Source organism: Trachypithecus francoisi, unplaced genomic scaffold (genome assembly GCF_009764315.1).
Source record: "Trachypithecus francoisi isolate TF-2019V2 unplaced genomic scaffold, Tfra_2.0 Lachesis_group12, whole genome shotgun sequence".
In the NCBI taxonomy this organism is placed as follows: Eukaryota; Metazoa; Chordata; class Mammalia; order Primates; family Cercopithecidae; genus Trachypithecus; species Trachypithecus francoisi.
The window spans coordinates 45440655-45512743 of NW_022681457.1; the positions used below are offsets into that span (position 1 = coordinate 45440655).

The window sequence follows — 72089 nt, forward strand, 5'->3', positions numbered from 1 at the left end:
AAAACCTTACCAATAAAGAAAAAATATTGGCTCAAATAACTCAAAAATTGAAATGAGGAGCTGAATTCAAGCCTGATTCCAAGAGCATGCTGTGTTCAATGTCCTGTTTCTTATTCCTTTCTTGTGTGCTTGTTTCACTCTGCTTGGCTCCTTTTTCCAATTAGCTCTCTTCATGTAGCCATAAGATGGCCACATTCGTGGCCACCAGCATCCTTACAGCTCTAACACATGGATAAATAGTGCAGATGTTTGAGTAAGAGCTCAGAGAAATCCTGGGGAGGATTCTGATTGACCTGACTTGGATCACATGCCCACTCCTGGAGACCCTGGGCTTGGGGTAGCAGTCCCATTGTGACCATATGGGCTAGCAGAATTATTATAGAAGGATGGCTAGGCAACTCTATGCTCACTAAAAAGGGTAATAAACCGAGCTAAGAAATGGAAGGAAACCACAATAATTTTCTATTTTATTCTGCAACAAAGTGGTCTTTTTCATGATAACACTTAATAGCAACTGACCCCAGCTATGAGGTTATACTATAAATTTATAATCTCTGCCAGAAACCATCACAATGCATTAGAAAAAAAGTCATAACCCTGTGAATATAATCCAGTTGGCTCCTATGGATTTGTATTATAAATATGTGACTGTACATTATATATAGCTCATCGGTATATTATACTACCTATTACCCTAGCTTGGAAAGTTCCTGATAGGAATGTCTCTTCATCTTGCACTATTCTGGGCTCTCCTCCAAGTGGCTCATTAATATGGTTGAGTTGCTGATCTAGATTAAAATGTTCTTTCCCTAAAAGACAACAATGAAAGTCTACAGACAATACAAATATCAAGGTATAAATCACACATAATTGAGGTGAAAAGGATTTTTTCTAACCCCTAAGGTTTGGAATTTGGCTTACTGGTTTAAAGCCAACAGCAGCTGAGGACATAATTCTTTATTATAAAATCCTCAAAAACTAAGGTCAAGATTTAATTCAAATGAAATTATCACTTCTTAGAAGTTCAGTAGATTTTAGTTAACTCACTTTCTTGATTTTCACATAACTGATTAATTCCCTTTTCAGTTGCTTTTCTAGTTCTCCCATGCCTGCCACCTTTTTATAAATTCCTTTGATAGGTTCATTAAGTTAACTGCTAGTTCTTGCCCTGAACATCCGGCTCTTAGGAGAACCCTGGTTAGCTTCTCCCCCAAAAACTTAATTGGAGACAAGGGAATTCTGAGCTTCTCTCATTTCAGGGACCTTTAAAAACCCCAAAGAAAAGAGATTTTAATAGGCTTAACTACCTGCTATCAAAGAGAAGTTAGGTAACTCTGTCCCCCATAAGAGAAATATCACAAATGTGTTTCAACTTCTACACATCCACTCCAAAACTGTGTAGTCATTAACAAACTAGACAGTAGAAAGATATATATTTTCTGCAGAGGAAATCAGAAGTGAAGAGAAAAAGACAGATGGAAGGAAATTTTCAAAGCGAAGTAATGAATATTTTCAAGATAAATGCTCAAAAATGGAATATTTGGCAATACGATTATCATCGGCAGAAATAATTAGCTGGAGAATTTATACTCTTATATGCTGTATAATCAGAAAATCTTCCATTGGATTTTTATGGAATACCTTACCATTATCACTTAAATAGAAAGTAATAACTGATCTCACCATATAACTTAATAAATGCTATTCATCCCTTTGATATCACTTAATGTATTTGCCAGACAATTACACTTCCTAGGTAATTGGTGTTGTTGCAAAATCTTGGGGTTGCCAGGGGAAATGGTTTCCTGTGTATGTGGAATTAAATACTAATATATTTTCCCTGCTGCCACCTGCAATTCCCAAGGGATCAGGCTTCCAAAGAGAATTCCTTTATGCAGGTGGTGAATTTTTTTTTCTTTAATTTATTTGGAAAGGGTCGAAGTCAAGGAGGGGGACTTTTTTTCATTGATCCATTTTCTGTATTTAATTATTTGACTCATGGCTGTGTAATTATCTTTTGGAGTGTTTAACATTAATGTCAAATGGTACTGTATTTCTAAGCCAAATGGAATTTTTATGGGGCCATACAACCCTTCTTGGCTTTACTTTTTGTTTAATGGTCATGCTGTAGCAAACAGCAATGTGCAATATGAACAGTTAAACTATTCTCTTAATTATTGCATCTGGTTTACCACATCCTGCCCAGTTAGTATGTTTTAATTGAAGGGCAGAAAAGATCTCTAGTTGATCATTGATGGTTTTAAATTGGCACATAATGATAATACTGAGTTCTGGAGGGAGTTCTTCCTAAATCTCAGCATATGTCTTTATGTTAAACAATTAAACCACATCTGGAAAGAGAAAGCAGATCAGTACATTCCTCAGCGGAATCTATGAGAAAACTGATTCAGTGGACTGAATACTTGTTACCAGAGAGAGAGAGAAAGAGAGAGAGAGGAGGAAAGATAACCTTGAACTAAAGAGAATTTGCAGATTCTTTTAAAAAGGAACAGGTGTTTGAAGGAAAATTCCCACAATGAAATAAATAGTTTTATATCGGCAAGGGCATTTAAGCAATAATGAGGAGATTTCATGCATTTTATGCAAAAGCACCAGGGGGAATTTGTAACAGAAGAATATAAAGAACTTATTTCAAGAAAGTATATTATTATTAGGATTTGCCAAGTCCCATGTATAAGTTAGCTGAACGAGGACCCACTTAGCATTTAAAAGAGAATCTAGATTATGTTTAGAAAGGGTTAATGTGCTCTTCACATTGCCTGAGGCAAATCAAACTAAAAGTTACACTTTGGCACAAATTTCTAGGCAGAGTTAAGGGGAACTTTTATAGGCACAACTTTGGTTCAGACCCCAGTCTCTTCCTCGGTAGACTACCACCAACTCTGTCCATCACCCACCTCCAGTATCTCACCTGAAGTCTTCTAACACAAGCCACTGGATGCCAAGAGAAGTCTCCCTAAAATAGGTTTTTATCACATCACTTGCCTGCGAAAAATCATCAATGGCTTCCCCTGCCCTTTTTATTTTTATTTTTTTGCCTTTAAGAAAAAGTCCAAATGAATGCATCTGACAGTTAAACTCTCCATAATCTGCTTCAACACTATTTTCCCAGGCTTATTTTTCCACTATTCCCCATAGGAATCCTCTATCCTAGTCTAATCTGTTTATTTAGTCTTATTCCCCAAACACCTTTTGTACTTTCCTCTTTTAGGGATATTTTCCTTCTCCAGAATTCTTTTATTTATTTGTTTGTTTGTTTGTTTGTTTATTTTTCTTTTGAGACCAAGTCTCGCGCTGTCACCCAGGCTGGAGTGCAATGGCACAATCTCGGCTCACTGCAACTTCCTCCTCCCAGGCTCAAGCAATTCTCCCGCCTCAGCCTCCTGAGCAGCTAGGATTACAGGCACATGCCACCACACCCAGCTAATTTTTTTATTTTTAGTAGAAGCCAGGTTTCACCACGTTGGTCTGGCTGGTCTCAAACTCCTGACCTCAGTGATCCGCCCGCCTTGAACTTCCAAAGTACTGGGAATACAGGTGTGAGTCACTGCACCTGGCCTTCTCTTCACTCTTAACTGATATATTTTCCAATTTTAAGGCCCAACTGAGATGGCATCTTTCTAACAAAAAGGTTTCCAACAATTCCAGTTCAAAGTGACCACCCCTTCTTCCTGGGCATCCCCAGAACACCCATGTTTGTTACATTCATTTCGTATTTCTTGATTTGTTTCCATCTTTTGTTTAATGCACAGATGGCTTAAGTACCTAAATGGACTGCATACTTCATGAAGTCCAGAATTTTGTCTGGGATAGGGTTGTATCCACTTTTCCACAACCACTCTGTATTATTTCATATAATAGATACACTTTTTAAAGTAATTGACAGTTTCAAAAAGTTGCATTTACTCTTGAAATTAAAGCCCACTTCTGTGGTGAACAATAAATGTGAAATATATTCTGTATTAGGTTGCTAGGGCTGCCGTAACAAAATACTATGGACTGGTGGCTTAAACAACAGAATTTTTTTTTCCTCACCCTTCTGAAGGCTAGAAGTCCAAGACCAAGGTGTCCAAAGATTTGGTTTCTTCTGAGGTCTCTCTCTTAGCTTGCATATGGCCATCTCCTCACTGAGTTCTTACATGGCCTTTCCTCTGTGAACATACATCTATAGTGTCTCTCTCATCTATTGAGGGAGACAGAGACTTTTTCTTAAAGGAAAAAAAAAGGAGGGGGTGGAGGGGAAGCCATTGATGATATTCAGCAGACAAGTGATGTGATAAAAGCCTATTTTAGGAAGACTTCTCTTTTGGCATCTAGTGGCTTGTGTTAGAAGAATTCAGGTGAGATACTAATATCCTCTTTTTATAATGACACCAATCACTGGATTAGAGCCCACCCCAATGGCCTCATTTTAATTTTATTACCTATTTAAAAGCCCTGTCACCAATTATAATCACATTCTGAGGTACTGAGGATTAGGGCTTCAATAGCGTGGGTTGCAAAATTCAGCTCTTAACATAAACTATACAACAGTCTTAATTGTTTATTCTATTGTACCTTCTGCTGCATTTCCAAATACTTGTACTGTCAAAAGTTATGAGTAGAGAGACTAAATTTAATGGGTCCCAACACAAAATCAAAAGTTTTGGCCTTTGAATTATACATCTAAACCTCTAGAATTTTCATTCTCTCCCCTTTTCTCCTCACTGGACTTATTTTCATGTTTTCTCAGACAACCATCACTTTCATGCTTCCACTTCAATTCCCCAGTATCAAATCTTATTTCTAGAAAATAAAACAATGAAAATTAGAATGTGAATAGTCAATGTGTCAACAGTCCTTTAGTTGCAACCAACAGTAACCCAAACTCCACTTTTTTAAATACAAAGGGAATGTTTTGACTCGCATAACTTAAAAATAAAAATGACAGTGGAATCTAGAAGTTCCTGTGATGGCACTAGGGCCTGGTTTCTGTCTTTCCTTCTCAAAGCTTTGCTTTCTTTCACTTGGTTGCATTCTCTGACATCACTCATCTTGTCATGAAAAAGACAAGTGGCTCTGATACCTTAGCATATGGTCTCTCCATATTCAATACTAGTGAAAAAATGAGTCACTATTTCCTGGAAGCAATTCTCCATGTCTGAAAAGTTTTTGTATTTTTGTTTGTTTATATGTTTGTATGTTTGTTTGTTTTACTACAACAGTTCAGGATATGTTCTCATTCCTAAACCAATCCCTGAGGCAAAGGTGACATGAAGTGTTAAGTGTCCAGATTTGGATCACACCTGCTGACCCCTCAATGTGGGTATGGAGCTCCCTCTAAGGCAGAAAGATTGAGAATGGAAAAAGAAATTATTCTCCAAAAGAAAATTAGCATTTTGTTAACAAAATGAGGGGGAATAGAGACATGGCAGTCAAAACTTAGCAAAATCCCACAGCAACGGCAATGTATAAGCTTAAATCTACTTCCCCCCTTGATAATGGTGGTGAGGTAGCAGCAGGGCAGCAAGAACTCAGTAACTATCATGGCAAAGAACACTCAAGAAAGGTCTTGCCTCATATCCTGGAAATTATACAACATAGAAGTCAGCTGTATTTAACTGCCCCGATTTGCCCCACTCGTAAGAACAAATTCACTCAACTTTCTGGTGCCCCAATTTTCTCAATGTTTCTCTAAAAGCCAGAGGCAGGATTAGAGCTGGAATTCAAGTTATTGAGGATGCCTAATAAAAGGAAAAAGCAACTTGAAAAATGGAAAGCCACATTCAAATTCTTATTAATAATTGTGTCTCTGCTGAGCACATGTAGAGACAGATAATTAGAATCACATAAAGAGTGATCTCTAATTGGATCCAGATGTGAAGGAGTCGGCAGACATCCGCTAAAGGGAAACTGTACAAAATAACGAAGAAACAAATGGAACTGCAATGCGGAAGTTTATGAAGAATGATGGGCTGAATGAGTATAAAGCCTTTCAGGCAGCTTTTAATGACACACTTGAAGAAATTTATTGTTTCATTGAGCATTATTACAGATCAGCATTGTCAAGAACCAATGGTGTTCCCTGAAGAAAGAATACAACATGGGACACAGGACTCTCAGAAAGGTCATTTTAAAGATTTTAACTGGACGAGGCACGGTGGCTCATGCCTGTAATCCCAGCACTTTGGGAGGCTGAGGTGGGTGGATCACCTGAGGTCGGGAGTTCTCTACTAAAAATTCAAAATTAGCTGGGCATGGTGGTGCATGCCTGCAGTCACAGTTACTCAGGAGGCTGAGACAGGAGAATCACTTGAACCTGGGAGGCAGAGGTCGCAGTGAGCTGAGATCATGCCACTGCACTCCAGCCTGGGGAACAAGAACGAAACTCCATCTAAAAGATATATACATATCATATATATATATATATATATATATCTCCAGAACAGTTAAAAAATATATACACATATATTTTTTAACTGTTCTGGAGATTCCCCCCTGTTATTTATCAGCTCTGTTTAATTTGAATTCCATAGCATTAAAAACTGAATCCCATCATTTTTGATCTCCAGTTTATGCCTGCACTAAGCGGGGAGATTCTATAAGCACGCTAAAAGCTTACCTTGTTTCCATTTAATAGAGAAGATCTAACTCAATGTTTGTCTAACATAGTCCCAAACAAGTGTCCTCAATCCATATGTAACCACGGCCAGGTTTTACAAGGAGACAGCAGTCACATCAAAACTACCTACATGTGGCATCAGAATCAATAAATGCAAATACATATACTACTTGAGGCAAAGGGGAATTATATACATCCTGCGGAGAATTTTAAATCTAAAATCTGTCTTTTTCATGGCCATTCAATAGCCATTTTTTGAGTAGGAAAAAGAACATTCTAAGTGAGAAAGAGTATATGCCAAGTTCCCTGTAAAGACTGTTTGAGTTTGAGGAACTGGAAAAACCTAGGGTGACTGGATTGTAAAGAGAAAGGAGGGGAGTAATAGACTGGGAATCAGACAAAAGCATAATTATGGAATTATGAATTACTTACAGATTTTTAGATTTCTGGCTTGAATAAGTGAACTATAGTATAGTTTTCTAAGGTAGAGATGAGTGGGAGAGAGAGAGATGGCACAGATTTTAGGAGAGAAAAGGGTTCTGTTTTAGATATGTCGAGTTTGAGATGTCTGTGAACTACCCAGCTGAAAATGTCAGGTAGGATGTGGAGGTCTGGATATCAGGAAAAAACTCTCAGCTAAAAACATACATTTAGAAGTCGTCAGTATAATGATGGCCTTAACATGCAGGGAAAGGAATGAAGTCATCCCCGAGAGAGTGCGTAGATAGAGAGAACAACAAGAGATGGGGGCAATTACAAAGGAGGCTGGAAAGAAGCAGCCTTTGGGGTGATCAGAAGGGCAGAAAAATGGTGACAGAAGCCAAAAGAGAGGAAGCAAAAAAGGAAGTTGAAAAAATGCTATCCACATGATGACAAAGATGAGGACAAAGAGCTGTCCAATGGATTTAGCAACATGTCAATCACTGACTAGAGCAATTATGATGAAACAACAAACCCTGCTTCAGTAAGCCAATGAGTAAATTGGATGTAAAGAAAAGAGAAGAGTGATACTCTAAAATGCAAGCTCCATAAGTGAGAGGGATTGTATGCCTGGTGCTTCTTGTGATTCTCCAGTGTCTAAAATATTTCCTGACTCATAAATAAAGTAGGTGCCAAATGAATCATTGTTAATTGGTTGAAAAAATGTTATAAATGTCAACTAAAGTATTCAGTTCAGTTGTGAGAATTTTCTGGCCAAATTAACATTCTCATATGTTGGCATTGAAGCAGTTGATAGAAGAGTTCATCTTGTGTTGGGCTTTGCCAGGAGAATGACAGAGAAAGAGGATGGCAAGTCTATGTAACATATTTTCAATGAGCAACCATAGCAATGCTCTATGGAAACTGGGCAGACTAAAAGGAGAAAAAAATGGTAGGGGACAATAGATTACAGGTCTCAACGCTGTTGAAGAATCCTGGAATTGAGGGAAGTTGTATGAGGGATATGGATAATGAAAGGTTTTATCAGAGAGTAGAGTTTTTTTAAAGTTAACATGTCAAAAGTGGTATATTTTCTCAGGTGTGGTCCTGGATGGCTGAGGTGAGATCACATGTGATCAAATCAGAGAATACAGGGTATGAGGCAGTTTCTCTGTATGGATGTTCAAGTCACCCAGAATAATCATAGGATCTGGGAAAGAGAAAATTCTTGGGAATCAAGGAATAAGGCCTTTGATAAACAAAATGAACAAGGGATCAATAGATGAAAGCAGTGGGCTGAGGAGCAGGATGGCATAACTAAATGCCATGCATCTCAACAGAGTAAAGTGTACGTGTGTGTGTGTGTGTGTGTGTGTGTGTGAGAGAGAGAGAGAGAGAGAAAGCAATGACAGTGGAGAGTACACAACTTACATATCTCAGAGATATGTGAGTAATAATGGATAAAATTAGACTAGCCCTGAGGAGGCTACAGAGCTGTGGCCTCCAGAGAAATCCAGGCTTCAGTTGGAACAAAGTGATACAGAAAGGATGGTTTCAAGAAAAGGTAGAGGGTAGAGAAGAGTTGAGCAAAGAGCAGGGGTCCCAGAGGGCACCCTGCTCCTAGAAGGGTTCAGGAAAGAGGGACAAGCCAGGTGGCTGGGGCAGAATGAGATAGGAGTATGATTCTGCTGATGATGAGGGACCAGGGAGAACAGACATCTAGCAGGAACTGAGAGAATCAGGATGCATGGCGATATCAGAATCATCTCTGAAAGGAAGTGTGAGCTGTGGTCCCAATTATTTTTTTTCTAACTATGATATGGGTAAAATGCTGTGTGGGGGCTGGCAGGCTCTTCTGAGAAAGTTACAGGCAATGACACGGTATTTCAGGACAACAAAATTTTTAAGTGTTTCTTTGGAGTAATGTCTTGACAACAGTTTCTGAAGTTTTGTTGCACCATTTCTGTAGGTAGAGAATCCAAGGTGGTTCTGTTCTGGATCAGGGCTTCTTCTGAGAATGCAATCAAGGCACAGGTCAGGGATGTAGTCTTCTGAAGACCAGACTGAAGGAGGACCACTTCTGAACTCATGCACTGGGTTATTGGCAGGTATCAGTTCCTTGTGGGCTGTTGGCCAGCCGCTTCAGTTCCTCACCATGTGGGCCTCTCCATAGGCCACCTGACTGTCCCAATAATGTCAGATGATACCTCTCAGAGTGATCCAAGAGACAGAGACCAAGACAAAGGCATCATCTTTTATAACCTAATCTTGGAAGTGACATGCCATTACTTCTATCATATTCTGTTGGTCATACAAACCAACTCCGGTACAATGTGGGAGGGGAACACACAAGGACATGTGTACCAGGATGCAGAAATTATTGGATACTTTTCTGGAGACCAGCTACCCTAGTATACCCTCTCTCTGGTCCTTAAGGATTAACTTTTTCCCTTGTGCAAAATACACTCACCAACTCTTAAACCCCCAAAATCTTATCTCATTATAATATCAGGTCAAAGTCTGGAATTTTTTCATCTAAGTCAGACATGGGAAATAATGAGGCTTGACAGATTCAGTTCCCCCAAGTATCTTTCCCCTTATCTATAGATTTGAAACACCTATTCCATAACAGGAAGACAGGAACAAGGTAACTACGGTAGGCATTCCCATTCAAAAAGGGGGAAAATGAGAGACACACAGAAGTCACTAATCCGTAGACGTTCTGAAATCAGATAAGAAAATACTAGAAGTTCCTTCTTTAGGACTCAGTATTATCTGCCTAGGAATCATTCTCCATGGCTTTTGGTTCTGCTTTCAGAGCCCTTGGTTTAGCCAGACAATTTCTTGCTGTTTCCCAGGTACAATGAAGCTCACAGTCTAGAACATTAGAGAATGAAAAAAAAAAAAAAAAAATCCTCCTGATGAGTTTTACTCTACTCCTCAGCCACCTCTCTTTCTTTAGTTCCCTTCCCTTCTCCCCTACTGGTATGTTACTATAGGTGCTTACCTTATTTGGAGAAAAAAGTAAAACTGGAAGGAGCTTTGGAGTGTTGTTTTAATTTCTTAGCTCCTTAATTTTTGTGAAATCTTTTCTTGGATTAAGATTTAGCCTGAGACACTGCCTGACTCCCATGGTATAGAGAATGCCATAAAGACAAGAACATCTTCTAACAGTCTAACAACCAATGCTTTCCATCCTAACTTAGAATAACCCAAGAGCTCCCACTACATGGTGGGAGAATGGGTCCATTTGTCCGCTATAAGAAGAAAAAAATCCTGATTGGACAGCCTGAGATAAAGCAATCAAATGACAATTCATGAATGTACCTCCACTGACTTGCATGGGCATTCTTTAGATAGTGCTTACCCAACACTACAGTTTCACACTTCCAGGACACATCATAATCTATTGTAAAAATAAATAAAAGTAACAAACAAAAGCAATGTAACAAAAGAGAAAAGAAGGCAGAGATTATATTACATTACCCAAAAGTAGTTGCTACTATCAGGGCCTCAGGCAAAATCACGGGGTCAATCTTCATCAGACACATCAGAGATCGTTGATCCTCAAATAACTGTGATCCTTTCTCCTAAGTCTGGGCTCTTCTCCTCTGCTCATGAAAATAAGTTTTTCTTTCCTAGCTCTGGGTGTCCAAGCTTTCCCTCCCCTAGGTCATTGCTTCAATGCATCCACTGATCTTTCTTAATTTGTCCCATATTTGTCACCTTCAATAGATTTCTTGTATATATTTGTTTAATGTTGAATAAACTCATTTATCTAGTGAACACAATTTTGAATCACATCTTTCTCAAGCATTTAAACAACTATTACAAATTTAGTAAATAATTTACCTTGATTTTAACTGCTATTATATATGTGGCATGGTTACTTCTTTTCAATATTGCAAACGTTTGAAATAACAAAGCATATACAAATATAAAAGTTATAAACTCAATTAATTATTTTAAATGTCAACATCATAGGTCTAACTCATTTCTTTATTATTTCTTTACTTTTATTATAATACCTTTCTAGAGTAACTACTAATTTTCATTTATTTCCAGGGTTGCAGGCCCCAAAATTGAAAGATTATCATCTTTGACCAGTCAAGTTAAGGTACTTTAATTATAGATGAATTCATTGTTGGCCAGGGCTGGATTTAGATTACTGCTCCCAAAGCAAATGAAACCCAGGCCACTGGTCACCCAATTTAGTTTGTTTTTATTAGTAAATCACATTTGCTACATACATCAATAAAAGTAGAAAGTTCACACACTTCGCATAGGCTTCAGTTTCTTGCAACTTTGATACTCTACCTAAAATAATACATTTATAAGTCTTGTTTGGTGAACATTACATAACCTATCTTTTTCTGTTTTAATGAAATATTTATTTAGACTTGTCATTATGAAAGTGACTTGATTTGTTAGAATAATTAAAAATTTATGTTTACCTTATAATATTTCTTGAAATTAGCAGGGCCACATTGAAATTTTATCTCCAAGAAATGAGGGATTGAATCTTTAAGGTCAGATCTTTTCTTAAAAATATTTGGTTAACGTATTATCTAGTAACATACTGTTCATCTTCTTCCTCTTCTTTCTCCCTCTATATATGCTTTTTTTCTTTTCAAATCAATTTTTTAAATTTATGAGAGTAAGATTCACTCTTTTCCATTCTTAGATTTCTATTACCCAAAAATTACTTCATATTTCCCCTTTGTAGCCAACGTTTTCTCTGACTCCCAAGTCCCAGGAAATTGCTGCTCTGTTTTCTTATCCAGTATGCCACATAAATGGACTAACACAGTATTTAGCTTTTGAATTCTGGCTTTTTCTCACACAATACAATGCACTAGAGCTCTATCCATGGCATTGCATCTATCAGTAATGTGTTCCTTTATATCACTCAGCAGCATCCAATCTATGGAGGTACCATAGCTTGTTTATCCATTTACCAACTGAAAGACATTTGAATAGTTTCCAGTTTCAGTGATTTTGAATAAAACCACTATAATTGTTTTCATATGCTTTGTGCAAATTTGAGTGTTCATTTTTCTTGGGTAAATACCTGACATTGGTCTAGATGTATCACATGTCAATTGTATGTTTAACTTTAGAAGAAACTGCTAAGCTATTTTCCAAAGTGGCTATGCTATCTGCATTCTCTCCAGCCATTTATGAGAGCTCCAGTTGCCTCAGAACTTTAGATAAGTAATAGTATACCTTTCTCATGTAATTTTCTTTTCCTAATGACTAATTACATTTAGTATCTCTTCATGTGAACCTTCTTTTGATTTTAAGCTCCATTAAGACAAGGCTTCCATGTTAATGCTAAACACTGAATCTTCAGCACTTAGTGATTTTCAGTAAATACTTGTTGAATGCAGGAATGACAGAAACATTACATTCAAGAAGATGTTACGGAACCAGTCTTTAGTTCAGGTCTTTCTAGTGAAGACTTCACAAAAAATGCAGAAATCAAAAAACAGGAAATGAAAAGAATGCTTAAACTACAAAGGTTCCCTGCTTCAAGGTAGATAGAGTAAGGGGAAAAAAGCAGAACCTTGAAGCCAGGACATGGTCACTGCAACCACACCAGAAGATTGGGATGGAGAAGAGCAATCATACTCAGCAGTGTGAAGCTGCCAAAACAAGGAGGTGCACAGTGGCAACCAATCTTGCTTCAGCAATATAAATCTAAACTCCTCAAAGGCCAGTCCAGTGCAAGTCTTCCCCCTCCTCCTCCTCTTTCATTTCATCCTTCTTGTCTTTTTCACTATCATCCCAAACACTTATTGAACAATGATGATATGCCAGCACTGCCCTATCAGTACTTTGCATAGAGTAAGTCACAGAGTCTTCACAACTCTAAAGGTATGTACTATTATTTTCATTGTGCAAATAAATAATTAAGGCTTACACCATGCTGAATGTCATAGCTGGCATTCACAACTGATTTCAAAACGAAATTTCAAAGTCTGCTCCGTCAAACACTGAAGGCCATGCTACACTACTTTATACAGCCATCTACTCAGTGAGATCTCTTTGCTAGTCTGCTAATCATCTTTCATTCTATAGTAATTCACTTCTGGTTTTCCCATTTCCTTCCACACAAGGATCCAAGGCCAGCCTACTGCACAGATCAATTAGGTAATGTGATTTCAAGGTGACTGGGAAGGCACAGATGTCCTAAATTCTCCCTGACCCAATGGTTGATACATACTTCATTCTTTTCACTCAAGATTTGGATCTATGTTTAACTGCAAGATTGCCAGAAAAAGGTAATAACTTAGGTGCTTATAAAGTTATTATAGGTGAAAAAGTCTGAGAGGAGGTTTTGATTACAGTAAAAGAAACATGAGAGCAGTGAGTACTTGAGAGAAAAAAGATGTAGGAGAAAAGATGCCAAATAGGAAGACTAGTTTCACCAACAACACAGAATTTGATATGCATTTAGTAAGTAAATGAATACGTAAAAGATAACCTTGATGCACCTCTCGAATTTAGCCCACTGGGAACTCTAGCTCCTCTTGTGCTCACACTCTTTCTGGCAAAGTGACAGGCTAAGGAGCCTCCCTGCCATCAGTACTCCCCTGCATCTTAACCAACTAGGAAACACTGACAAATGGTGATTCTCATCCAGTATGAAAGCTAAAATGTAATTGCCAGGTGATCCACTATTCACATCATCTTTGATTCTACTGAGTTGAATATAATGCTGTTCAAAGAGATCATCAAATGATTTTGAGTAGTTGAGATTCAATGAAGTCCAACATATTTTTCCTCCAGCACTTTCCTCTTAGTTTGTGTGATCAAATATACCAAAGTAAAACAAATTAATGGAATTTGTTTAAACAGAGGGTTGAAAATACAGAGCAACCAGCTGGATCAAGTCCTTCACCCATCCCAACCCCAAGGGTTTAAGGATCAAGCCAGCTCACCCAGGAGGGGCAGACATACAGTCCATACTGATGTGGAGACTGATGTTAGTGGGTCGTGGCTGTGGGACCAGAAACCAAAACTGGAAAGCTTGGGCATGAACTGGAGTCAAACTAGGCACATCCACATCTTTTACAACATCTAACTGCTTGTACACTAGAATTCAGAAGTCACTCATCCAGACCCTTTTCACAATATTATCCTTTCTGTATAATATTGACAGAGACAAATAGAATAACCAGAGAATAGTAATGCAATCAACCAAGAGCAGGCACTAGAGAGTGAAGTTTGAAGAAGAAAATGAGTTTTGTACATGTTTAATAGGAAATTTTTTTTTTTTTTTTTTTTTTTTTTTTGAGGCAGAGTCTCGCTCTGCCGCCCAGGCTGGAGTGCAGTGGCCGGATCTCAGCTCACTGCAAGCTCCGCCTCCCGGGTTCACGCCATTCTCCTGCCTCAGCCTCCCAAGTAGCTGGGACTACAGGCGCCCGCCATCTCGCCCGGCTAGTTTTTTGTATTTTTTAGTAGAGACGGGGTTTCACCATGTTAGCCAGGATGGTCTCGATCTGCTGACCTCGTGATCCACCCGTCTCGGCCTCCCAAAGTGCTGGGATTACAGGCTTGAGCCACCGCGCCCGGCAATTTTGGTTCAGTAGTCACACAAAGATGTCTAGTAGAGAAATTAGTGCAGAGATTTTTTTAAAAAGTGATTGGGCCTGGATGTTTAGGAGTTATCAGCATATAAGTTGTAATTAAAACCACTCTAGGCCAGTTCTGTCTTACCCAGGAACTAATTACCCTTGCTGAATTCACCAAACAGTAGACTTGTTTATGCTCCAGTCCTTGCATTGGATCCCTGATCCGTTTATGGTACCTCAGCTCCTCTATTGGTCCCTCATTACCTTAATTATTCTAAGACTGGGTTACCTCCTTTTGCTCTTTCTGGTCCCTTCCTAACTTATGCTAACTCTGCCCTATGTGGGATGAAGACTAGTCTTCATACTTGTTCCTTGTGTATTTGATCATCAGTATGATGTGGGCATTGTTTGACCCTTGCTGCTACAAAGAATTTATTGATTGCCATGCCTCATGTAAGGGTCACACTGCTCACACTGGTCACACTCTGGGCATCCTTGCTAGGGCTTCTTTTGAAGCCCTCTCTAGGGCCTATAGCTGTCTGATCTCTGATTCTATGTTCACCAAGCTGCCACACCAGAAATATATTGGTTATCATATAAAGACATAACTGATAATATCTCACCCAGCTATGATCATCATATAATAAAATACTAAGGTATTTTGTTTACATAGGCTCAGCGTCCCTCTGTTTATCCAGGATGGGTTGTTTTCTTTGTCTGTTTGTTTGTTTCTGCCTCTCTGTGACACTCAATGCTTACTCCAATTCCCCTTCTCATTTCTTTTTATCTGACTCTGTCTCCCACTTCTCCTATAACAGTAAAGCTGCTTCTCCTTCTTGTAGCATCTGATAAGTCCCCTTAGCTCTGTGATGGCCATCTACAACTTTAGGTTGGGATTACCAGGAAAAAAAACTCCCAGATGGAGACCTTCATGCTGGAGGTTTATTGGGAGCACTCTGTGGAACAACACTTGTAAGGAAGTAAACGAAGTAAGACTGGCTGGGCTACCCCAGAGAGAGAAATTGAACTGTGAAGCTCTTATAACAGGGATCTCAGCCAACCATGCAGGAGCCCTGAAGTTGGAATGGCACTTCTGAGTTATCCAAACTGGGACAGGGCAGGGCCTGTGAGACGCAGATCAGCCAATCACTGGATGTAGGCTACTTCCAGGAAGAGGAAAACACCTTGGGCAAAGGAAGTCCTTTCAGCTAACAGCCATTGCAGGGAGAAGAACTCACCCATGAGTACGGGCAGCAGAGGGAATGAGTGCTCACTATTGGAAAGAAGTTTGGTGCAACACTGCCTTCACCACATCTGCACTAATGTGATGAACACAGCCTAAGTTCTCCTTTGTTTCAAATAAATACAGATTCACTTTATATAAAAGCCTTCCCTGACTCTCCTTCTTCCTCAAGTATTGCCCTACTCAAATACATATGTGTATACATGGCAGCCATAATGATCATTGTGTGCAGGAATAGGACCTACCAAGTGAAGTCCATGGATACAGAAATCAATAAGCTGTTTAACCGCTATGACTGTTTCATTCTAAGCCTTTCTAGTCTACTGGGAAAACCCAGCTGCTATACAGATAATTTTAGTACAAAGTTAATATACTTCAATTTAAAAAAGAAACCTTCAAGGACCCCAAAAGTCCATCTAGTAAACATGATCATCCTTATACATTAAAATTTTTAACTAACTGTTTTAATATAAAAATGTTTATGTTCTCTATAAAATGTCCACTTATCCCACTTTTTGAGAAAGAAACAATCTTCCTCAAATTGACATTCTGGTTACCATAAGAAAAAAGTACTAAGAAAAAAAAGAAAAAAGAAAAAAGTACTAGGCTTACTGTCAGGAAACCTAGGTTTGAGACCAAGCTAAACATAGTTATTAACCGTGTGATCTCACACAAGTTAAAATCCATTTTGAACCTAAATTTTTCTCATATGTAAAATGGTAATAATAATGAAATCTACTTCATAAAATTAACCAGAAAATTGAGCATCATTAATAATACCAAAAAGTAATATTTATTAAGTATAGCTTTCTAGTTATTCTATGAATTGCATTACAAATATTTTCTCATTTTAAGCCTTATAAGCACCTAAATAAGTATGTATTGTTATTATCTCTACTTTGAAGGTAAAGCAAGATGAAACTTGCGACGATTAAATAGCTTACCCAAGGCCACAGAGCTAATAATCATCACTGCTGTGAAACTCCAAAGACCGTGATTTAATTCTCTTTTGCATTCCTTTTGTAAAAATATACCTGAAAGTGTTGTAAAACCACAAAGTTCCATTTTAAATGTTACTTCATTTTGTCATTTGTTGTTGTTGAACTTTTTATCGCTGGGCCTGTCTCTGAAATGAGAAGGTTATTTGTGCAGATTGCATCTGGTCAATCAAACTATTTGTATAACTCATCCCTGGAGCTGTGCCCTGGTAAGCGGGAGGAGGTGGAGACAGAATTCTCTGGTACCTGAAAAGAATATGTAAGTCTAATTACATTTGCTGGCACTATATGACGGCAAAGTCATTCCCAAAGTCCGACAAATCAACTGCAAACAGAAGTTTTAGCATCTTAGTAATTCTTCTAAGATTGAGGGCATATCATGTGTTTTAACTACTTCTCAGTGATGTATTTGTAGATTAGTGAATGTCCAATGATATTAAAGTCTTAGTCCTTTTTGTAAATTCAGACAGGCTCCACTCTCTAAAGATATGTTGTTATTCCAGTGATGTAACAGGGTAAGCTCAGCCTAGTTCCTTTCTTAATTACTCTATTTCACTGTGCCAAAAGAAAAAAAAATCTGTTTCAAAATATATCAGAACTCAGTCCAAAATATAAGCTATTCACCTGTAAAAATAGGGTTGAAAGGATTTTGGAGAAATGTAATTGCATTTTTTTAAGACACAAAAAAAACTTTAATTGCTGACTTTATTTTTCCAAGGTCTCTGAGAACTCAAAAGAGGGGCTAAACAGATTCTGGACTTTATAAAAGAAATTAACTTCCCAGATTAATATATTGTTTGCCAAGTTTCAGTTTAGAGTGAATTTTTACAACCAAGTTATAAAACTCCTGAAAATACCATGGGGACTTAGAGTGGAAAAGCTCAGAGAACTCCAATATATCTGATGATAACCTAAGAGCCAAAAACACATGGTGAGATTGCTATCCCAAATGGTGGAAAAGGGACAGAGTCAGTTCATATGGTAAAATAAATGATATATTTTACGGTGCTCATATATTTTGAAAGGCATGCCATGGGGTATTCTGTAAAACTTTATTTGGATCTGTGGGAGACGGAATGACTCATTGCTGGTAATGGGATACAGAGCTCTCTGCTTCAGGGCCACCAGTACAAATCTTCCCTGGGAAGAAAGCGATATAAAATTGTTACAATGGATCAACTTTTGTTTAATCCCCCTTGCCATTTACCCCTGCACTCTACACTCTCCATGCCTTCCACAGGCCTCTGGTCTTGGGGATAAAAGATGCATTGATAATTGAACATAGAGATATTTTTAATGAAGTAAAAATTAATGCTTCTCATTTATTTCCTCTCTAAATCAGTTAATAAGTAAGTTGGAAACTTTAACAAAGACCTTGGGAAACCAATGTCATATATCACAATCAGTTAGCAAATGTTCAGTGGACCTCCTTAGTGCTTAAAAAAATCAGCATAAAATACAAGGACGGTGTCCATCTCATGAAAACTTGTATAAAGAATGAGATGGAATGTTTTTCCATTTGTTTGTGTCCTCTCTGATTTCCTTGGGCAGTGGTTTGTAGTTCTCCTTGAAGAGGTCCTTCACTTCCCTTGTTAGTTGTATTCCTAGGTATTTTATTCTTTTTGTAGCAATTGTGAAGGGGAGTTCATTCATGATTTGGCTCTCTGATTGCCTGTTGTTGGTGTATAGGAATGCTAGTGATTTTTGCACATTGATTTTCTAGCCTGAGACTTAGCTGAAGTTGCTTATCAGCTTAAGAAGGTTTTGGCTGAGACATTGAGGTTTTCTAGATATAGGATCGTGTCATCTACAAACAAAGATAATTTGACTTCCTCCTCCCTATTTGAATACGCTTTCTTTCTGTTGCCTGATTGCTCTGGTCAGAACTTCCAATACTATGTTGAATAAGAGTGATGAGAGAAGGCGTCCTTGTCCTGTGCCAGTTTTCAGGGGGAATGCTTCCAGCTTTTGCCCATTCCGTATGATATTGGCTGTGAGTTTTTCATATGTGGCTCTTATTATTTTGAGGTATGTTCCTTCCATACCTAGTTTATTGAGAGTTTTTAACATGAAGGGATGTTGAATTTTATCTAAGACCTTTTCTGCATCTATTGAAATAATCATGCAGTTTTTGTCTTTAGGTCTGTTTATGTGATGAATTATATTCATTGATTTGTGTATGTTCAACCAACCTTGCATCCCAGGAATGATGCTAACTTGATCACGGCAGATAAGCTTTTTGATGTGTTGCTGAATTTGGTTTGCCAGTATGTTATTGAGGAATTTTGCATCGATGTTCATCAGGGATATTGGCCTGAAGGTTTTTTGTTGTTACTGTATCTCTGCCAGGTTTTGGTATGGGTATGATGCTGGCCTCATAAAACGAGTTAGGGAGGAGTCCCTCTTATTCGGTTTTTGGAATAGTTTCAGTAGAAATAGTACCAGCTCTTCCACAACCTACAGAATAAGAGAAAAATTTTGCAATCTATCCATCTGACAAAGGTCTAATGTCCAGAGTCTGCAAGGAACTTAAACAAATGTACAAGAAAAAACAAACAAGCCCATTAAAAAGTGTGCAAAAGACATGAACAGACACTTTTCAAAAGAAGACATTCATGTGGCCAATAAACATATTTTAAAAAGCTCAACATCACTGATCATTAGAGAAATGCAAATCAAAGCCAGATGAGATACCATCCCATGCCAATCAGTATGGTGATTATTAAAAAGTCCAGAAACAACAGATGCTGGTGAGATTGCAAAGATAAAGGAACGCTTTTACACTGTTGGTGGGAGTGTAAATTAGTTCAACCATTGGAGACAGTGTGGCCATTCTCAAAGACCTAGAAGCAGAAATATCATTTGACTCAGTAATCCCGTTGCTGGGTATATCCCCAGAGGAATCTAAATCATCCTATTATAAAGATACACACATACATATGTTCATGGAAACACTATTCACAATAGCAAAGACATGGAATCAAACCAAATGCCCATTAATGATAGACTGGATTAAAAAATGTGATGCGTATACACCATGAAATACTCTGCAGCCATAAAAAGGAACAAGATCATGCCCTTTACAGGGACATGGATGGAGCTGGAAGCCATTTTCCTCAGCGAAAATAACACAAGAATAGAAAACCAAACACTGCATGTCCTCACTTATAACTGGGAGCTGAACAAAGAGAACACATGGACACAGGGAGGGGACTATGCATACTGGGCCTGTCAGGGGTAAGGGGGAGCATTAGGAAGAACAGTGAATGGATGCTGGGCTTAACACCTGGGTGATGGGTTGATCTGTTCAGCAGCCATCATTGCACACATTTACCTATATAACAAACCTGCACATCCTGCACATATACCCTAGAACTTAAAAGTTGAAGAAAAGAAAAAGAGTGAGATAACAACTAAACTGAGTTTGTCAAAGTGGTAGGAACAAAGAAAATACATTCACTGGGCAGATTCTATGGATTGAGTATTCCCACTTACATAACATTGAATTCTCACCACAACCCTCTGAGATACAGGTAGTTTTCTTACATGTTGGTAGATGGAAAAACTGGAGCTTAAAGAGGTTGAGTTGCTCAGGCTTCACAGATAATAAGAGATAGGGCTGAGAATCAAACACAGATCTATATTATTCTAAATCTTGTCTCTGTTTTCACCGTCAGCCCTTGAGGGCGTACTGAAGATGTAAAATAACAGCAATATGTTCCCAGCAAACTAAAATAATTATGCTGCCAATGAATGTCCATGCTCGTTTTTCAAATACAGGTATTCTACCCTTACAGGTCATCTCTCTACCAAAAATTTGAAGTGCTTTAAGAACCTGATTCTGGATGTTCCATGGGAGCATACCCCCATAATGATGGAACCGTGCATCCTATTCTAGTAATGGGAATGCTTTAGCAGCAAATCTAGCATAGGTGACACCTGAAGAAGATCATTTTTAATACTCCCTGCTCTATATGATCAAATTTTCTTATTGAAAATCATAAATATATACAACCAGTAACTAATAAGTAAAGTTTAGGGAAACTGAAACATCGGCAAAAGATATAATTTATGTAACTATTAATTTTTACCACTGATGCACATTTTATGTTTTGATTTGTTCTTTGGTTTTAAAACAACTGATAATTTATAATTAAATTTTACAGATGTTTTATCTTAATAAAATATTTCATATATGAACTAAAATTTGTATTCGCCAACCAAAAACTTTGTATTTAATGTTTCAAATTTTAACCACAGATTTAAAACTCAAATTGGTCACATAAGATGATAGAATGGAAATAACTCAGATTCCAATCCTCCATTATTACATTTTCTCAGTTTATTTCAAATCTACTGCTTAAAACACAGGAATATGTAGTACCATAGGGATTGGAGACACAAATAATGCCTAAAGAAAATTCAACATTCTAATCTCTAACAAACTTCATCTTAAAACATGTGTAGTTAAGACCATATGTGTTATGGAACTAGCTGAATAACTGGGAGTTCTCCAAATTAACTTCCATGTAAAAAACAATGCTCATTAGAGGATAATAAAAATGTGCTAATTTGAAGCTTACATACATATTATTAAAATTTACAATTATGATTGCTTAGAACTTAGACAAACAAAAAGTTTTTGAGGAAGAATTATTCTGTTACCAGCTTTGTTTAGAATTGCCAGCACATGGTTATAATGAAAACCACCCTACTTTTAGCAAGCTTTATTATTCTTTCCAAGTTCTCTCCAGGCCCTGCACCCAGGACAGATGGTGCTCATTGCCCCCACCTTTAGTGTGCCACTAGCTCAGTCACTTTTTCAATACTGACGTACCAAAAATATCTGGAATGGAATGACATCTCCTCTGAGGCAGGGGATAATTAACTCGTCCCCACAGAGTATAAATAGTCTCTTTCTTCACAAAATAAATATGTTTTTCTGACACTATCTGACATTTCCATCCAGTGTGCTTTTGAAACTGTATGCTCTTGTTTTTGTTTTTTGTTTGTTTTTTTGTTGAGACAGTCTCACTCTGTCACCTTGGCAGAAGTGCAGTGGTGCAATCTCGGCTCACTGGAACCTCCACCTCCTGGGTTCAAGTGATTCTCATGCCTCAGCCTCCTGAGCAGCTGGGACTATGGATGTGTACCACCAAGTCAAGTCAAGCTAATTTTTTTTTTTTTTTTTTTTTTTGGTATTTTTTGGTAGAGATGGGGTTTCACCATGTTGGCCAGGCTGGTCTCAAACTCCTGACCTCGAGTGATCTGCCCTCCTTGGGCCTCCCAGAGTTCTGGGATTACAGGTGTGAGCCACCATGCCCAGCCAGAAACTACATGCTCTTAATCACCACTCCCAAGAACAAATGATGGAAACAGGTGGCTGCTTGTTGTTTATTTGTTTGCTTGTTTGCTTGTTTTTGTCATCTTAGTGACATGCCCGAATTGCAACAGAGACAACATGCCTACATAACAGCAAGAGTAGGATAATAAAGAGCAGATGACATGACAGCCATAGGATATAAGGACATTTCAAGCAATTGCCCATCCAGGAAGGGTTGAGGAAAGTCCAAGCCTTTAGGGTTATATTAACATTTCACTTTCAGTAAAATTTATACCTCAATGTGAACATATTTGCTGGCTATTTTGCTGGAAATCATGCTCAGCACAATAAAAAAATAAGGGGTAACATGCAAGGTATGTTATATAACCAACAAATGAGCAAAGATTCTATTATCTGTAAAACACAGCCATGTGTCTATCACCAGGGCCAATACTGACCATGTCTAAAAGGTACCAAAAGGCAAGAAAGATGGCATAGAAAACTATAACACCAAATGAAAACCTATGATTAGAAACAGGAAACTAACAATAGTTATTCAGAAAGGAAGCCCACCGACATTTGTCCAACACTGACTTTCTCGCAGTTAGCTTTTACGCCCCACACATGAATTGACTCCTGTTCTACAGCACATGAAAAGCACACCTTTGTATCTAATCTTGTCTAAAAAATTATCTTACATAACATACTACCTGCAATGCACACACACACACAAGCAGCAACTAAAACAACAGGACTTAAAAAGTAGCTAGAGTCCATCTAAAAACTTCTTCTCTGTAGTAAATACTGTCTCTGTAGGTGATATTGTGACAATAACTTTTAAATTAAGCTAATTAGTCAGGACTTTCTAACTGCCCTCAGCTAAATGCCTTAAAAGTTCTTTATTCTGGACATGGATTTTTATTTGGTTTCCATATCTTACTATGTTATCTGAAAAGATTCCACTTAATCATTTCTTTGAATGTTGCCTTCATCTTCACCGTTTTGCATTAACTGAAATCAGCTACCACTTGAGGATATTATTACCTCTGCAGGGCATCCAAGGGGTATTTATTTTTTATACTTCACCCCACTTACCATTAAGTCTATTTAAAAGGACCATATATACTTCTTGCTCTTAATTGCTTTTTCCAATGAACTATATTATTTTAACTTTTATTTTAAGTTCAAGGGCACATGTGCAGGTTTTTTACATAGGTAAACTTGTGTCATGGGGGTTTGTTGTACAGATTATTTCATCACCCAGGTATTAAGCCTAGTACCTACTAGTTATTTTTCCTGATCCTCTCCCTCCTCCCACCCTCCAGCAGGCCCCAGTGTGTGTTGTTCCTCTCTATGTGTCCATGTGTTCTCATCATTTAGCTTCCAGTTATAAGTGAGAACATGTAGTATTTGGTTTTCCATTCCTGTGTTAGTTTGCTAAGAATAATGGCTTCCAGCTTCATCCATGTCCCTGCAAAAAAAAAAAAAAAAAAAAAAAAAATCTCATTATTTTTTATGGCTGCATAGTATTCCATGGTGTATATATACCACATTTTCTTTATCCAGTCTATCACTGATGGGGATTTAGGTTGATTCCATGTCTTTACTATTGTGAGTAGTGTTGGATGTGTTTTTAGAATAGAATGATTTCTATTTCTTTGGGTCCAATAAAGTATTTTTTATTGCTTTTTCCATTGCTTTTCATTGTTTTCCAGTGAGTGTTCTGTCCATTGCATTTTCTTTTGTTCTTCCACATCCCTAAAAATATCCTGTTCCATTGAAACATTTGCCATTGGACTCTACTCCTGTGCCATGTTGCAGTCATCTACCATCCCTCTGGAGCCAGTCTTGTCATGATCTTCTGCTGATTTTCTTGTCACTCTTTCTCCTTCCATGAATACTAGCATCTGGCCTACTATACTTCTCTCTGCTGCTTCCCTTGTCATCTTTGCCCAGTAACCATAAATCAATGGAAATTCAATTCCTAGAAATTTCTTTACCTCCTCATCTCCAGTGACCTTGTCTTCTTCCTATACCAGGCCCACCACTCCGTGTTCATACCAGTAATAACTGCCTCTCCTCAAAAATGTCAATACTATGTTTATGCAATTATTTGACTCCACCAGAACCTTAAAAATATTGACCAAATCACCATGTCTCTGTTTGTTATCCTATCATATTTTCACTTACTTCTTTACTCATTTGTATTTTACTCAATGGACCATCATTATATCTATTCTCTCATATATACCTGAGCTCCTCCAACCGTCTTTTATTCTGTTGTAATTACTTACCAAATTTATATTCCTGGTTAAATAGGACTCACCATCAAATCTATGCTTTCATCCAGGTATCTGAAGAGGCAGAATAATATCACCATATGTTTATGTTCACAAACTCAAAGCTTCAGCACTGCTTAGCAATCCAACTGTATTGCTCTAATTAATTTACTTCCCTACTTCTGAGACAACTCATCCATTCCTTCACTTTCATTCTCAAAATGCTGACATCCTCTATCCCCCTTATCACTCTCAGCTGTTGATCTTGCTTCTCAGTTCAAGCAGCAACGAGAAAAATGAACCAGTGCCTTAAAAAACACAATCTGCCAAAACTCAAGAAGAAATAGGTAATCTGAATAGGTTTATATCTATTTTAAAAATCAAATCAATATTTAATAATCTTTTAGAACAGAAAGTACTATTCACTGGTAAATTCTACCAAACACTTAAGGAAGAATGTTTTTTGGTTTTGTTTTTTTGTTTGTTTGTTTTTGTTTGTTTGTTTTAGATGGTGTCTCGCTCTGTCAGGCTGCAGTGCAGTGACATGATCTTGGCTCAGTGCAACCTCCACTTCCTGGGTTGAAGCAATTCTCCTGTCTCAGCCTCCCAAGTAGCTGTGACTATAGGTGCACACCACCACGCCCGGCTAATTTTTGTATTTTTAGTTGAGACAGGGTTACACCATGTTGGTCAGGCTGGTCTCAAACTCCTCACCTCAGATGATCCACCCGCCTCGACCTCCCAAAGTGCTGGGATTACAGGCATGAGCCACCGCACCCAGCCTAAGGAAGAAATTATACAATTCTCTGCAATCTCTTTCAGAAGGCAGACGAAATACTCCCTAACTCATTCTGTGAGGCTAACAATACCCTAATTCCAAAACAATGCAAACGCATTACAAGAAAACTACAGACCAGTATCTCTTATGAACAGAAATGCAAAATTCTCAGTAAAATACTAGCAAATCGAATACAACAATATATAAAAGTAATTATACAGCATGAACAAATGGGATGTATCCCATGTCTGCAAGGCTGGTTCAACATTTGAAAATCAATTAATTTAATCCATCATATCAAGAGGCTAAAGAAAAAATAACAAGATTGTATTAATAGATGCAGAAGATAATTTGACAAAATCCAATGCCCACTCTTGATAATAACTCTCACTGAACTAGGAATAGAAGGGAAATTTTTTAACTGAATAAAAAATATCTACAAAACAAATCTTACTGCTCATATCATATGTAATAAAGAGAAACTCAAAGCTTTCCCATCAAGACAGAGAACAAGGCAAGGGTGTACCCTCTCATCAGTGCTTTTCAACATTGAACTGTAAGTACTAGTTAATAAGACAAGAAAAGGAAACAAAATGCATATAGATTAAGAAAGAAGCAAGCAGTAATAAAACTTTATTTGTTCACAGGTGACATACTCATTTATGTAGAAATTCCAGAAAAAGTAACAAAAAAACTAGAACTAATAAGTGATTATAGCAAGATGTCAGGATATAAGATTAATATACAAGAGTAAATTGCTTTTTTACAAACCAGCAATAAACAAGTAGAATTTGAATTTAAAATCACAATACCATTTAAATTATCACTCAAAAATGAAATAGGTAGAAACCTAACAAAATACATATAAGATTTATAAGATGAAAACTACAAAACTCTGATGAAAGAGATCAAAGAAAAACCAGATAAATGGAAAAAAGTTATATTTACGGATAGGAAGACTAAATATTGTCAAGATGCCAGTTCTTTTCAATTTGATCTATAGATTCAATGCAATGCCAATTAAAGTCTTGGTAAGTTTTTTGGGGGAGTATCAACAAACTGATTCTAAATTGTATATAGAGAGGCAAAAGATCCAAAATAGCCAACATAACATTGAAGAATAAAGTTGGAGGATTGACCCTATTTGACTTCAAGACTTAATATAAACCTACAATAATCGAGACACTGTGGTATTGGCAAAAGAATAAACAAACAGACCTATGGAATGGAATAGAAATCCCAGAAATAGACCAACAAAACTATAGTCAATTGATCATTGACAAAGGAACAAAGGCAATAAAAAGAAGAAAAGATAGTCTTTTAACAAATGATGCTAGAACAACTGAACATCTATATACAAAAAACAGAAAGAATTTAGACACTGCCCTTCACACAATATAGCTTAAAAATAAAAAGAATCAGGGCCGGGCGCGGTGGCTCAAGCCTGTAATCCCAGCACTTTGGGAGGCCGAGGCGGGCGGATCACGAGGTCAGGAGATCGAGACCCTCCTGGCTAACACGGTGAAACCCCGTCTCTACTAAAAAATACAAAAAACTAGCCGGGCGCAGTGGCGGGCGCCTGTAGTCCCAGCTACTCGGAGGCTGAGGCGGGAGAATGGCGGGAACCCGGGAGGCGGAGCTTGCAGTGAGCCGAGATCGCGCCACTGCACTCCAGCCTGGGCGACACAGCGAGACTCCGTCTCAAAAAAAAAAAAAAAAAAAGAATCTAGACACTGCTCTTCACAAAAACTAACTCAAAATGGATCACAAACCTAAGTGTAAAATGTAGGACTACAAAACTCCTAGAAGATAAGATAGAAAAACAAAATCTAGATTACCTTAGCTTCGGTGATGACTTTTTAGAGACAGCACCAAACGCATGATCCATGAAAGAAAGAATTGATAAGCTGGACCTCATTAAAATTGAAAATTTCTGCTCTGTGAAAGACACTATCAAGAGAATGATAACCCATAGTCTGGGAGAAACTATTTGTAAGGGACATATCTAATCATGGATTGTTATACAAAATACACCAAGAACACTTAAAATTCAACAGTAAGAAAACAATCCAATTTTTAAAATGGGCCTTAACAGACCTTAATAGACACCTCACCAAAGAAGATATGCCGATGACAAATAAGCATATGAAAAGTTGCTCCACATCATACGGCACCAGAAACCTGCAAATTAAAACAATGAGATACCAGCATGATTTATAATCCTTTGGGTATATACCCAGTAATGGGATGGCTGGGTCAAATGGTATTTCTAGTTCTAGATCCTTGAGGAATCACCACACTGTTTTCCACAATGGTTGAACTAGTTTACAGTCCCAACAGTGTAAAAGTGTTCCTATTTCTCTACATTCTCTCCAGCATCTGTTGTTTCCTGATTTTTTAATGATTGCCATTCTAACTGGTGTGAGATGGTATCTCATTGTGGTTTTGATTTGCATTTCTCTGATGGCGAGTGACGATGAGTATTTTTTCATGTGTCTGTTGGCTGCATAAATATCTTCTGTTGAGAAGTGTCTGTTCATATTCTTTGCCACAATAGCAAAGACTTGGAATCAACCCAAATGTCCATCAGTGACAGACTGGATTAAGAAAATGTGGCACATATACACCATGGAATACTATGCAGCCATAAAAAAGGATGAGTTCGTGTCCTTTGTAGGGACATGGATGCAGCTGGAAACCATCATTCTCAACAAACTATCACAAGAACAGAAAACCAAACACCGCATGTTCTCACTCATAGGTGGGAATTGAACAATGAGAACACTTGGACACAGGATGGGGAACATCACACACTGGGGCCTATTGTGGGGAGGCAGGAGGGGGAGGAACAACATTAGGAGATATACCTAATGTAAATGACAAGTTAATGGGTGCAGCACACCAACATGGCACATGTATACATATGTAACAAACCTGCATATTGTGCACATGTATCCTAGAACTTAAACTATAATTTAAAAAAAAAAAAAAAAAAAAACGGCCGGGCGCGTTGGCTCAAGCCTGTAATCCCAGCACTTTGGAGGCCGAGACGGGCGGATCACGAGGTCAGGAGATCGAGACCATCCTGGCTAACACGGTGAAACCCCGTCTCTACTAAAAATACAAAAACTAGCCGGGTGAGGTGGTGGGCGTCTGTAGTCCCAGCTACTCGGGAGGCTGAGGCAGGAGAATGGCGTAAACCCGGGAGGCGGAGGTTACAGTGAGCTGAGATCTGGCCACTGCACTCCAGTCCGGGCGACAGAGCGAGACTCCGCCTCAAAAAAAAAAAAAACCAAAAAACAATGAGATACCACTGCCACCTATTAGAGTGGCTAAAACCCAAAACACTAACACCACCAAATGCCAAGAAGGATATGGAACAATAAGAACCCTCATTCATTGCTTGTGGGAATGCAAAATGGTACAATGACTTTGGAAGACAATTGGCAGTTTCTCACAAAACTAATCTTATTTATTTATTTATTTATTTATTATGTTTATTTTATTTTATTTTATTTTATTTTTGACATGGAGTCTCGCTCTGTCACCCAGGCTGGAGTGCAGTGGTGTGATCTCAGCTCACTGCAATCTCTGCCTCCTGAGTTCACGTCATTCTCCCACCTCAGCCTCTCAAGTAACTGGGACTACAGGTGCCTGCCACCACAGCCGGCTAATTTTTTTTGTACTTTTTTAGTAGAGATGGGGTTTCACCATGTTAGCCAGGATGGTCTCGATCTCCTGACCTTGTGATCCACCCACCTCAGCTTCCCAAAGTGCTGGGATTACAGGCGTGAGCCACTACACCCTGTCACAAGACTACTCTTACCAAACGAGTCAGCAATTTATTTCTGTACTAGTCACCCAAATGAGTTGAAAACTTTTGTCCACACAAAAACCTCTGCATGGATATTTATTACAGCTTCATTCATTATTGTCAAAACTTGAAAGCAATCAAGATGTCCTTAAGTAGGTAAATGGAAAAATAAACATCCAGACAATGTAGCTACTATTGTGATACTGGAAACCTTGTGATTAGATAAGATTATCTATGACATAAGTGTAGATACAGAAGAAAAGAGGACAGAAGACTGAGTCCCGGGACACTCTAATATTTAGAAGTCATGAAGAGGAAGAGGACTCTAGATCTCTAGTCTAAATGCTCCCCTGAACATGCCATTTGCATATTCAATTCAATGCTAAAAAGAAATGAGCTGGCCGGGCACAGTGGTTCACGCCTGTAATGCCAGCACTTTGGGAGGCCAAGAAGGCATATCATTTGAGGTCAAGATTTCGAGACCATCCTGGCCAACATGGTGAAACCCCATCTCTACTAAAAATACAAAAATTATCCAGGCACGGTGGTGCACCCCTGTAATCCCAGCTACTCAGGAGGCTGAGGCATGAGAATCACTTGAGCCCAGGAGGCAGAGGTTGCAGTGAGCCAAGATGGCGCCACTGTACTCCAACCTAGGCGACAGAGCGAGACTCCATCTCCAAAAAAAGCTGTAATGATACCTATCCTTATACATTTATCCAAACCCATAGAAGGTACAACACCAGGAGTGATTCCTAATGTAAACTATGGACTCTGGGTGATAATGATGTGTCAATGTAGGGTTATCAGTTGTAACAAATGTACCACTCTGGTGGGTGATGTTGCTAATGAGGAAGTCTGTGCAGGTTTGGGGGGCGGGGATATATAGGAAATCTCTATACTTTCTGCTCAACATTGTTGTGAATCTAAAACTGCTTTTTAAAAATAATCCATTTTAAAACAAAGAAGCAACCAGAAAAAAACTTCTGTCTCCCACCACTAACTTTATTGACCTACTTGCGTCTTCATTCCTGCACTTTTCTTTCCATCGTGGATGAAAGGCAAATCCCTACATGATAATATTACATTTTATCCCCACCTACCTATTCAAGGACTTTATTCCTAGAGTCTTTATTCCTTTCTTCTCCATCATTAATTTCCCCTCTTTTCCAAATCATTTTCATATTGATAAAATTATGTGTATCTGCCAACAGAAAATATAAGAAATTCTCTTAATCGAGCATCTTATTCAGCTATTGCTCCATTCACCTGATTCTCTTTAAAGAAAGCCCTTTAAAAATTTAACGATACCTAATGTAGATGACGGGTTGATGGGTGCAGCAACCCATCATGGCACGTGTATACCTATGTAACAGACCTGCACATTCTGAGCATGTATCCCAGAACTTAAAGTATAATAATAATAATAATAATAAATTTTTTTTTAATTTAACTATACTAAGTGTTTCTCAACCTCGTGTTTTCTCAAAGAAGTACCAGTCAGGCTTTTGTCTCCACTCATATATTGCCTTATATTGGTTGCCAATGAATCCATATTGCTAAATCAATGGTCAGTATACTATCACAAATTTTCTTGACCCCTCAGAAGAATGTGGCACAGGCGACCACTTTCTTTTTCTTGAAACTGTGTCTTTACTAGGCCTTTCCATACCCCACTCTTGGATTTTTCTCCTACCTCATTTGACCCTCCTTTCATTCTCCATTGCCTTTTCCTTTTCATTACTTCTAAATGTTAGAGTACCCTGGGACACAGTCTCCTGTCCTCTCTTCTTCTGTATCTACACTCATCTCATAGCTAATCTTATCTAATCACAAGACTTCCAGTATCACAATAGTGGCTACATTTGTATCTCTAGCCTAACTCTCCCCTGAACATTCAGCTTGCTGCATATATGACCTCTTCAACTAAATATTAAATTGGACCTCAAATGAAACGTATTGTTCTTCTATACAACCTGTGGGTGGGGAGGAAGTTGGAGGTATGTGTCTCTGCTTTGCTTTCTTGACAGATTTCTTCATTTCAGTAATTGGCACATCTTTGAAGCAGCAGTCCAGTGATTCTTGGAACTGAGCTCACCGTTAAAGCATCAATAAGGTCAGTCAGCAACTTCTCAACATTGGCATCACAACCAACTTATTGCAAACCATCCTTTTTCTTCAGTATGTCCACTATAATAACATTCTCCTTGGTCTTGGCTCTTGCCACCAACCATCTATTCTCCACACAGAAATCAGTTATCCTTTAAAAATTTAAATCAGAGCACATTACTTCCTTGTTTAACAATCTCCAATGGCTTTCCACACACTGATAAGTAAATCCAAAATTCTTACCATGATCTGCAATGTGACCTATCTCTGACTATCCTGTTAATAGAGTCTCCCACCATTTACCCCTCATTCACTCTACTTCCTCGCCATAGCATCCATGCACTTTCTCAAAATAGGCCAAGACCATGTCCACATTTGGCCTTCGCATTTGCTATTCCATCTGCCTGGAATGCTCTTCCACTTTCCAATCTTTCCAACACCTTGGTTTGTGCCTCATCTAGGTCTCTGCTCAAATGTCATCTCATCAGTTAGATCTTTAGTAACCATTCTATTTGAAATAACATTCCTGTTGTTCTCCACACCCTTATTCTGCTTTGCTTTTCAAAACAGCAGTTGTCGCCAACTAATATTTTAGTGTGCATTAGACAACATATGATAGTGGGCTATTTCATGAAGATAGACATTTGAATCCAGAGTGCATCAGAGAGCTCATCTAATTATCTTTATCCAATTATCTATGACCAAATAAGACAATTAGGAGCCAGGAACTAGCATTAAACTCAAAACCCTGGAATTGTAAGGGGAATATCAAGGGGTATGGGCCTGGTTGCTAATGCTAAAGAATGTAGTATTGCAGCAATAATGGTGCATTAAGGAAGAGAAACAGTATTGGGGTAGCCAAAGAAGTTACCAAGCATTCCAAAAACACCCAAACACCAAGACATAACAAGAGTTGTTGGGCACCTCCAACAATAGTCTAGGTTCTTGCCCTAACTTTATTTAATTGTGTCAGGTCCACTTAACATGTGTTTTGTTTTCTACTTACAGTACGATTGCTGCTTTTTCAGAAGGACTTATATTTATCTGTACTTACCCAAAGGCAGAAGTGGACCTAAGTTAATGGATAAAGTTTCTGTGAACCAGCAAACACAACTAAGTTAAGGAATGATGAGCTTTTCATTATCTATCCAGTTGTCTCTATCATCAGGCTGACACGTCCTTAAAAATACCTTTCATAGGCTCATTTCTTGAGTGATTTTATGGTCAATTGTTTATATTTTCATCTGCTCCATTAACTTACAAACTCATCAGTGGTAATCTCCCAAAGTCTACCACAATGCCTGGCTTGGTCATAGCATATTTTAAAAAATTATTATTGCATATGACTTTAGATATTCTGAATATGCGTTTCTCAGTGCTTACAGGGGATCCAGGCAGGTCTTTAGGATAAAAAAAATGCACATGTGATTAATGTTAGAGTTTTGCCAACTATATCTACTAAATTTCAGTCAGATTTCACCATACCAATTATTTTAATAGAGATAATTTAATATAAAGATTTTTAATTGGGTATTGAAGAAGTGAAAGGCAAATAGGAACAGTAAGGTATCACAGAGATAGGAATTGCAGGAACCAACTCTCACTCGCAGGAAACAAAAGTAAGAGGTTGGAATTATTAAAACATAGAAGCTTAGAGGAGAAAGTAAACAGGGTAAGGACTCAGTCTTCTGGGGAGAGGCACTGGTACCAGGAGGAGATGAGACTTGTTCTGTGAGTATTGGAAAAACTGCAAATAGATGTCATCTGTGGCTACTGGAACGAACTGCTGCTGCCACTGTCAAGAAGCTAGATTCATAGTAACAGGACCAGGAACTAGCAGAAAGAAGTAAATCTCTCCAGTCTTCATCTAGAAATTTATTATAATCATACAATTATTTGTTTACTATGTGTCCTCTTCATAAGTCTTTGAGCTCCATTACTGGTTGATCTACCATTTGCCTAAAGTCTGTCCAAAGTAAGGATGAATTCCAAATAAATGAATGATACCTATTGAATCAAGCAACCTACTTGAAAGCTGAAACTCTCAGGAGGCATGAAAAAGCCTCACCCTGAGAAGGTAAGAGATGTAGGATAAATCATCATTTGTCTGTTGGTCCATGGATAATTAATAATTGTGTGCAGTAAATTTAGTAATAACTGTGTTATAGTAGGTTTACAGACTTCTCTTTTGTTTTTTCGAGACGAAGTTTCGCTCTTAATTGCACAGGCTGGAGTGCAATGGGGCAATCTCGGCTCCCTGCAAACTCCACCTTCCAGGTTTAAGCGATTATCCTGCCTCAGCCTCCCAAGTAGCTGGGATTACAGGCATGTGCCACCGCACCCGGCTAATTTCGTGTTTTTACTAGAGATGGGGTTTCACCATGTCGATCAGACTGGTCTGGAACTCCTGACCTCAGGTGATCCACCAGCCTCGACCTCCCAAAGTGCTGGGATTACAGGCATGAGCCACCGTGTCCAGCCCAGATTTCTTTTCAACCTAGCAGCAAGTGCGTTTCCATAATTTCTCAATTTTGTTTGATGTCTTCCTGTGAGCAGACAACCCTATTTTTTTTTTTTATTATACTTAGAGTTCTAGGGTACATGTACATAACATGCAGGTTTGTTACATATGTATACTTGTGCCATGTTGGTGTGCTGCACCCATCAACTCGTCAGCACCCATCAATTCATTATTTATATCATGTATAACTCCCAATGCAATCCTTCTCCCTCGCCCATGATAGGCCCCAGTGTGTGATGTTCCCCTTCCCGAGTCCAAGTGATCTCATTGTTCAGTTCCCACCTATGAGTGAGAACATGCGGTGTTTGGTTTTCAGTTCTTGTGACAGTTTGCTAAGAATGATGGTTTCCAGCTGCATCCATGTCCCTACAAAGGATGCAAACTCATCCTTTTTTATGGCTGCATAGTATTCCATGGTGTATATGTGCCACATTTTCTTAATCCAGTCTGTCACTGATGGACATTTGGGTTGATTCCAAGTCTTTGCTATTGTGAATAGTGCCGCAATAAACATACGTGTGCATGTGTCTTTGTAGCAGAATAATTTATAATCCTTTGGGTATATACCCAGTAGTGGGATGGATGGGTCATATGGTACATCTAGTTCTAGATCCTTGAGGAATCGCCATACTGTTTTCCATAATGGTTGAACTAGTTTACAATCCCACCAACAGTGTAAAAGTGTTCCTATTTCTCCACATCCTCTCCAACACCTGTTGTTTCCTGACTTTTTAATGATTGCCATTCTAACTGGTGTGAGATGGTATCTCATTGTGGTTTTGAATTGCATTTCTCTGATGGCGAGTGATGATGAGCATTTTTTCATGTGTCTGTTGGCTGTATGAATGTCTTCTTTTGAGAAATGTCTGTTCATATCCTTTGCCCACTTTTTGATGGGGTTGTTTGTTTTTTTCTTGTATATTTGTTTGAGTTCTTTGTAGATTCTGGATATTAGCCCTTTGTCAGATGAGTAGATTGCAAAAATTTTCTCCCATTCTGTAGGTTGCCTGTTCACTCTGATGGTAGTTTCTTTTGCTGTGCAGAAGCTCTTTAGTTTAATTAGATCCCCTTTGTCAATTTTGGCTTTTGCTGCCATTGCTTTTGGTGTTTTAGACATGAAGCCCTTGCCCATGCCTATGTCCTGAATGGTACTACCTAGATTTTCTTCTAGGGTTTTTATGGCATTAGGTCTAACATTTAAGTCTCTAATCCATTTTGAATTAATCTTCGTATAAGGAGTAAAGAAAGGATAAACTTTCAGCTTTCTACTTATGGCTAGCCAATTTTCCCAGCACCATTTATTAAATAGGGAATCCTTTCCCCATTTCTTGTTTCTCTCAGGTTTGTCAAAGATCAGATGGCTGTAGATGTGTGGTATTATTTCTGAGGACTCTGTTCTGTTCCATTGGTCTATATCTCTGTTTTGGTACCAGTACCATGCTGTTTTGGTTACTGTAGCCTTGTAGTATAGTTTGAAGTCAGGTAGCGTGACGCCTCCAGCTTTGTCCTTTGGACTTAGGATTGTCTTGGCAATGCGGGCTCTTTTTTGGTTCCATATGAACTTTAAAGCCGTTTTTTCCAATTCTGTGAAGAAACTCATTGGTAGCTTGATGGGGATGGCATTGAATCTATAAATAACCTTGGCCAGTATGGCCATTTTCACGATATTGATTCTTCCTATCCATGAGCATGGTATGTTCTTCCATTTGTTTGTGTCCTCTTTGATTTCACTGAGCAGTGGTTTGTAGTTCTCCTTGAAGAGGTCCTTTACATCCCTTGTAAGTTGGATTCCTAGGTATTTGATTCTCTTTGAAGCAATTGTGAATGGAAGTTCATTCATGATTTGGCTCTCTGTTTGTCTGTTACTGGTGTATAAGAATGCTTGTGATATTTGTACTTTGTATCCTGAGACTTTGCTGAAGTTGCTTATCAGCTTCAGGAGATTTTGGGCTGAGACAATGGGGTTTTCTAAATATACAAGCATGTCATCTGCAAACAGGGACAATTTGACTTCTTCTTTTCCTAACTGAATACCCTTTATTTCCTTCTCTTGCCTGATTGCCCTAGCCAGAACTTCCAACACTATGTTGAATAGGAGTGGTGAGAGAGGGCATCCCTGTCTTGTGCCAGTTTTCAAAGGGAATTTTTCCAGTTTTTGCCCATTCAGTATGATATTAGCTGTGGGTTTGTCATAAATAGCTCTTATTATTTTGAGGTACGTTCCATCAATACCGAATTTATTGAGCGTTTTTAGCATGAAGGGCTGTTGAATTTTGTCAAAAGCCTTTTCTGCATCTATTGAGATAATCATGTGGTTCTTGTCTTTGGTTCTGTTTATATGCTGGATTACGTTTATTGATTTGCAAATGTTGAACCAGCCTTGCATCCCAGGGATGAAGCCCACTTGATCATGGTGGATAAGCTTTTTGATGTGCTGCTGAATCCGGTTTGCCAGTATTTTATTGAGAATTTTTGCATCGATGTTCATCAGGGATATTGGTCTAAAATTCTCTTTTTGTTGTGTCTCTGCCAGGCTTTGGTATCAGGATGAGGTTGGCCTCATAAAATGAGTTAGGGAGGATTCCCTCTTTTTCTATTGATTGGAATAGTTTCAGAAGGAATGGTACCAGCTCCTCCTTGTACCTCTGGTAGAATTCAGCTGTGAATCCATCAGGTCCTGGACTTTTTTTGGTGGGTAGGCTATTAATTGTTGCCTCAATTTCAGAGCCTGCTATTGGTCTATTCAGGGATTCAACTTCTTCCTGGTTCAGTCTTGGGAGAGTGTAGGTGTCCAGGAAATTATCCATTTCTTCTAGATTTTCTAGTTGATTTGCGTAGAGGTATTTATAGTATTCTCTGATGGTAGTTTGTATTTCTGTGGGGTCGGTGGTGATATCCCCTTTATCATTTTTTATTGCGTCTATTTGATTCCTCTCTCTTTTCTTCTTTATTAGTCTTGCTAGCGGTCTGTCAATTTTGCTGATCTTTTCAAAAAACCAACTCCTGGATTCATTGATTTTTTGGAGGGTTTTTTGTGTCTCTATCTCCTTCAGTTCTGCTCTGATCTTAGTTATTTCTTGCCTTCTGCTAGCTTTTGAATGTGTTTGCTCTTGCCTCTCTAGTTCTTTTAATTGTGATGTTAGAGTGTCAATTTTAGATCTTGCCTGCTTTCTCTTGTGGGCATTTAGTGCTATAAATTTCCCTCTACACACTGCTTTAAATGTGTCCCAGAGATTCTGGTATGTTGTATCTTTGTTCTCATTGGTTTCAAAGAACATCTTTATTTCTGCTTTCATTTCATTATGTACCCAGTAGTCATTCAGGAGCAGGTTGTTCAGTTTCCATGTAGTTGAGGGGTTTTGATTGAGTTTCTTAGTCCTGAGTTCTAGTTTGATTGCACTGTGGTCTGAGAGACAGTTTGTTATAATTTCTGTTCTTGTACATTTGCTGAGGAGTGCTTTACTTCCAATTATGTGGTCAATTTTGGAATAAGTGTGATGTGGTGCTGAGAAGAATGTATATTCTGTTGATTTGCGGTGGAGAGTTCTATAGATGTCTATTAGGTCTGCTTGGTGCAGAGATGAGTTCAATTCCTGGATATCCTTGTGAACTTTCTGTCTCGTTGATCTGTCTAATGTTGACAGTGGAGTGTTGAAGTCTCCCATTATTATTGTATGGGAGTCTAAGTCTCTTTGTAAGTCTCTAAGGATTTGTTTTATGAATCTGGGTGCTCCTGTATTGGGTGCATATATATTTAGGATAGTTAGCAGTTCCTGTTGAATTGATCCCTTTACCATTATGTAATGGCCTACTTTGTCTCTTTTGATCTTTGATGGTTTAAAGTCTGTTTTATCAGAGACTATGATTGCAACCCCTGCTTTTTTTTGTTCTCCATTTGCTTGGTAGATCTTCCTCCATCCCTTTATTTTGAGCCTATGTATGTCTCTGCATGTGAGATGGGTCTCCTGAATACAGCAAACTGATGGGTCTTGACTCTTTATCCAATTTGTCAGTCTGTGTCTTTTAATTGGAGCATTTAGTCCATTTACATTTAAGGTTAATATTGTTATGTGTGAACTTGATCCTGCCATTATGATATTAACTGGTTATTTTGCTCGTTAGTTGATGTAGTTTCTTCCTAGCCTCGATGGTCTTTACATTTTGGCATGTTTTTGCAATGGCTGGTACCGGTTGTTCCTTTCCATGTTTAGTGCTTCCTTCAGGGTCTCTTGTAAGGCAGGCCTGGTGGTGACAAAATCTCTAAGCATTTGCTTAACTGTAAAGGATTTTATTTCTCCTTCACTTATGAAACTTAGTTTGGCTGGATATGAAATTCTGGGTTGAAAATTCTTTTCTTTAAGAACGTTGAATATTGGCCCCCACTCTCTTCTGGCTTGTAGAATTTCTGCCGAGAGATCTGCTGTTAGTCTGATGGGCTTCCCTTTGTGGGTAACCCGACCTTTCTCTCTGGCTGCCCTTAAGATTTTTTCCTTCATTTCAACTTTGGTGAATCTGGCAATTATGTGTCTTGGAGTTGCTCTTCTGGAGGAGTATCTTTGTGGCGTTCCCTGTATTTCCTGAATTTGAATGTTGGCCTGCCCTACTAGGTGGGGAAGTTCTCCTGGATGATATCCTGAAGGGTGTTTTCCAACTTGGTTCCATTTTCCCCCTCACTTTCAGGCACCCCAATCAGACGTAGATTTGGTCTTTTTACATAATCCCATACTTCTTGCAGGCTTTGTTCATTTCTTTTTCTTCTTTTTTCTTTTGGTTTCTCTTCTCGCTTCATTTCATTCATTTGATCCTCAATCGCTGATACTCTTTCTTCCAGTTGATCGAGTCGGTTACTGAAGCTTGTGCATTTGTCACGTATTTCTCGTGTCATGGTTTTCATCTCTGTCATTTCGTTTATGACCTTCTCTGCATTAATTAGTCTAGCTGTCAATTCTTCCACTCTTTTTTCAAGATTTTTAGTTTCTTTGCGCTGGGTACGTAATTCCTCCTTTAGCTCTGAGAGGTTTGATGGACTGAAGCCTTCTTCTCTCATCTTGTCAAAGTCATTCTCTGACCAGCTTTGATCCATTGCTGGCGATGGGCTGCGCTCCTTTGCAGGGGGAGATGCGCTCTTATTTTTTGAATTTCCAGCTTTTCTGCCCTGCTTCTTCCCCATCTTTGTGGTTTTATCTATCTCTGGTCTTTGATGATGGTGACATACTGATGGGGTTTTGGTATAGGTGTCCTTCCTGTTTGATAGTTTTCCTTCTGACAGTCAGGACCCTCAGCTATAGGTCTGTTGGAGATTGCTTGAGGTCCACTCCAGACCCTGTTTGCCTGGGTATCAGCAGCAGAGGTTGTGGAAGATAGAATATTGCTGAACAGCGAGTGTACCTGTCTGATTCTTACTTTGCAAGCTTCCTCTCAGGGGTGTACTCCACCCTGTGAGGTGTGTGGTGTCAGACTGCCCCTGGTGGGGGATGTCTCCCAGTTAGGCTACTCAGGGGTCAGGGACCTGCTTGAGCAGGCAGTCTGTCCCTTCTCAGATCTCAACCTCCATGTTGGGAGATCCACTGCTCTCTTCAAAGCTGTCAGACAGAGTCGTTTGCGTCTGCAGAGGTTCTGCTGCTTTTTTGTTGTTTTTCATCTGTGCCCTGTCCCCAGAGGTGGAGTCTACAGAGACAGGCAGGTTTCCTTGAGCTGCTGTGAGCTCCACCCAGTTCGAGCTTCCCAGCGGCTTTGTTTACCTACTTAAGCCTCAGCAATGGTGGGCGTCCCTCCTCCAGCCTCGCTGCTGCCCTTTCGGTTAGATGGCAGACTGCTGTGTTAGCAATGAGGGAGGCTCCGTGGGCATGGGACCCTCCCGGCCAGGTGTGGGATATATTCTCCTGGTGTGCCCGTTTGCTTAAAGCGCCGTATTGGGGTGGGAGTTACCCAATTTTCCAGGTGTTGTGTGTCTCAGTTCCCCTGGCTAGGAAAAGGGATTCCCTTCCCCCTTGCGCTTCCCAGGTGAGGCGATGCCTCGCCCTGCTTCAGCTCTCGCTGGTCGGGCTGCAGCAGCTGACCAGCACCGATTGTCCGGCACTCCCTAGTGAGATGACCCCAGTACCTCAGTTGAAAATGCAGAAATCACCGGTCTTCTGTGTCGCTCGTGCTGGGAGTTGGAGACTGGAGCTGTTCCTATTTGGCCATCTTGCTCCGCCCTGCCTGCGCCTTCTGCACTTTGTTAAGTGGCACCCTTAGCTCCTGTGACACTTTAGGGAGAAAGCCGCAGCACCCGCGATGTTGGCCGCCATTAACGCCCGGCAAGGCGCCGGGAACTAGAAGCAGCAAAGAACCCGGCTGGGTAGCTACCAGGACAGCCCAACCCTATTTTTTAAACAGGAAAATTCTATGAGATCCAAAGCATATTGTTGTGTGCACAATATATTTTGAGTACTTTCCTTCTAAGATTTATACATTTCATGAATGAGTTTGTTTTTAGAGGAATCCTTCCCTGTTGTGATAGCCCAAGGGAATGCAAGTTAGACATCCTGGCTTATTTCTAACACCCCCATCTTAAAATTTCATTAAAGCCTTCTAATTGCCTCTCACAAAAATGTTTTATTTTTAGCCTCTTTATCTGACCTTCACATCTGCATCTTAATCACAACATTCTGAAATCAGATGGAATCCAAAGAGAACAACATTTTCTCCCCTATTTCACTGAATGTTATTTCATGCAGAAGGATATGTTGGCGTGGATGTGAATATAGCACCAAGGGCAGATGCCAATTAATGAATCACTTCTACAGGAAAAATGGGCCAACATATACACACATTGCGTCTTATTCTATATCACCTTCTCCTTTTGAGCCTAATTACACAAAAGAAACAGGAAATGTTTGAGGCCAAATAACACAATACAATTGGAAAAAGTTGTCTTATTCAAAGACTCTCTAAATATATAATACAGGAAGGCACTGATGAGGTTCATAATAATGAAAGGAAAGGATGATTTAAAAGTAAATGACGCACATTTTTCAGCATATTTGGTCATATTTCCAAATGACCCATTCTCCTGTTTCTTTCCATATGCTAGTTTCCTTGAATAAATCAATTCCATGTGATAAGCTTTAAAAAAGAGACCTGTGATATGTACAAAAGCATTAAACATAATTTGAAATTTAAATTGTGTTCCAAAGAAATTGTAGTGCATTAGATTGTGTTCAACATTTACTGCTGTTATTTAGTCCATTTACATAGAGCAATAAAAGACAGCTAAACCATTAAATTACATGACTTCCCCAAAATTGCTCTTCAATTATGATAAAATTAAGCTTTTGTGTCCTATTTATAAACATGGATAAATAACCAATACATTGCAGATACCATTGTACTACAACCCAGTTTAATTTTCAATAGTTTCCACAGGGCTTTGATCATTTGCTGATATTAGCTGATAAATTTGTGTGTGTGTGTGTGTGTGTGTGTGTGTGCGCGCCCGTGCGCACAGGCACACACAATGTGTCTGTAAGCTTTGTTAAATTATCTCTAAGGAAGAAGGAAACCATATAATTCTTTGAAAATGAAAGGCATAGAATAGGACTTAACAACTGTCTTAAAGACAAATTCGTTTTGAGAAAACGAAAGTAAAATTAACTGCAAGGAAAATATAGGATAAAGGAATTATCAGGAAAGAATACTGATTTTCCCAACTTGAAGGGTAGTTTTTGGAGTATTAATGAATTTGTGATTTATTAAAATCTCAATTCTCATTGATTTTCACAGAATTTTTCAGCCACCTTTAAATCTTGAAAAGCCTAGAGTCCTTGTTCCAGGTGATGTTGTGTGATGGGAAAAGAGAGTTTTATGCAATTGCCCCCAGACGACTCCTTGGCTGGTAATCCTGTATCTTTATGCTATATGAATCCACTAGATAAACAATGAGGTCTCCACTCCACTTAAGCTACAATCACGTTTGGAATAATCCCTGTTAACTAACTTTCTTTCCTGACTAACTTAAAAGCTAAGAAAGTAAGAATTGATAAAAAATAAAATTGAATTATAATCTGTAAAATTTACCAAGATGAATCCAAGTCCAACAGAAAACCAATAATGCTAATCATGAAAATTTTGTAAATTACTTCTTTCCTTCTCTTGATTTAGCTATTTTCCTTCTACATCTACACAGCACACATCAGAGTAAAGTGTTGGCAACGTTCTGGTGAAATTGCAAAGAGTATATAGCTAAGTGGGAGGACCTAAGCCAAAAAGATTGTCTTGTGTTTAGCGAGGAATCCTGAGGTAATCCCGGCCAAAGCAAGTTTATGGCTTAGTGTATACAAATAAATTATGTAATGGGGTCTGTGATCATTACTAGTAAGACAAAAGTGCATTTTAATGTGTGATTCTCATCTCTGTGATAATTCTCTGCAAGCCTGTGATTTGAATCAAGAGCTCTGGCCTGTGAGGAGATGTGCAGTCTGCTACATCCAACACGGACCTGTTCATTACTCCATGCAAAGGCTGGCAAAGGGAAGAGAAGAACCTCAGTTGAAGATTTGGACGCCATCATCAACACCTGTTTCCAGTTGAAACCTGCTGAACCAATTTCTGTTTTCAAAACTAATTGAGAAAGTTAAGAAGTTTTGCAGCAGATGAAAAAACACAAAGGGCCTCTCCTGCCAGAGGAGAAGTTGGGTAATATACCTCACAAAAAAAAAATGTCATTTAAAGAGAAAAATCATCATCTGCCAATACCGCAGCCAGAGATTGCAGCCAGAATTCCAGCAGTGCTCCAACTTCCAGTCTGCTCCTTGACCAGAAGGGGGATACTACCCTTGCTAACAAGATTGGTGTCCCTAGAGGAAGCTATCCATTATGGCACAAGGAAGCAAGGATATGGCAAAATGAGGAAATATAGGTTCTTAGGCACAGTGCCAACCGTAAAGGGGGAGCAGAGCTGCTTTTGACTAAGGCTGAAGACATGTAAAGCATACAGACTTAACAACAGTGGTGACAAGATGTCCAGACAGGCAGTTTGATCACAGATCTCATCTGGCAGCTCTCCATTCTCTTCTGGCTTAGATACCAGATAAAGATCTTTGTTTCTCCTTCCTTCGTGCCTGATTTTGGGAAAGGTTTCCCTACTGCTACCCCTCCATTATTTTGACTGACAATCCAAATTGTGTCTACAGGCACAATCAATGTTACTGTAGTCTTTGGATTAACTAACGACTGCCCTTTTAACCAGCCAATGACAGTTTCTGTACTAACTAAGACAAAACCACCAACTTAGAGTCAGAGGTAATTTGTATTGTACTTTTACACAAATCGAGTTCTAATTCTTGCTATTACATGCAATAAATCACCAAATTTATTTTGTAGTTTGAGAGGTAGTACATTGAATGCAATGGTCCTCAAACTTTGCTGTACACTTTACAAAGTACTGATGTCTCACTGCAAACTCAAACATGCTGATTTAATTGATCTAGGGTGTCATCTGGACATTGAGATTTGTAAAAACTCAGCAAGTGATTTTATTGTGCAGGTAGGTTTGGGAACCACTGTCATAGTGACTAAACAAATGAGTTCTATAGCCTCCTTAGTTCAAAACTCAGCTTCACCGTTTTCTAAGTGTATGACTTTGGAAAGGTTAATTCACCAGCTGATAGCAATGATTTCAAACAGTTACTTTGAGGATTTAATACAAGAGCATAGAAAAGTGCCTAGGACAAGAAAGTGCTTAATCAATGTGAGTTTTAAAATGAATCATTTATTAAAAACATGTATAAGTACCAATCCAAACAGAAGAAAACTGTTTACATGATTTTCTTATTGATTTCTTAAATGAATTCCATTCATTTGATATATATTTACTAAATAACATGCATTAGTTTTCTATATGCATTAGTAGTGTTCTATGGCAGCCATACAAATGACCAAACACTTCGTGGTTTAAAACAACATAAGATGTGTTATGTTAGTTTTATAGGTCGGAAGTCTAATGCAGTCTCACTTAGCTAAAGTCAAGGTGTTGCCAGCAAGTGTTCCTTTCTGGAGGCTTCAGGTTAGAATCTGTTTCTGTGCCTTTTTCAGCCTCCCACATTCCTTGGCTTGTGATCTCCTTCCCCCTGGCTTTCGTCTATCTTCAAAGCCAGCAGCATTGCATCTCTCTGACACTTTTCCATGGCCATATCTCTTACTGACTAACCCCAGCTGGAAAAGATTCTCCAATTTTAAAGACCCATGTGATTACACTGGGCTCATCTGGATAAGAAAGGCTAATCTCCCCATCTCAAGGCCAGTAGGGTCAATCACAGCTGTTAAGTTCCTTGTGCCCTGTACACTAACATTCATAGGTTCCAGGGATGCAGGGTGTGGACCTCTTCAGGGAGCCACATTCTTTCTATCACAGAATTACTGTGGCCTTGTATCAGATTTTCAAATTTTTTCTCTTGGACGAATAAAACTCTTCCACCCCTTAAAACTTAATGTAAACTCCTCATTTTGCAAAATAACTTCAAGTATTATGGAAATTATAAAATTTGAACAAATTATGTCTATTCCTGGCACCCAGTAATTGATAATGTAGTTAGCAATTAACCAAATCATTCCCAGGTAGAGAAAATAGCAATTCTCTTTTTGTTTTTTATTGATTGATTTTTTTTTTTTTTTTTTTTTTTTTTTTTGAGACAGGGTTTCGCTCTGTCGCCCAGGCTGATATGCAGTGGCGTGATCTCAGGTTCACTACAACCTCTGCCTTCCGGGTTCAAGCGATTCTCCCTCCTGAGTAGCTGGGATTATAGCCTCATGCCACCACACCCGGTTAATTTTTGTATTTTTAGTAGAGACAGGGTTTCACCATGTTGGCCAGGCTGGTCTTGAACTCCTGACCTCATGATTCACCTGCCTTGGGCTCCCAAAGTGCTGGGATTACAGGCATGAGCCACAGTGCCTGGCCTCAGTGTTAAATTTTTTTAACTTTTCTATTATTTCCTAGGATTTAGCTACAAACCTTCTTATCCGACTTTCCTTAGAACTTTAGTAGGTTTTTAAAGTTGCCAGATTCCCTTCCCTCTTCAATGGCATATTATTCCCGAAGATTACCAACACCAATCCAAACCCCACCATAAAGCTACTTTAACAAAAATAAGTAATGAGATCCCACCTGGCTTGATCTTGTTTCCTGACACTATTCATACCTCTCTGGATAATCCATCATTTCTCTGCAGTATCAATTGACTCTGAAAAGTCTGGGCAGGTTCCCAGAAACCTGTGAGTTGGCCCACACACTGTGTAAGAGGGTGTGGGTATTACACCCTGGAAAGGCTTGCTGAGCAAATATCCTCCTTCCAGCCAATGCCTCATCTTGAAAATGCATAGTTGGACCTTTCTCCTGGGCATCAACATCTGCCCACCATGCTCACTCAGACCGGCTCGCTTGACCACACCGTTGAGTTCAGGTTAGCCACACAACTACAAACACAGTTGTGGTTCATTACAGTGGCTCACATTCTCCTTTATCTTCCCTGAGTTTCTATCCTCTTCTGTCTGCAAAGCAATTTATAACAGCCCACATTTCCCCACTTGTGGAATGGAAGAGGTGTGGAGTCGGGGCCCATGTCTTATTGTGGTGGAGGGATAATGGGAAGATAAGACTAGATAGGGCGAGAGGGCCAGATGATGGAAGGCTCTGGATTCTGGGCTGAGGGATTTGGGTATGATTCGTTAAATGATAGGACACCAGCATAGGCTCCTGGGTAGAGGAATGACAAGAAGATAGTGGTATTTTCAAAAGGACTATCTGACAGTGCTATGTGTGATGACTTGGAAGCAGGGAGAAAACAGAAGAGAAGCCAGTTAGGAGACTATCACAAGAACCCAAGTCTAAGGTGATAAGAACCTGTAAGGATGTGACAATGTACTTGAAGCAGGAGCAAGGATAAATTCAAGAGACTTCAGGAAGGGAAACCTATAGGACTTAATGACTAATTTTATATGGGTGATAAATTTAAGAGAGACCTCAAAGATGACTCTAAAATGTAAGCCTAAAACAGCAGGAAGCTGGTGGTGCCTCTGACACAGTAAGGGGACTGGAAAGGTAATTGGATTTGAAAGTTTGGATCAGATGAACAGTAATTACAGTGCTTGTGTTACTCCCTGATCAAAATTCATCAATAGCTTCTCATTGCAAGCAGTATAAATTCCAAGTGCTTAACATCACCCATAAGATTCTGTCTTAAATAACCCTAACGTCTCTATAATCTTATCTCTCAAAATTCTACTAATAGTAAATATCTTTCAGTACATTGCGTGAGCCAAATTATTATCTGTCTGTATGGTTGGACCCATGTCTGGCCAAATGCAGAGCTCCATACTGTAATCATCCCAAGGAATGTGAGATGTCGTGTATGGATGCTGATTTTAAAAGAAATGGTGGGAAAGCCTCTTTCTTTTTCTCTGGGACAGAAGCTATAAGAATGATGTAGCCTTGTGATTGCTAGTGGCCAACATGCCACCGAATAGAGGAAGTCTCTGAGAATGAGGCCAAGCGAAGGCAAATAGAACCAAGAGATGGACAGAGAGACAGAAGTCTGAGGCCTCATAGAAATCGTTGGATCCAGTCAAGACTTACTGTCTCCACCTTTTCAATGTCCCACTTATATGGACTAAACAGTTCTTTTTTTTTTTACCTTAGGCTTGGAGTCTGTCATTTTCAGTCCAGAGTCCTGATTCTTCTATTATCTCAAGGCTCCTCATCTGCAGGGAAGGTTTTTCTCCATGATCTTTGCCTGACTGACTCTCACTTATCTTTAGGGCTTAGCTTAAATAATACTTTCTCAAAAAGCCATGTCATGAAAACCAAAGAGGACCAAATTAGGTCCCTCTTTGCTGTTCTCTCAAATTACCCCACTATTTTCCTTTACAGGTTATTCTGGTAATTTGGAGTGATATGCTCCTATGCATTTATTTATTTAAGATCTGTCTTCCTTAATGTTATAATACACATTACCCTCTGTACCCTCCTGAAGTCCCACTAGAATGATAATAATGATGCTTTTTGAAGATATAAATCCAAATTAAAGAAAGCATGACAAAACATTAAAACTTAGAAAGCAGATGGATGAGTAGCAACTGACCTGGTGCACCCAAGGCAACTGAATCCTGAGCCAGAAGGAGAAAAAAATGAGAAGCAGCTCGATCTACACCATGGAAGTCCCCAGAGACTCAGGAATCCTTGGCACCAATTGCCTTTGAATGTGGAAGGTAGAGCTAAAACCAAGTCAGAGTAAGAAGAGCTAGTACACAGAAATAAAAATATAAATCATGACTATGATTGTTATTGTTAATCCCAGGAAAAATTAAATGTTGCACAGGGAAAGATAATAATAATAAAAGCAAAATTTTCTAACACTTACTTAGTGCTTACTAGAAGACTTGCATTGTTCCAATTCTTTATATTAATTTTATATTCATTTAGTTATTAACTATTAATTACCACAACTCATTGTTGCAGATACTATGAGTATCTCATTCTACAGTTGAAGAAACTGAAACAGAGCTAGCTCCTAATATAAGTACTGTCTTTGGGATTTGAATCCAGGTAGTTGGACTCCAGAATCTGTTCTCCTAACTATTACTCCACGTTACCTCTTAAAATAATCATAGTATGTTATCTATCTTTCACCGTAAGTAACATTTTTATAGTCAAACATAAACACTGATTATTCATTTAATTCAAATTTTAAAATGATTCTTTAAAAAGAATAGGGAGAAGAGAAAATATGTATAGGTATAATGTGGTATATGTGAAAGGAAGTGAAATCTTCTTCATTTACCTTGGAAGCCAATAGCTAAGAACATACAAAAATAGGAAGAAAGAAAGAGGAATGTAAGTATCATTTCTAGAGATTTTTAAATAATGCCTAAAAATACCAGTTAAAAGAATTGAATGTGGTTCCACAAATAGGATATGACAGGATATGAGGTTTCCTTCAGGGAATGAATTTTACCAAGACTTTTAGAAATATTTCCCTGTGTAAAGTGTGTGCTTGGATAATTTTAATGTTTTAATTCACTGCAGAAAGTTTCGGTGAGTATCACTAAGGTGGTATGTAAATGCGTAGATATGGGTTAACTTTCAGAGTGAGTAGAGAGGAAAGGTCCCTAGGACAGAGTTCTTTGGAGCCCTACATGGCCCACAGATTGGAAGCCAAAGGAACAAGAGGAAGCAAAGAAGAAACAGGAAAAAACCAAAGAGAAAAATCAAAGGGCTCAAAGAAGTTCAATGACCTAGAAAGCAGAGATCAGGAGAGAGCATTGGGAAGGAGGGACCCGTCAATGGGAACCAAAAGAAGGGAACGACAATGAGCAACTGAGCCAAGACTGCGCAAAGCTGCAAGTGGAAGACCAGAGTATTTCAGCAGTGGGTGGGGAGCAAAGGCCACGGCGTGGGGAATTATGGAAGGAGCTGTTGGTACAACATCAGATGGAGTGAGGACAAGTCACAGTTGTCAGTGTAGCAATGAATCCTAAAGAGGTCGTTCCTCTGGCATAGAACTCTCCACCTCAACAGCTGCCCAGCTGATGCGATTATTTCCCGAAGTATGCTGCCAAGGGAGAAGCTGCCCCTTTTAAAATAGGGAAGGAATGACAGGAAATCATTGATAAGAACTTGTTGACAGGAGGAAAATGACATGGTTAGTTTCTGGTGGTGACAGGGTGCCATTATCAGCCATGCCAAAGCAAAGAAATCATTATATCTAGAAAATAATATTTCCATGCCCACCACATAAATTCTAGCCAGATGGTGCCCTGAGGAACGTGAGCTCCTTTGGCTTTGATGACAAGTACAGAGGAGCAAATACCTACTTTTCACTATTGATGAGTCCCGGTTGTTGGTTGCATGAATCAGGAGACAAGCTTTGGGTAGGATCACAGCCAGCCTGGTGTTAGACCTGAAGGTAAGTAAGAGGTCACTGTTTAATTTCAAGAAGAGCACCAAGCACATGCTGAAAAAGAGAGAAGCTACCTGGCAGCATTAAAGTAGAGCCTCTGGAATGCAATTGTGTTCTGGGGGCTGACTGATGAGACAGTGCTCAGTGCTCCAACCAACAAAGTATGTATGTGATGTGGGGAGCAGAAGATCAAAGTACCCCCACCCCAGCAGTCAGTTACCTGTAGGGGGTATCTGCAGATTATGTCCCTTTGAAATGTTATAGGCACGTGTCAGAGCGCTGACTTCTTGAAGTAGAGGAAGTCAGAAGACTATACATTGGCTTCCAGTTGTACATTGGTATGTAAGTTTCAATTATTCATTGAAGCTGCTGTTTTCTTCCTTTCACTGAGGTATAGTTTGAGAGAATGGTCGTTCTGTAAATATATTTATTCTACATGTAGATAAGAGACTATCAAAATTTACATAAAATTAGCATAATTCCTGAGAGCTGCACAGCAAGTGAAAGAGAGTATTTGGGATGGGTCATGTTTCCCCTCTTCCTATATTTTCATAGCACTCAGAGACAAAACCAAAATATGCAAGCACACACATGCACACACACACACACACAACATTTACGTGAGATTGGGAAGGGGAACATCACACACTGGGGCCTATCATGGGGAGGGGGGAGGAGGGAGGGATTGCATTGGGGAGTTATACATGATATAAACGTCATGCACATGTACCCTAGAACTTAAAGTATAATAAAAAAAAAAAAAAAGGAAAAAAAAAAGATCTATTGATAACACGTTTTGCATTAATATAAAAAAAAAAAAAAAGAAACTAGAATTAAATTCACAAATTTAGTTGTAGTCTCTCCCCACTATGCTCTCACTACCTCAAGAGAGGTAGTAGATAAGTGGAAGGGTGGAGGGGGTGGTCTGAGGAAAGATTTGAACTCCCCAAGATATCCTGGAGGAAAGATCAAGGACCACTTGCTCGCTCACCTCTCACACCCTTGTTCTCCTTCCATGCTGCACCAGAAGCAAAGAAAATCAAGGCATATCTATCCATTCCGATGCATCCTGGACTGTAGATGACTTCAAGGGAACAACACCGCAGCAACGCAAAAAGAGATGCCAGTCTATGGGGTGGTTGCTCTGGGGCCTGTCTCCATCAAGGTCCCACTCATCTGTACTGACAAATAAAAGCTAAGAGTAGACAAGAAAATATCTATGATTTGGGAAGTGATGTCTGAGTGATACCAACTCTGGGCTTGAGTTCACTCTAGATGAGGCAGAAAGACTCTATGCTTTTAGCATTAAAAGAAGCACAGCACAGGAATGAAGCACTTTGGCAGTGGAGCCAGGGTGCTTGGATTAAATTGCAAGTGTGCACTTACTAGTTGTGTGACTTTAGGCAACTTATTTAACCTCTCTGTGCCTCTGTTTCCTCAACTTGGAAATGACGTGAATGATCGTATTTACCTCATAGGGTGCTTTCGTCAAAATTAAATGATTTAATTAATTTAACACAAGCCCGATAAATGTTAGCTATTATTATGTATGCTAATGAAGTTTATGAACTTTATTTTGCTCCTTTGGGGCAGCGTTGTTTACAACATGGTCAGAAGAACACTGAAGCAAAATCATTCAGGATCTCTTAAAAATCCAGGGCAAATACATTTCAGACAAGTATCTATCAGGGATGATTCTTCCATTCGTTATGTTGTGAGAACCAGGATCCCCTTTGGAGTCACAGATAAGGCTTCAGGCAGAGGAACTGGGAAAATCAGAGGAAGTGATAAAAGCAATAGATGTGCAACAATACATTCTTGAAATTTCAAATTTGAAACTTGTTTTAAGTAAATTAGAATGCTAACCAACTACTAAAAATGTCATAGAGTATATTTTTAATAAGATATGTTTATGCAAGAAAAAATGCATATTTACATTGTGAAAGTATATAGATACATACATACATACAACACACACATTATCTCATTTTGTAAAAAAGTAAGCTTTTGTATATATGTACAGAGAAAATTCCTTGAAGAATAAACCTCATAATGTTAGCGGTAGTTATCACTAGGCAGTGGGAATTTGTGTAATTTGAGGGACCGGGGTTCTGATTTTCCTGAATGAATACATATTTTATGTGTAATTTTTAAAAAGCACCATAACTTCCTTTTCTTTAAGACAAATAGCCAAAATCGAACTGGAATTCTAATTCAGTGACCTGAAGCCCTGAGAACAGAAGGGTCTGACCTCAGGGTGGGAGGTGATGACACAGCCTGGAGCTCTTTGCAGGGTGCCAGACCTTGGTCTGAGTGAACATCTCACAGTCAGGCCACCAGGGGAGAGCAGAAACTGAGGCTGCCTTCCCTAACCTAAGCAGCATTCGGTTAGGAAATCACAGACCCAGCTATGAGAACCTGGAAGCACAGAGAAGAGGAAATGAAGCTGAAGCAGGCGGTTCTCACAAGAGATCTGGCCAGGGCCAGATCCAGAGGGTGCCCTGTCACTGCCAGAGTCCTGGTCAGATGCTGCTCTCCTCTCCTCAGGGCTTGGAAGGTTCTAGAAAGCAGAGGTTAGATCAGGGCCCCCACAATTCAAGTGGAGACTCAGGGTCCCGTGTTATAGTAAAGATTCCTAAAGCATGTATTAACTACCCTAAGGAGAGCCCAAACCGTGTCCAAACCTGAGATCTTTCAATTTTTCATATTCTATTTGTGAAATCATGATATGCTGTCTCACAACTGTGAAATTTTATTTTCCTACTTTGTGCTTCTAAAGTTGATATAATTGAAGGAGTTGTCTCAGACCCAGTGTTTGGAATGTGTGTTCCATATTCTGTCCCCCAGACTACACTATCATCCTGTGCCATGCAGTTGCTTGGTAAATGTCATTATGAATAAATAATGACATATGGGATGCTACTCTTTTACATAAAATTATATGTATAATGCAGCTGATACCGGGGATGGAAAAACTTTTCACTGGTCCTATATCATAGTCTGTAAACCATGAGCATTGAATTAACCCAATAAAAGTGACAATTCTGACCCTGGGCTATACCCATTACTCTAAGGTTACAGCTTGCAAGCCAACTCAAATTGTTCTCAATGTAGTACTTTACTGAAATACTTATCATCTGGAAACCGTATGTAGTTCATATTCTTAATAAATAATAACACATTTTATTTTGGTTTACTGAAAATTAACAGGGCATTTGGGAAACTGCTGTTATTGTGGGAGCCTGTTTCACATTTGCCTTGGCAGTATAATAGCTATCTAAGTGGAAAACAGGAGAGCCAATGGCTGTTGAGTGTGGGGTTTTGTTGTTTTTTTCCTCTGCTGTTGGTACTCAGAGAAAGTCATGCAGCTGGTAACATTAATGACATCCCATATACTCAAAGAGACGAAAGAAGTAAAGCAAAGTTGTAATGGGCATAACCATATGAAATTGTCATTCTGAGTTGATTAGTTTTGCATTTGGACACAGTAAATCTACTTCTTTGCACCTATATTCCAATCTGTAGTCCAAATAGTCTGCAAAGTTTCCAGGCTTTTTCATAATTGCCTTAGACAGCTTTGTGAACATGCTGATCTAGAAGGCAAAAAGCAGAGAGCTTTGAGGGACTATTCCTATGGCAAGAGCCACTCTTGAGTTATGATTGTGTACTTTTCTCTGATAATCCCGATTTCTCACCACCCCATGTTTTAGAAGCATCCCCTATAAAGTTCTTCCACCTCCTAATGCAACAGGAGATCAGCCTCAAATAGACTGGTTTTTATTGGAGAAAAATACAGTAGTACAATTGGAGAGAAAAGGATAATGATGGATTCCAGGGAGGAAGAGAGGGCTGAGACAGAAGACAGACAAATGCAGATTTTTTTAGTAGTTTCCTTTAGTGCTTTTTCTTCTCTTCCATGCAGGTCCTGCAGTGTAATCAGTGGGAGGTAACAAAGGCTATATTCCAAGCAAGCAATACTTTCACTGGCTCTCAGGCCTGCTTCAGCTCTGCCAACCCTCTCGTCCCTTGCCCACCTTGTTTGCCAGCCCCCCTTTCTACGCCGAAACGCTACAGATGGTTTCATTTTCACAGTAAGAGAAAAATATTCCAAACAAGTTTCCCTGTGTTTTTGTTGACCTTTGTTTTTCGTTTTAGTTTTAAATATATATTCTCATTCATTCCTTTCTATCAACTCCGTGGGTGTTTCGAGGTTTAAACTGATATACTGCGAAGCCATAGAATTATTCTGATCTAATGATGCATTTCATATTTCCTGGATTTAGGATAATTTGCTTTTCTTATTTAATCCCTCTTTTTCCACATGGCTGATTCCTAAACATTAATGGTTCTACTCAAGCACACAACTTGGAAACCAAAGGGACCCCTACTTTATCTCATCTCCCTTGCCTCCCTGCCACCCCACTGTCATGCCTTCAAACTGACCCTCACATTTGTCACCCACAGTGATTGCCCTGGTCCTTATTCTTTTCCTCCCGGGCCATTATTCCCTCCTAACCAATCTGTCTGTCTTTAGTCTCCCTGCTCCAATGCACCCAACTATGTCACCAAAGTGATCTTTCTAAAGTTCAAAAGAAAATCATATCCCAAGCCTACCTATGCTCTAGAGTATATTTCCATTTTCGGCAGGGTTAGGTTCATACTTGTAAAGCAGACAAGCAAAAGCAAGGGCTCCAGAGCCAACCTGGCTGGGTTCAAATACCAGCTGGGCCAATTATAAGCAGAGTGACTTGGAGCTGCACCTTAGTTTCCCCAGCTGTAAAATGGCTTACTTATATTGTAGGCTTATTATGAGGATTGAGTTAATACTGGCAAATTGCATAGAACAGTGACATATACATAGTGAGCATTATATGACTTTCCTATATAAATAAATATAACTCCTCCATATATGGTATTAAGTCCCCTCTCTGCCTACTCTTCTACTTTTCTGCCTCAACTTCCATCACTTCTGACCACACTTCTCACTCCCTTCACCACATCCAGCCATCTACCACATATTTTTGTATATTTTGTTCCGTCCACCCCAAATATCCTTATTATTTCTCTACCTTGGAATATTCTACTCAACCGATTGTTTATCACACATATGTTTACAGTAATGTATATCCCATTATTATATAATTTATTGCCCACACTAAGCTTAAGAACTTTGAGTTTTAAGAACTCCCTTGTGCTCACATCTGCTAACTATATCTAGACTAGTGCGCAAGCATTTATTAAGCATTCAAGAAATGATTGATGTTGGAAAGAAAGAAGGAAGGGAGGAAAGCACAGAAATAAAATAAGAGTTGCTAACAATTTTCTCTGTGCCAGACAAGGTACTAAATAATTTACATGGCTTAATTCAGTTCTAACTACAGCCCTATGAGGTTGATAGTATTGTTATCCCCATTTTACAGATAAGAAAAAAAATGCACAGAGTTGATACTGGTGACTCTTCAAATATCAACCTGACCCTAGCATCTGTGTATATAGACATCTCACAAAGCTGTCTCCCACTGGTCCCAAACATAGCACTCCATCTCCTTCTCCCCAACCAGCAGCCAACACAGACTCCGGGAGAGCCAGGGAGGCAGAGTGGGAAGAGTGCAGGCTGTCATGCCTGGGTTTGAATCTCAACTCTAAGTCCCTCTAGCAGACTTCCCTTAAGCAAGTTACTTAACATCTCTGAAACAGCTGTTTCCTTAACTGTAAAATATGCATAATGGTGCTCACCTCCCACTTTCTAGAATTATCATGAGGACACAGGTAAATAAAGGATGTAGAGCTATAGTTGCAGGACCATAGAAAATTAGGCAGTTATGATTTAGACTAGCTTGGGAAAGAAAGTTAATTCATTATAATTTCCATTCTTGGTGGTTTTAAAGCACAGCCTTAATACTCTTTTGTAATACACCAGTTTGGTTTGGCTAAGTAAGACACTTCAAAGAATATGTTTTACACTTGTTTGAAACAAAGGCATTAAGGAATGTGGCAGGGAGATAGGAATCTCCTGAAAGCGTAAGGAGCAAAGAAAATCTAAATCACCATTAAAGAAAGCACAGAACACTTCCATTCGTATTGCACAAATAAAATAAAAGCTCCTTTGAGAATCAAGGCACCAATGACATAGTGGTCCAGAATTTCAGCTTAGGATTTGAGAAAAGGGAACTTGAACAAGCTGAACAATTCTTTGACATGCATAGGTGTAGAAAACCTAAAGGAAACCTTGAAATCCAGAGGAAGAGTTGGAAGAGGTTCATGTCAATCTTAATTTAATTTAAGAAACCTAATCACATTTGTAACTGAAGAAGCCATGAACACACAAAATATGAAATTTTTTAAATGGAACTTTGTTTGACAGGATTTAAGCTTGTCTATTTTTCTTGTGGTCTTCTGACATTTTTGCAGTACATGATCAGAGACCAGCCCAAGACTTTTGCTCCCCAAATTTAGAAACAATTCTAAGAAGCAACTTAATTTATGGCTGTAAAGACCAAGTACATTTTTCATATGGCATAATTAAAATTAGGTCAATGGGAGAAAAGAAAGAGAGGCAGACAAGTTGTCTAAATATTATACTGAAAAATGACAATCTACCTTGAAATAATTCTTCTACCACTTCTTTATTTAGCCATGTCCTCCATTTTTGCATTTAAAGAATATTCAGTTTCCAAGATACCAGGTTTTCCAGCCATCTCCTAGGTTAGTGTGCCAAATGCTACAGATGGAGCTAAATAGATCTGTGGTGATTTACTATTCTCTATGGTCAAAGGGCAAACAAATCTCCTCTTTTTACTGTAGCCCTCTGGAGCATGCTCTGTACTTATTCTCTGGGCAGAGTTCCCACTGATAACCAGGGAGGGTTCACTGGTAGGATGCATATGCAGAAAACTCCAGGCTACAGATCAGAGAGGAGAATTCAGTCCAGGCCCAGCTGGGCATTCCAAATTGAGGTGGGAGAGGGGAAGCAAAAATAATATCAACAATTGGGAGAAATGCCCTGATTCTGCAAGTTGAGGGTTTTCAAATCTTCCAGGAATTACATATGTATCTCTGATGTGCTCTGTGGCGGATGAGGCAAGGCAAAGTAGCAACTAAGGGAATAGGGGCCATAAGAAAAATAACTGAAGGAAATCATAGAAATGTCTGATTCTGTTCCAGAAAGTCACTCTAGTGAAGCTCACGGAGCATTAAGAAGAATGGTTTGTGTGCTAAGCTTGAGTTGGCTCAGCTGCATGGGGGAAAGAGGAACTAATTGTATAAACTCTACAAGTGTCTGGTAGCCTGACATGTTTTCCCCCTTGTCCTTCCCACACTCACCCCTTCCTACAGCCACAGTTTCAAACCCCACGTCCTCTAATCTCCTTTTAGCTCCTTTCTGGAGTGGAGAGTGACATTCATGCTGAGTGTGTGACTACTTGGCAACAACATCCAAGCTTCACCATAATTGATCGTCTTCCAGTCAACACTTTGGGCCCTGGGCAAAGCTTGCCTGAGATGTGGCCCTGAACCCTGTCAGAGCAGTGTCACTGTTAACACCTAGGACAGACACACCCCCAGCAGACTGAATTCTCCAGCAGGCCATTTATCAGTTCCAACCATTTCTATAGCCGACAAGCAAAGAAAGACATTTCTAAGTGACTGATTCGGTTATGCATGTCTTTCAACACTTTCTGTTTTGAATGGTCTGTTTTGGTAGGATTTGTGGCACTTGATGGCCTTAAAACCACAAACGCCTGAAGTACTTTTCTTTGAAATAATTTAGGCATTTTCTTCCTAGCAAGCTGCAGAAAGTGCAATTACAAAACATGCCTAAGGGATAGATCTTTCTAGGCATATAAAAATAACAATTTATCCACAAAAACAATCATCTTTCCCACATACTTCATCCAGCCTTGGGAAACAGTGCTTCAGGCTGTTGTGATCAGGAGGGTCTGAGGGGCCTTATTCTTCCCAACATACTTACCCACCCCGAGAGTCCCCTCATAATACCTCAATTGGCTTCCTTTCCCCCATTTAGAAGCCTTCCTGAGCTCTTAGGATCAAGTCCACATTTCTGGATGTGGCCTCAGGAATTCGTGTGATGTGGACTAGGCCTGTCTCTCTCCATTGCCAGTAAGTTCACCACATGGCATCATTCCAGGGTCTTAAACTAACCAAGCCTCTCCTGCCATGGAGCCTTCTCACAGGTTGTCACCATGTCTGGGCTGAACTTCCCTCCTCCCAACCCCTACCATCTTTGACCCTACCTTAGAGATCAAATAATCACTTTTAGCAGGCCTTTCCTGACTCCTAAAATAAAGCAGACTCCTCCCTGAATCCTCCACAGGTAACTCTCTTTCTGCTCCAGTAGCTTTCGTCGCACTTTACCTTCTTCCTCCAGAAAGAAAGCCCTGAGTACAGCAACTGTGTCTGTTGCATTCAGTGCTGTACTTAGCACCTGGCTCAGTGCATGGCACCGAATAGGTCCTCTATCAGTCTCCTATGGCTACTATAACAAAATACCGTAGTCTGGGTGGCTTCAACAACAAGAACATATTTTCTCACAGTTCTGGAGGCCAGAAGTCCAAGGTCAAGGTGCCATCAGGGTTGGTTTCTGGCGAGACCTCTCTTCCTGCCTTGTGAATAGCCTTCTTCCTGAGTCCTCCTATGACCTTACCTCTGAGTATGCATGCAGGGGGAAGTGAGACAGAGAGCTATCTGCTGTCTCTTTCTCTTCTTAAGAAGCCACCAACCCTATCAGATTAGGACTCCACTCTTTTTATTTATTTATTTATTTATTTATTGAGACGGAGTCTCACTCTATCGCCCAGGCTGGAATGCAGTGGCGTGATCTCAGCTCACTGCAACTCCACCTCCCAGGTTCCAGCCATTCTCCTGCCTCAGCCTCCTGAGCAGCTGGGACTATAGGCACCTGCCACCATGACTGGCTAATTTTTTTGTATTTTTAATAGAGACAGGGTTTCACCGTGTTAGCCAGGATGGTCTCGATCTTCTGACCTCGTGATCCACCTGCCTTGGCCTCCCAAAGTGCTGGGATTACCAAAGGGGCCCACTCTTATGACCTCTTTAATCTTAATTATCTCCCAAAAGGCTCTGCCTCCAAGTATAGTCACATTGGGGTTAGAGCTTTAACATATGAATTTGGGCAGGGAGTGGGAAAAGACACAATTCAGTCTATAACAGGCCCGGGATACATATCAGTTGAGTAGATGGCTAAATGAATGAATGGTTTTTCATTCCGAGTTTTTTTCTCACTAAGGAGATTGTTGGCTCATGAAGGCAGAAACCCTGTCTTTCTTCCCCCTACCACCCTCACAGAACCTGTCACATAGTGCATATTTAATGCATATTTGCTGGATTGAGTTTGGGTTCAACCTTCAAGGCAAAGGTGCCCTGTGAGAATACAAGTATGTGCAAGTCCGTGTGTATATTTGTATTTGTGGGTATTTTCATTACAAATAAAATGTAACTTAATGACTTCCTTACAATCATACAAGAAACTAATTCTAAACTTCTAGGCAGAGAGCAAGTACGCTCCAGCTTAAAGATAAGTTAAAGAACAGAAGCAAATGAGCTGCTTGCAAATTCTGTGCTGCTTAATTCCTTTCCCCCTTATAGTGACAGTGCTTTCTCTGTGAAGTAATTTTCTTTTGATAAAAGGAGATCAGGTTCCCTGACCCCAGAAAGAAATGAATTAGTGATTTCTCTGCCTGAGAGTTGACAAACAGCCCTTACATCTCTCTTTCCTGGTCTCCAGCAGTGAAACAAATAGACTCTGAAAATAATCTTCTTTTTCTTTTCTTTTCTTTTTTTTTTTTTTTTTTTTGTTAAGAGGTTGGGGAACAAGAGAATTCCTGTAGAGTCAGACTTCTGGAGAAGTCTTCATTTTGTTTTTCTTCACGAGGACATCAGTGCCCTGTTGTCCACACAAACCTCATATGCAGAAGAACCTCAAATGTCATTTCCCCAGCCAGCAGTGCCAGACTGGCAGCAAAGTGAGTGCCTCATCTCCAGAGACCCACTCGCTGGGCACCTCTCCTCTGTCACCTGTGGTTGTCATCCACACTCAATGCCCTCCAGGCCTCTGAGAGCTCTGCTCAAATGTGCTGCTTCCAACTCTAATCTGGCAGGTAGCTAGGCATCGTGAGAGGATATTTCCCTTTACCTAATCTGAATGTGCTTCTTTCTACCTTTACAGAAGAAGAGAGTAAGTGAAGGGTGAAACCACGTGCTTCTATCAAATCTACTGAATCCAAAGATGTTGTTAGGTTCTACCTTCCCCCTACCTCATCCCCTTCTTCAATGGGTCCTTTTCATAAGATTAGGTTTCATGATGGCATTAAGCAAGACTTCTTTTTTTTTTTTTTTTTTTTTTTTGAGACGGAGTCTCGCTCTATCGCCCAGGCTGGAGTGCAGTGGCCGGATCTCAGCTCACTGCAAGCTCCGCCTCCCGGGTTTACACCATTCTCCTGCCTCAGCCTCCCGAGTAGCTGGGACTACAGGCGCCCGCCACCTCGCCCGGCTAGTTTTTTGTATTTTTTTAGTAGAGACGGGGTTTCACCGTGTTAGCCAGGATGGTCTCGATCTCCTGACCTCGTGATCCGCCCGTCTCGGCCTCCCAAAGTGCTGGGATTACAGGCTTGAGCCACCGCGCCCGGCCTAAGCAAGACTTCTAATGTGGTTGCTGCCAGCCTCAGAACTTTTAGGTTCCTTCTGGCGAGTGCCTGTGTAGACTGACCCTCGCTTAGCTTGTTACCAATTTTTCTCAAGAAAATGTTCATCAAAGAATAGGAATTAGCATACATTTGTAGAATATCTGGCTGAATAAATTAATACTATAAATCGTAATAATAACAATAAGAAATGAATAAAAGGTCACGTAATGTGACCATATTAATACAATAGTTTCTAAGACTGTTTATGAAAAGTGCTGGGATCTACACAAATTTACAAAAGCTTCATTCCACACACCACAAACTCCTGAAATATTACCCTTGACAAAAAACCTGGAGCACAAATCAGAAGCTTATTATGTCACACTTCATATCTCCAGGTCTTACCTCCAATTCCCACTGTAGCTGCGGCAGTTTGTGAGAATTCCTGTGATAAAGTGTCATCTCAAGTGCCTGCTGAGTGCCTGTAGCTTTATGCCATGGAATTTTCCGTCTCTAAGAACATTCCAGTGTCACTATATAGAACACTGGTATTGTCCAGGTGTCTACTTGCCACATATCCATGTGCCACCCAAAAGAATAAGGCACTTAACATCCCCATCAGGTGACCTTCAAAGGGGAATGGAAACCAGTGAGGAAATGATTTCCCCTATCAATGCTTTGGTGGATAATTCTAAGAGACATTCTATTTGTTCCTCCAAAGACTCTAGCAGAATCAAACCCTTGGTGCCCATGGACATAATCAACTGATACTATTCCCTCATATTGGCTTCCTCCTTCCCTTTTTCCCTCTCCTCTGCACCTCACTCCTGCTCCTGGTCCAGGTTCTACTACTTATTAGGCAGGCATGTGACTTTGGTCAAGCTACTTAACTTCTGTATTCCTCAGTTGCATGATGGGTAAAATAAGGATAATATCAGCACCTACTCCGTGGGATTTAATGAGTTGACACTTGCAAAGCCTTTACAAGTGTCAAGTACAATAATAAGAGCTCAACAAATATTAGCTAAAAGGAGAGGACATCCAAGTGAAAGCAAGGAACTATGAGGAACCACAGCAGGTAGGAACCTGTCAGTTACTTCTTGTGGATATAACCTAGGGTCTTGGTGGAAAACGGGGGACATGTGACTGACAATGCAGCCAGGAGTTCATCAGGAACAGATCACAGAGGCTCTTGTAGGCTCCTGTACTAAGAAACTCACCCTTTCTCCTGAAGACAATATGAAAGTGTTGACAATTTTGAGCAGGAAAATGGTGTGATCAGATTTCTGGTTTCAAAAGATCATTCTGGAGGGTGTAAGGTGATGACTAGGAAGAAGTGAAATATGATGAATAAAATAGAGCCAAATTATATCCACTCACTAGGCGATGCAGCAGGGCTGTAAGGTTCAGTCCATTTTCACCAGTTCTGCTCCTCCCAGTTGGTAGATTACCCTAAAAGAAAAAGCTGATGAAGTTTTTGGGTTTTTTTTTCACTCCAGTGCCATTTTTAAAAGATGAAATCATGGCCTTGAGATATGTATTAGTATCCCCTTGGTACTGTGACAAATTACTACAAAGTCAGTGGCTTAAAACCACACCTATTTATTATTGTCTTGCAGTTTTGGAAGTCAGAGGTCTGAAATGGGTCTCTCGGGGCTAAAATCAAGGTGTTGGCAAGGCTTACTCCTCCTGGAGACTCCACAGGAGATTCCACTCTTTGCCTTTTCCGTCTTCTGTAGGCCACTCCCACTCCATGGCTTGTGGCTCCTTCCTGCACCTACCAAGCCAGTAGCCTGACATCTTCAGACCTCTCTTTGACTCTTATTCTGACACCCACTCTCCTGCTTCCCTCTTTACTTCTAAGGACCCTTGTGAGCACACCTGGATAACCCGGGATGATCTCCCCATCTCAAGAATTTTGACTTACTCACATCTGCAATGTCCCTTCAGCCATGTAAGGTAACCATATTTACAGATTCGAGGAATTAAGATGTATTCATTTGGGGAGGGTGACATTGTTCTGCCTATCACAGGATGTGAACAATAGGTAAATGTTTCTACTGTTTTTTTTCAGGTGCCCCTGACGTCCATATTTGCTGTCAGCTAATTCCACCTAAGCAGGCCCCACTATGCATAAGGCTTGTAAAAGGGAAAGCAGGAGCCCCAGAATCAGTTCAAGGGAGTTTATGAATACAGACAGCTGGTCAGGGTGGGAGATACAGTGTGCAGAGAGACATAAACTCGCTTCATTGCTCCCAAAGCCCTCTCTTCTAAGACTTTTACTGTTTAGGCATTTCCCATAAGATACCTACATTTTCCAGATGGAAAATCTGATGCTGAGGGAACTCAAAGAACTCACCCAAGGTCACAGCAATTCCTTGGCTAAGCAGGACCATCAATGGCCCCATTGGTAACATCCCCAAAGCACATTTGCTCTTATCAGGGCTTAGCTCTTAAGTGTTTAAATTTATCCAGACCCTATAGTGATGCATTTAGAATACAGTCCTATATCAAAAAATATATACAATTTTCACTTTCATTTAAAATGAACTTAAAGTAACCACTATAATTATCTCCCTGGTATTTATGAGCCATTTAATAAAAAGCTTGTTAGACTCTCAATGATCCTATCCCTCGCTCTGGGCCCCTGGCTCCCCCAGTCCATCATTTCATGGCTGGCAAAAATCTCAAAACAGATCAGATCATTGGAGCTAAAATATCTGGGGGGTTTAAAAAACACTTTCGCATATCCGTATTGTTGCCAGAATATATTAATATACAAAATATGTGAGTTTTCTGAGACCTTAAATGGAGGCAGCTGATCTCCTCACTCTTTTATTTCCTTTAGTTGTTTTTCTTCATCTTGCTCTCATCTCTAGCATGGAACATAAAGTTTTCCCAGCTATTATAAGCTAAGAGAACTACTGAATCTACATTCCCCTTATTGTGACATCCACAAATGCATTTTAATGAACCTGGACACACCCTTGCCCCTGTCGCTGCTTCTTTGCTATCTGAGTAGAAGTTTTGCTGTGGAGCAAAACGTCTCAGTGTGAATCACCCCGAGGTGAAACCAGTATTCAGAAGAATGACAGGGCCCATGGCAGATGCCGCTCTGTACATGTTGAGAGAAATCATGTCAATGCTACATCAGTTAGGATCTTGTTTCCACCATGTGGAGAACCAGGAGGTAGAGCAAATCAGCTAGCTTTCCAGAGTATGTTGTTCTTCTGAGAAGCTGTTCAAGGTTTTATTTTTTTGCTTTTTAGTTTGTTATAATATTTGTCCAATTGGAAGGCGAGCTATAAGAACTCAGCTGAGTTGGAACAAATAAAATGTCCTTTATGGGCCTCTCCTGGTTCTCTGCAGGGAGCTGGGACAGTGACAAGGTGATCAAATGTACTCAGTGCCAGAGAAAGGACATGCTTAAGAGTGAAAGGAATCTGTTGACAAAAGAGAAAAACACGTCAACTAATTTTTCTTCATAAAAAGAAGAGATAATATATCTTTTTCCCACATCCCTTAGGAACTATAGAGAAATAGGACAAAAATTGTCATATTTGGAGTGGAAAAAAAGACTACTTGAGTTCGCCAGAGGTCAGGGTCTGGGCATTATTCTTCCAGGAACCCTGAGTGCCTCAACGGTTGTCAATGATCCGTAAATGTTAGTTTAATGGGATTGAATTAAATTGTATTGAATTATAGATATTGAAAAAAGAGGCAGTTCCACGTGGAGATGGCATTATTGAGATATAATCTGCTTGAGGATAATCTTATATGGCTGTTCCATATTGCATTCAAATGTTCAATTCTACCAGTATTGAACTCTTAAGAGATTATGAATTCTGAGAACCACAAACTCCACCCCGAGAAGAAGAAAGCAACCACTTACTCAAAAAAAAAAAAAAAAAAAAAAAACTAACCAGGGGCACCACCGCCACCACAATATGCCTGATACCTCTCCTGCTTACCCCATGAGGCTTTATCTCCCACCAGCCTTCATGGGACTTTCAACCAAATATTTTTTTTTTTTTTTTTTTTTTTTTTGAGACGGAGTCTTGCTCTGTTGCCCAGGCTGGAGTGCAGTGGCCGGATCTCAGCTCACTGCAAGCTCCGCCTCCCGGGTTTACGCCATTCTCCTGCCTCAGCCTCCCGAGTAGCTGGGATTACAGGCACCCGCCACCTCGCCTGGCTAGTTTTTTGTATTTTTTAGTAGAGACGGGGTTTCACCATGTTAGCCAGGATGGTCTCGATCTCCTGACTTCGTGATCCGCCCGTCTCGGCCTCCCAAAGTGCTGGGATTACAGGCTTGAGCTACCGAGCCCAGCCTCAACCAAATATTTTTTAAATGCTTAAAGCCTGTGAAAAAATCAGAGAGATAAAGAATAATACAAACACACACACATACACAACAGCACCACCATATCATGCAAAGGTCAAAGAGCCAAAATTAAATTTTGTTTTTCTACCAGGATCCAAGTTTTATGATGTGCCAGTTTCACTGCATGACATTTTTCAGACAGAACTCATCCTTGGGCAAAATACACTTGGCCCAATAAAATCAAATGGACCAACCACTTTTGATGTCTCCTACTTTTTAAGTCAGAACATCAGGCAATAGCAAATTCATCAGGAAGATGATCTAAGCCTACTGAATGCTTACTGTGTAGAAATGTTATTCTCTGCACTGTTGAAAAGTTATCAAAGAACTAGAGGAGAAATTATCTTCCACGTAGTATCACAGGGTAGATGGAGTGCTGGAATTGGGGCAAGAACATATCAGTCACCCTCCCTTATCAGATAGATCATCCAAGTCCATTTTATTTAACATTAATTCTACCTCACTAAAATCACACTTAAAATTGTGATACAGATGAAGTTACATGAGATATAATGTTTGAAAGCACATTGCAAACTGTAAAGTACATATGAATGGCAGTGTTTCAGTATTTTTAAAACCCAAGTAGGGAGACAACCCAAAGGCATCACATTGTGAACATTTGGAGGGCTGGAATTGTGTCATATTCCCTGATGTGCTTCCAGTGTATGACAGTTTCTGGAACTTATAACTATTTGTTTAAAAACTTGATGAATATTTAATTAATAAGTGGTATGACAATAGTTACAAATAAAGTATTACAAGTACAATAGGATAAATAGTACAAATAAGTCACGAGAGCATGATCCCGAAGATAGCTCCTGAAGGGGACAAAAAATGGAAAGGAATAATGTGATGGGGGGAAGGAAGAAAGGGAAGTGCAGATGGAAAAATGGAGCAGAGAGATTTTAGAACAAATACAGCGTGTGCTGGAGGTGGAACAGGGACAGACTTGCCTGGAGCAGAACGTCTGGCTTAAGAGTAATGAGAGATGAACTTTTCAAAATCATAGAAATAGAAAAGAGGATAATGTAGGGTTAGGAGATGGAGAACCATAAATGCCCAAGTGAAGCATCCTCTGTTGTTAGTTGGACTGGACACATAGAGAAATAAACAGCATATAATAAATATTTCATGAACCTCATAATCTAGCAGATGCAATTGTTCAAATAACTTACTAGTGATGAGGAGCTGGATACAATCCCTAACGAGACAATTGAAACTAACTTAGTGTCATCCAGGTGGCCTTTCATGAAGGAGGTGGCTCCTGAGCAGTGTTTGAGCCATAATGCCACAGACTGAAGTTGGCACAGGGAATGTGGATAGTGTGGAGTCAGGGAAGTCATGATGAGTTTGGTTTTAAAAAGAAATATGGCTCTTGAGTAGGGCAATTGTCCAATTTCTCCTTCATTCATCAAGCTTCTACAAATTCAGTCCACTTTAAATTCTTCCTCTGGGCTCCTACATCATATGGTAATACACTCACTTAGATGTTCCTTCCCTCTTTCAGTGCTTGCTTAAATATATTTTAGTCTTATCTCCTGCAAGCAGAAAATAAATGTTTAAGAGCCCTTTCCTTGTACTCTAAAGTCATGTCTGCCAAAAGCCTCTGCGTTTAAGTCAGCAAGAAGAACCCACACATAACTCTCCAGTATACCAGACAGTAGGCCTCTCACTCCCATGTGTTTGCAGCAATGTCCCTGGACCCTCTGGCTATCATTCTGAACCTGCTGCCACTTGGAGCCATCCCTGTCCGGCCCTATCTCTTAGCTCTGACACATCTCCCCGTCCTTTTCTCATCCTTTGGAGATCACACTTACATGTGGACTCTTAGCTCCTGACCTTTGGCTTCTGGCCCAGGACCCTTGTTATAATCCTCCTCCCCTGACTCTGGCTGTCCTGGCTGATTATCCACTCCCACCCACCAGCCTCACATGGCCCATCTTCTAGCCCCGATCTGCCAATGATCTAATATGCTAAAAGCATATTAGCCAGGACTTAACATAGCACCAGGACACAGAGCAGATTCTTAATAAGTATTTTACATAATTTAATGAATTAATTTAAAAAGATGTTTGGCGGTATTTTTTTTCTTCTGGCAGTTGTATAGGTTTCTATACATTGAGGATATAATGCATGTCCACCAGCATTCTTGGGCATTGACAACACCCCATTCTTCAGTGAGACCCACCCTCCAAATTCAAAGAACATTTTGTTTGACCTCTGCAGAGACAGCTTACTTTGAGGGGCCCATGTACCAAGGGCAGATCTGTAGACACATGAACTGCATCTTAAGCACAGCACATGGTGAGAACTCTGTGTAACTTCCCCGTAAGTTAGACAAGTACTTATAATGAAAGGTTTGTGAGTTCAGAAAGCCCCGGGGTATTCAAAAAGACAGTTCGGCTTCCTGTCTGGGAAGAAAATGACAGCTCTCCTCACTGGGATTAAGCTTCAGATATTCAAGTGCAAAAAGAGAAAACTTTTGAGTAATGTATTGGACCCACTGCAGGAAATTTGGTGCCTCGTGAGCATTACCCTGTGGAATCAGATGCCTAATGTATTGACAGTGCACAGAGCTGTTGGGCATCATTTCAGGAAAGGACGATGCCTTTCTCGCTCCAGATATCACCATAGAGGCTGTACCTACACCTGCTCATAGAGAGATGACAGCACAGCCAATCCACTCACCTTCCACAGACAAGTGTTGTTCCTAAAAATTTTCCAGGCTGCTCCCTTTCTTTCCAGTTCTACCTCCACCTGAGTCTCAGCCACCCTTACACCTCCATTGGACAGCTGCAGCCAATTTCAGACTGGTTTCCCTACCCCAGAATTCACTCCCTTCAAATGTGTTCTCCTTGCACCCCAGAAAGTGATCTAAAACTCAGATTTACTTGGTACTCCACTAAAAATCTCTCAGTGGTTCCCTGTTGCCTCTAGAATAAAAACCAGTCTCCTTACCACGGCATGAAGAGTTTTCTCTGAGCTGGCTTCTGCATACTTCCAGGGCCTTGTCTCCCCACCCACTCCCTACCCCAATTTCTGCCTTCTCCTTTTCATTCTAATGGTATTGAACTATGTGTAATTCCAACCACACCATGATATTTGGAACCACCAAACTTGTGCTTATGCTATTTCCTCTGCCTGCAGCACTTTTCCACTCCTTTTTCACTTGGATAACTCCACTTTTTCCTTCAAGATTTAGCTCAGATCCTGCAGAAAAGACCCACTGACCCTGATCAGCCTTGGCTAGATGTCCTATTTCTCTGTGCCCCCTTCCACCCTGTAGTCCCTAGTATCTGAGCACTCTCCTGTCTCCATGCTTGTTTTCCCCCATTTCACAGGTAATTTCTATGCCATACTCTCCTTTGAATTCCAGGAAGAACACTTAAATCAGAGCATAGCCTCATGAGTATAGGCAACCCCAAATAAGATCCTCCAAGTTACATGATTTCCAAGCTATTTGGCACCATAGTGACCCCTCAATAAACATTTCTTGAATAAATGAATGTAAGTACATTTCCCAAGCATTTGCAGGCAACAAATAAAAAGACACAAAGCCTGAACAGATGTTGGATTTAGGTAAAGTGGAGTTAATAGCTAATACAAACAGGTAAATAAGGACAGTTAGGATTCTAAAATAAAATGAGCCATAAGAAAAACCAGGGCAATACTTTATAAGGAAGGATTTAGTGTTTTTAAATGACAAAGAACTACAAATTAAAACTCTTGAAAATAATAGTATAATCTTTAGGTTTCTGAAGAACAACTTCAAGTGTCTTCCACAAACCTCCAGAATATTGATTTATTGTATTATTGACTGCTAAAGGGAGAACTGATCCTGGGGAATGATTTAATGATAGTCTCCAAGGAGTCACAGAAGTGTTACCTGTTCATGAAAATGGGAATTTGAAACAGAAGAAACTGTAGATATAAATTATGTAGTATTTTGGTGATTTTAATACTATGCTTCACAAAAGGCTGCGGGAATAAGAAGAGAACAGAGAAACTTTTGATTAAATAACAAAGCTGGATCAGTATTTAAGGGGCTGTGTATTTATGAGTGTGGGCACCTAAAAGGGAGAGAGAGGACCAGAAAAATTTAAGGTTCAGCATTAACAAGGATTTAGTTCATTTTGTTCTGTAAATGTCAGTGATAAGAAAGACATGCAAGATCAGACTCTCCCCTGATACAGAAGCCACTCCTGAGTTCTAAATTGTCACTTCTGAGATCTGCATTAATTATCACAATAGACCCCCTGCCTCAGTCTATTAGTTTTGTTATAAGAAAATACATAAGATTGGGTAATTTATAAAGAATATAAATTTATTTCTCACAGTTCTAAAGTCTGGGAGTCTAAGGTCAAGGCATCAATGGGTTTGGTGTCTGATGAAAGCCTCTGGCTTCCAAGGTGGTACCTTGTTGCTGCTCTTCCACAGTGGGGGCATGATGTGTCTTCACATGGCAGAAGGGACAGAGGGCAAAAGGAATGAACTCCCTCTGTGAAGCCTTTTTAGAAGGGCACCTAATCCCATTCATGAGAGTGGAGCTCTCATAACTCAATCACCTCGTGTAGGCCACACCTCTTAATACTGTTGCATTGGGGATTCAGTTTAAACACGAATTTTGGTGAGGACAAAAATAGTCAAACCATAATAACCACTTTCTTTGAATCACCCTTTACTAGGATGAATTGCACCACCAGGCACTGAAAGGAATGTGAATAAATATGTAATTTAAAGATTGGAAGATGCTTTGTCTCCAGATGAAGCCCATTTAGCGAAACAGATATAATATTCCAGGAACATTCAGGACTGTGTAAGGCAGAGCAGGAGGAATCCAAGCTGGTGGCACTCACTCTTTGTCTACACTGCACAACTCCTGATAGTCCCAGCAAAGCACAGGCAACAGTGGAAACCATTTTGAGTAAAAAGTCACTTGTCAGTATCCATTTTTACTTCAAATCCATACCTGATCTGATAGAAGAAATCTCCCAGATATTGGCCACTTTTCTGGCTCAGAAGCATTCATGAAACTTTAAGATACAAACAGACTGAGCATACCATCAGTGTGGAGTCAAATAGTAAGCAGTAAATAAAATCTGGATATTGTTTTATGGGTTTCACACTGGGCCGTCTGCGATCTCTCACTGGGCCACTTTTTATCAATTTGAAAATTCTGGAAGTTATATCGGAACTGGGAGTCCCAAACTTGAATGTCCTCAGCAGAAACGCGTGTAGCTTAAATGAATGAAGCATAGATACCAGACAATATGGAGAAACAGGAGCTTTGCAGGACTGGAGAGCAAATGACTTATCTAATATTAATTTTCAACTTTAATTTTAAAGGAAAATACTGACTTGCAAAACCAAATACATCTGGAATCCGAATCATCTTGCAAAACACTAGTATGTGACGACCTCTGTAGCAGATAATTCCTAAAGTCCCTTCCAACATCATGTCTCTCTTCACAGATTTATGAGAATATCATAGACCAGTAGCCTCTAAAATGCTTCAAGGGTCTGGGACCTACACTGACTGCAGATATTGCTTATATCTGCTTGATCAATCCCACCAGAGGCAAAAAAAAAAAAAAAAGAGAGAGAGAGAGGTGACATTTTGGGCTCAATAATAAATGCAAGACAAATTCAACAACAAAAACAATCCTAAAGTGGAAAATCTGGTAACAGTATTCAGTACTTGCTATGGTGACACTCAACTTAGTCAATCAAGAGAAATGCTTTGGGTACACATCCTAGTCTTCACTGGGAACTGCCAGAAAAAAGAAAGGTTTTAGAGACAGAACACCTTCTTGGAAAAAATGCATCAGGCAAACCCCAAAGCCAAAGCAACATGACTGAAAATATAAACTCATATATTCATTTAATGAGCACATATCAATCACCTATTTGGTGCTGTATATAAGGTGTTCTGAGATCATAGAACAAATAATTATTTGTGAGGGAGTCTAGGAAAGCTTCACAGTGAAAATGATCTTCAAAATTAGGCTTGAAGGATGGATGAATGTTTGATGGTAAGACAAGCAAGGTAAGACATCCCAAGTAGAGTGAACAACATCACACTAATGCAAAGAAGTAAGGAAACACAAGATATGTTTGGGAAACATAGCCATGACTGGATAGAGAGAACAGTATAACTTGGAGAAAAGAACATATAATGTGAATTGAATATGAGCTGTGTGACCTTGGGCAACTCATTTCTTCTCTCTGAAAAATACGTTTCAAGAAAAAATACCATGTGATATCTATTTTACAATATTGCTCTGCGGATTTTTTATTTTTTAAATATTTTATCATTTTATTAGTAATAAAATAATTCCAAATGGGTTATGAAGAAAACGTATTCATTGAATTTGATGAGATTTCTAAAAACTCTAAATGAAGATATATTCACCCAATAAACAATAAAACATCAGCAGAACTATCATATACTGAGCAAAAAGTCAGACTAATATGAAAAGCAACGTGCAACAATAAAAAGACACAATATAAAGGAAGACAATCTGCTGAGTATTCAAGACCATCTGAATATGAACTCTGTGCAATCAGCACGGAACTATCAAATCTAGACCTCCCCAAGGTAAGTTTGGCTGATGTAGGCCAGAAGTCAATGTGGAGGAAAAAATAAGTTCCTGAGGACAAGAGAGCTGAATAGTGTTTTGGAGCATTTCCCTGGCCGGTATAAGCAGTATTGGAAAATCTTTTTGGCAAGGGAAATAAATAAATACAAATGAAATGTAACCTTTTTAAATTAGCCAACTGTCTCAAAAATGATAACGGTATCAGTAAAGTAACAAGGCAATAACTTTAAAACATTATTTGTTATGGGTTCAAAAGACATTCAAAATGGATTCATTTAAAGGTTTCAAAATAGCTATGTCCAGGCATTTAGGCTTATAGGAAGAAAGCATAAAAGAGGACACTTTTCTCCCAAGGAGAATTTCTTTAAAACCAATCACATTGCTAAATAGCAACATTATACTTGATAAACAATAATTAGCATCACAATAAGTTTAATGTTCTGCCCAAACCAGTCCCAGATGCTGTTTAATAACTAAGATACAAACTAATTTCGTTATAACAAGCTTAGACCAATTCTGTCAAACATATAAGAATTCTTAGTTAGGGATCTAGCTTCATTTAATATTTTGAAAGTTTGAAAGCTCATTTGACAGCCAGTCAAGCCCCACTGTGAGGATTTTTTTAAAAACCTATAGTGTATGATAGTGGACAGTGTAGTTTACAAATTAAGTTAATAAGTCTTGATAAATTTATTTTTGTTATTATTGGTATACATAGTTGATGAATTTCAAAACAAAACAAAACTTTACAGTTGTCATTATAAGCTATATCCCAATCTTGTCCTACATTATTAATCATGTAGAGCAGTGGTATCCAACCTTTCTGGTACCCAGATACCAATTTCATGGAAGACAAATTTTCCATGGGATGGTAGGGGCTTTTGGGGATGAAACTGTTCCACTTCAGATCATAAGGCATTAGATTCTCCTAAGGAGCATGCAACTTAAATCCCTCTCATGGGCAGTTCAACAATAGGGTTCGCACTCCAGTGAGAATCTAATGACCCACTGATCTGACAGGAGGTGGATCTCAGGCAATAATGCCCCCTTGCCAGTCACTCACTTCCTGCTGTGCAGCCTGTTTCCTAACAGGCCACAGACCAGTACCAGTTCATGGCCTGGGGGTTGAGCACCCCGATGCAGTGGATGTGGTGGTATGTGAGCCAGATCTCCCCTTCAGGACTGAGGCACTTATTCCCTCAGCTGCCAAGTGCACTACCTATTGATGGCTGTCTTCTGCACCCTAGTCCAAGAGTTGCCGTCTGCCAAAGGAAGCCACCTTCTATAAGGTTAGACTCTTTCCAAAGACAACCTTCATCCAATGACTGGTTGATGGGAAGGTACAAAGCCCTAGACATCTTGCCTCAATTTGGAACAACTCTGTAGTACATCCCAGATCCAGAGCTTTCTGTGGGATGGGCTGAGTTCTTTGTTACAAGGGTACCAGAGTTCAACTACTCTCTCCACCCATTTCTGCTTCCTCACTTCCCTACTGGTGCAGTTCCTGAGAGTGCTCACCAATAAAATTCTAGTATGCAAATCTCGATCTCAGAATCTGGTTCTAAGTAAAAATGTATGCCCTGGCCCACAGACAAAATGGAGTCCTCATGGTTAATTGAGATCTCAGGCTACCGTGGCTGGATGAGGAAGCTGTGGCAAACTCTGTTCTCAGAAAGGTGTTGTAAAAGCACCACTGGACCTCCTTTTCTACAATCAAGCCAAATCAGTTCCTGTTGTTGGTGCCAAGATAGACCACAGCTAGAAATTCCCCAAATAAACAACAGACCACCTGGTGCCCACTGACTGACCACCAGGAAGACAGACTAGC

The 72089-nt window shown here is 39.5% G+C and overlaps 1 long non-coding RNA gene across 1 annotated transcript; it reads right to left on the reverse strand.

Annotated features, from left to right (window-relative positions):
- Positions 1 to 15482: 15482 nt before the first annotated feature.
- On the reverse strand, positions 15483 to 31146 carry LOC117093845. The gene is made up of 4 exons (XR_004441272.1): positions 31031 to 31146; positions 30158 to 30258; positions 24478 to 24537; positions 15483 to 17106 (listed from the first exon to the last, which is right to left on the reverse strand). It is a non-coding gene; the product is annotated as an uncharacterized LOC117093845 (long non-coding RNA).
- Positions 31147 to 72089: the final 40943 nt, after the last annotated feature.